This window comes from Hyla sarda, chromosome 10 (assembly GCF_029499605.1).
Source record: "Hyla sarda isolate aHylSar1 chromosome 10, aHylSar1.hap1, whole genome shotgun sequence".
Classification (NCBI taxonomy): domain Eukaryota; kingdom Metazoa; phylum Chordata; class Amphibia; order Anura; family Hylidae; genus Hyla; species Hyla sarda.
Window position 1 is genome coordinate 38279652 of NC_079198.1, and position 72089 is coordinate 38351740.

A 72089-nucleotide genomic window follows, 5' to 3' on the forward strand; every position below is an offset into this window, starting at 1 on the left:
ATAGGCGTCTTAACAAAATTTAGAGGGAGGCCTCTCTGGTTCTTCCGCACGGTCCCAGAAGCGGACGTGGATCTGGCGCAAAGGGATTTGAACAGAGGGATGCTAGTATAAAAGTTATCCATGTCCACGTGGAAACCCTTATCCAGCAATGGGTGCACAAGGTCCCAAACGAGTTTCCCGCTAACACCCAGAGTGGGGGGACATTCTGGGGGTTCAATACGGGAATCTCATCCCTCATATACTCTAAACCTGCAAGTGTACCCGGAGGTACTCCCGCAGATTTTGTAGAGTTTCAACCCATACCGTGCCCGCTTCGAGGGAATATACTGGCGGAAGATGAGTCTCCCCTTAAAACTGATGAGAGACTCATCTACCAAGAGGTCCCTGAGCGGTACATAGGCCTCCAAAAATTTGGCCCCAAAGTGATCGATGACCGGCCTCACTTTGTAAAGCCGGTCATGGGCGGGATCACCTCGGGCGGACATGCCGCATTACGTGCATAATGCAGGCATTTCTGAATCGCCTCGTACCGCTTCCGTGTCATCACCATACTGTAAAGCGGGGTCTGGTAGAGGACGTCCCCGCTCCAGTAATGACGAGCACTTGGTTTTTTGACCAGGCCCATATGCAGCGTGAGGCCCCAAAATGTCCTCATTTCCGCTGCATTAATGGCGCGCCATTCATTGGACCTGGCCAAAAACAAATCGGGGTGGTGGGCAATGAACTGCTGGGCATACAAATTCGTTTGCTCCACCATGTGATTGACCAGGCTGTCACTGAAAAAAAAACTTTAAAAAGTCCAGATCAGTGAAGCCAGCATGGTCAATCCGGATTCCTGAGTCGCCAACATACTCAGGAATCCGTGGCTGATAACCCTCTGGGGGGCTCCAGACAGGGTCATCGGAAGGGGGCTCCGGTGCACTTGTCTGGGGGGCCGGACTCCTATTATGAGCGGCATTGCCACTCGTACTAGTGTCGGCCACTGGGTCACTCTCATGGGGGGTGCGTGGCCTCGCCTGGTGGCGTCTCCGCCGCCATACAGGGTACTCATCATCACTACTAGATGATGAGGTGGGCGAGGAAGAACACAAAAAAGTTGGATCTTCCTCGTCCTCACTGGCAGATTTGGAGTCGGAGGCTAAAAAAGCGTAAGCCTCCGCTGCCGAAAATTCCCGGCGAGCCATCGCCTTTTTTCTACGGTGGCGGGGGGGGGGGGAACATTGTGTGTGCGGGGGGGCGGGGAAGCATGTACTGTGTGGTGCTTGGTGTAAAATGTGTATAACAATAATAGAAAACAAAAAAAGCTGCAGCCAAAAAAGAAAAGGGGTGGCAAATGCAGTTCCCTGAACCCCTAATAGGACCCGGGGTCAAGGATCAGACCCTAATAGGACCCTTGGGGACCTATTAGGGGATCAGGGGTGGGGGGGGTGGGGTACTTTTTTAAAAACTTTTTTTAACTTTGATTTAACTTTTTTACTTATTAACTCCTACCTGTCCCTGCAATCCGCTTTCCCTATTCTAAGGCTCCTGAGGGGCTCCGGAGCTCCGAGGGGGGATCCACGGCTTCTTCTCACTGCTACACCTGCTGACTGAACGAAGAGAGCGGGTGCAGCAGCGGGAAGGGACCGTTAACCCCTCCTCTGCCGCTCTGCTTTTGGCCGGACGATCGCCGGTGCATTGCCGTGGAATGAGATTTGCCATAGAATGAGATGGTCCGCCTCCATCACATCCTATTGGCTCTCTCTTGTCACGTGACATATTTAAACGTCGCGCATCGATGCGCACAGTAGTGTCAGTTTGGCTATCACAGGGAGAGGATCTCCTCACCCTGTGATAGCTGAAGCTGTACGGAGCTCTCATGGCCTCTGTGGCCCGACAGAATTTCACACATGTACGCAGCTCATACGGCTGGCACATATACATTTACTGTTGATCCACAGCGCTATCGGGAGCCCGATGCCCGATGGCGCTGTCATCAGGATCCCCACGCCCGCAGCTCTACACCCCGTCCCCCGCATCTCTACTCCCCGTCCCGTTAACGCTCAGGGAGCGGGGAACAGAAAGTAGAGCATCGGGCGCAGGTTAAGTTATTCGCGTAGTGCTGCGCATGCGCAGTACTACTTTACCTGCGCCCGATGCTCTACTTTCTGTTCCCCGCTCCCTGAGCGTTAACGGGACGGGGAGTAGAGATGCGGGAGACGGGGAGTAGAGCTGCGGGCATGGGGCGCTCGCGGGGACGCACACTGATGACAGCGCCATCGGGCGTAGGAATCCCCATAGCGCTGTGGATCGCTCCCTGAGCGTTCACAGGGGACGGGGAGTAGAGCTGCGGGGGACGGGGAGGAGGGATGCGGGGGACGGGGAGTAGAGCTGCAGGGGACGGGGAGTAGAGCTGCGGGCATGGGGCGCTCGCGGGGACGCACACTGATGACAGCGCCATCGGGCGTAGGAATCCCCATAGCGCTGTGGATCGCTCCCTGAGCGTTCACAGGGGACGGGGAGTAGAGCTGCGGGGGACGGGGAGGAGGGATGCGGGGGACGGGGAGTAGAGCTGCAGGGGACGGGGAGTAGAGCTGCAGGGGACGGGGAGGAGGGATGCGGGGGACGGGGAGTAGAGCTGCAGGGGACGGGGAGTAGAGATGCGGGGGACGGGGAGTAGAGCTGCGGGCGTGGGGATCCTGATGACAGCGCCATCGGGCATAGGGATCCCGATAGCGCTGTGGATCAACAGTAAATGTATATGTGCCAGCCGTATGAGCTGCGTACATGTGTGAACTTCTGTCGGGCCACAGAGGCCATGAGAGCTCCGTACAGCTTCAGCTATCACAGGGTGAGGAGATCCTCTCCCTGTGATAGCCAAACTGACACTGCTGTGCGCATCGATGCGTGACGTTTAAATATGTCACGTGACAAGAGAGAGCCAATAGGATGTGATGGAGGCGGACCATCTCATTCTATGGCAAATCTCATTCCACGGCAATGCACCGGCCAATAGCAGCGTTGCTGGGGCGGTGACAGTATTGTCACCGCTCCCCAGCAACGGCAGGTGATTGGCGGTGTATCGTACACCGCCAATCACCATTTATTTCCAGGTCATCGGGTCACAAGTGACCCGAATGACCCGAATCGCCGAAGATCGATTGCGTGATTTTGCAAGCGATCTCCGGCGATCGCCGACATGCGGGGGTCCTGGGCATTTGCACGGCACGCCTGCTGAACGATTACAGCAGACATGCTGTTCCGATCTCTGCCCGTGCGCGGCAGGGACCGGAAAATGCCAGGACATACGGGGACGTCCTGGGTCCTTAAAGCCCAGGGTGCGGGGACGTCCCCGTACGTCCTGGGTCCTTAAGGGGTTAATGGGGTACTCCAGTTGAAAACATATTTTTTTTAAATGAACTGGTGCCAGAAAGTTAAACAGATTTGTAAATTAGAAATATATATTAGGGCTCAGGGTTTGAGACAACTGGACAGGTAGTAATTCAATTTATTAATAATATGCAATGTGACAATAGAATATAAAATAAATGCAAATAGCAGAAACTGCGTCTCACAGGGCCCTTGTGTAGGCGCAGCACCAACTATTAAAAACTATAACATATGTATAGCATAATGTATAAAATATAAAAAATTCTTATAAAAATTATTGTATATTGTAAAAGTTATTCTTAGCTGCTGAAGAAAGGACTGAGACAGTCCTGAAACGCGTCCAGCGTCCCCTCATAATCTATTGAGACCACCACTATACTTGCCCTGCTTAGCAACTAGCAGTCCGATACCGGAAAACAAACTGTCAATCACCCGACACCCGGTAAAGGAGACATCCGCGCCTCACTGCCACAAGGACGCCACCGGCATATCTACATACTCACCCGCAGAACCGCTGCAATACCACCACCCGGAATCCACTGTCTTCCAGCATCACCACCGTGGGAGACGGCCGAGTCTCCGGTGATGCTGTCTCATGCCAAGAGAGCCACTCAGTGTTAACACACTGCGGGATTCCATAGCGCAACTGGAGGAGATCGCAGCATCCCCGTTAAGTTCAGCGCATCAGTGTCCGGGAGCGGTGAGATACAAAGTATCGTAAAAATATGCATGCATACTAATAGTGACTGTACACAAGCTTATACGTTGAACATTGTCTGCAAATAGCAAGTATATTATCTGCTAAAGTGTTGAATTGCGAACTACCACTATAGCCGGACACATTTAAATGGTTGCTACGGGTTACTAACCTTATGGTTGCTATTGGTTACAAAAATACCTGAATCTGTCTATATTTGCAGGACTTTTCAAGAGAGGAGATAATTGACTATTGTGGATGGACTAAGACTCTCCCACCCAGATTCCTCTCCCTATATATATTTATGGTGGTCTCTATTTTTACAATAATTTTTATAAGAATTATTAATATTTTATACATTATGCTATACATATGTTATAGTTTTTAATAGTTGGTGCTGCGCCTACACAAGGGCCCTGTGAGACGCAGTCGCTGCTATTTGCATTTATTTTATATTCTATTGTCACATTTCATATTATTAATAAATTGAATTACTACCTGTCCAGTTGTCTCAAACCCTGAGCCCTAATATATATATATATATATATATATATATATATTTCTACAGACAAACCACATTTTGACACCTTGGGTATAGGTGTCTAATTAGGTAGCCCGGGTTTATTTGGTGGGTAGTCGGACAAGAGCCTCTCCAACTCCTTTATACTAGATTTGTAAATTACTTCTATTAAAAAATCTTTATCCTTCCGTTACTTATTAGCAGCTGTATGCTACAGAGGAAATTCTTTGATTTTTGAATTTCTTTTTTTTTTTCTTGTCCACATTGCTCTCTGCTGACACCTCTGTCCGTGTCAGAGTAGCATAGGTTTGATATGAGGATTTTCTCCTGCTCTGGACAGTTCCTGATATGGGCATCTGGTGTCGGCAGAGAGCACTGTGTACAAGACAAAAAAGAAATTCAAAAAGCAAAGAATATCCTCTGTAGCATACAGCTGCTAAAAAGTACTGGAAGGATAAAGATTTTTTTATGGAAGTAATTTACAAATCTTTAAGGTTAAAAGAACGTAACTATCCTGATGATGTAATAAATTATGGTAGAAAAAAAGCAGAGAAAGCTAATAGGGAAGATCTACTTAAAAACAAAAAATCCACTTCATAATTTGGAAAATTTAAAAGAAAGATTTACCTTTGTATTCCAGAACACTCCTATGAACCCAGCGAACTATACGTAGAAACTGGTTTCTATTCGAAGCCGATGAAGATTTGAAAAAAAGAGCAGAAAACAAACCGCGTATAACATACAGAAAGAATCCCACCATAGGAGATAAATTAAGAAATAAATCTAAGAGTAGCACTACATCAGCGAAAAAAGAAACCTGGCTTAGTGACATTACACCTAAAGGTACCTACCAATGTAAAAACTGCAACCAATGCAGATATTGCTGGGAAACTAAACACGTAAGGCTAGGAGCAGTCTTTCATACTATTAAAGAGTTAATCACCTGTCGCACGAAAAATGTTGTTTATGCAATAATATGTCCCTGCGGTTTCTTTTACGTGGGCCAGACGAAACGCCAGCTCCAGATGCGTATTAGGGAACATTTTTATACCATACGCGCTGGAAAGCCAGGAGCGTCCCGTCTGCAGGCCCACGTGAGAGAAGCCCATAACAATAATCCTGATGTACTACGCTTTGTAGGCTTAGAAAAAGTATCATGTAATAAGTATGAACGAATAGAATCGAAATTATTACGAGTGGAGACACTATGGATCATTAAAACTAATGCCACAGGCAAAATAGGGTTAAACGACAAAACGGAGCTCTCAGCATGCTTCTAACTACCTTTGCTTTTAACACACCTCCCCCTACCACGTCACCTGATCATGTGAGAGATGTTCAGGTGCGTGATAGGTGAAGCACTAGGTTCACTTATATATAAAGCGGATCCCTCCAGGGAACAAACCAGGATAGAGGCAGCGCACAGGACTTCAAAGGTAAAATGGTTTATTTACCCGGCATGCAACGCGTTTCGCTGGATAACCAACTTCATCAGGCATGTTGAGGGTGGAGACACATAGGGTATTTATACACAACAGTTAACCCGCACATTGCTGGAATAAAAGCAATAGGCAGGAGCCCATAAAACACACATATAAAAAATAGTAAAATACAAAAATATATAAAAATAAATAGATAAGAAAATTATATATATCTCACATACCCAACTAGAAAAATTGGATATGTATATACATAAAATATAAAATATGTCGATAAATTTGTAATATATTTATAATATGATATGATAATAGAAGGCAAGTCAAGTCACACAGCGTTCTCAATCATCTCATTTAAACCACCAGGGAAAAGGGAACCAAGTGAAAAAATCCAGTATGATTCTCTATTAATTAGCCTTTGAAAACAATTTTTTATAATATAAATGGGGCGTTTCGAGTCCTCCCATATCACACAGTCCCCTGTTTTTAATCGGTATGTCGCCTTTTATAGGCGATACATTGATGACCTGTTCATTATTTGGACAGGCTCTTCTTCTCAAGCACATGATTTTGTTGACACTCTTAATTTGAACACTTAGGGGGAGATGTATCAATGTTGTTTTTGGTAGACGTTTTTTGTAGATCATTTTGTTTGGTCTAAATTTGGAGCAATTTCTCCAAATTTATCAAACTTGTGCAAGCCCCATGATAAATTTCGTGCAATGGTCTAAATCTCCACAAAGTTCTATTTGTAGACCTGTTCTACACCTCACAGGAATAGTGGTGTATCCTGGACGCTGGGATTTTGTTCTATTGTTTTTCAGGATTCCACTGAGGTTTTTTTTTTGTCCACCAGCAAAAACGCCTGAAAAACGGTCCCAGCTTTTCCTGCATTTTGGTAATTTTTCTTGGGGGAGATTTATCAAAAACTGTACAGAGGAAGAGTAGTGCAGTTGCCCATGGCAACCAATCAGATTGCTTCTTTACAAAAATGAAAGGAGCAATCTGATAGGTTGCTATGGGCAACTGCACCGCTCTTCCTCTACATAGGTTTTGATTAATCTCCCCCCTTGTGTTTTTTCTTGCATTTTTGCTGGTGTGCGGAAACAAACATTTTTGTACCCTGTGTGCATTTTTTTCACTGCAGGTACTACTCCATGGGTCGGATGCAGAGCGCCCGCCCCACGGAGTGTAAGGAGTGATGTATAGCATATACATATACAGGGTGCAGAGCATCACTACTTACCTCCGCCCGCTGTATAGTATACAGGGGGCATAGTGTATCCATGTATACTATACAGGAGCCCAGCAAGGAAAGAGTTAACCCACACTGCAGCTCTGAGTTAAATCTTTGTGCGCTCTCCTGTATATACAGCCATCTATAGATGACTGTACATACAGGATACAGTAGGCAGACAAGAACAATTGGAGGCTCCCTGTTACACACTGCAGTATGGGCGCACTCACCAGGTGAGATCACAAATGATGTCCTAACCTTTTTTTTTTCTCATTTCAGATACGTGAATGGGGAGGAGTACGTCATATTCAGTGTATTGCGATGATTACCAGCTTTTTTTTATGTCAATAAAAGGTTTAATGAGGGCTGTGTGGGGAGTGTTTTTTTTTTTTTTAAATACATTTTTTTTTCAATGCCGGGCTTAGCGTTAGCCACAAAAACAGCTAGCGCTAACCCCCAATTATTACCCCGTTACCCACCGCCACAGGGTTGCCGGGAAGAGCCAGTACCAACAGGCCTGGAGTGTCAAAAATAGCGCTCCTGGCTGGGGTTATTTAGGTTGGGGAGAGCCAGTAACAATGGTCCTCGCCCACCCTGGTAACGTCAGGCCGGTGCTGATTGGTTGGTATCTGACTGACACTGAAAATATGGGGAACCACACACTTTTTTTTATTACAAAAAAAAACAACACATAGGCTTCCCCCTATTTTCAGTGTCAATCAGACACCAACCAATCAGCAACAGCCTGACATTACCAGGATGGGCGAGGACCATTGTTACTGGCCCTCCCCAGCCTAAATAACCCCAGCCTGTTACCGCCTAGGCCAAGGAGCGCTATTTTTGATGCTCCGGGCCTGTTGGTAACGGCTCTTCCCGGCACCCCTGTGGCGGTTAGTACCGGGGTAATAATTGGGGGTTAGCGCTAGCTGTTTTTGGGGCTAACGCTAAGCCCAGCTTAGTAATAGATTCCGTCTACAAGACGGCTTCCACTACTAAGCCTGAAATTTCAATGATAAAAAACACAACACATGAAATAAAAAATGGATTTAAAAAAACACTCCCCCACAGCCCTCGTTAACCCTTTTATTGACATTAAAAAAATGCTAGTCATCGTCACACTCCACCGAATCTCAGGTAGTCCTCTGCATTCACTTATCTGAAATGACATTTTTGGCGCTCTCCCCTGGGTAGAGCGCACATAATGCAGTGTGTTCCTAAAGAGGGAGCCTCCAATTGTTGCTAAACTACAACTCCCATCATGGGGGCTGTAGGTAAACAACAGCTGGAGTCTCCCTGTTTGGGAACACACTGCCAAAAAGGCTCTGTTCCCATTATGCAAAACGCATAATGAGAACAGAGCCATACTTACCACCCTGGCTTCAGGCCTGGACTGTGAAGCTCCGCCCCCTAATGATGTCATCACTAGGGGGCAGGGGCGGAGAAGTTGCAAGGGGTCTCAAGAGTGAGACCCCTGAGATCCGTCAGTCTGCCCTTGGACTACTACTCCCATCATGGGAAATTTTGTGTCCCATGATGGGAGTAGTTGTAGTACCGCAGTGCTGAGGGATGGCTCTTACACATCCCCCAGCTGCGAAACTGTATTGTGACTGTTAGGACTACTACTCCCATCATGGACAGACTCTGTCCATGATGGGAGTTGTAGTCCTCGGGCTGAAGGACAGATCGCAGCAGGTCATTCTCCAGAGACCCGCTGCAATCTGCATTTATTAACTTAAAAAGCCAGCGGCAACGCTGCACTCCCCTCCCCCCTCCTCCTGTATACAGATGTCACGATTCATAATCCCCGCCACCGGGAGAGGGGAGCTCTGATTGGTGGAAAGCTATTCACCACTATACACCAATTACAGCTCCTGTCTTCTGGTGGGGATTATGAATTGTGACAGGTCTATACAGGGGAGCAAGTGGAGCCGCTTCTACAGTACTGTATATAATTGTTATGTGTATTGTACCCCCCCCCCCCCAGACTAATACTGACCCCTTCTACAGTATATAATTGTTATGTGTACTGTACCCCCCCAGACTAATACTGACCCCTTCTATAGTGAGCGCTGGGACCGCTGTGTGATTGACAGGTCCCCAGCGCAAGTGTCCGGCCCCACTGACCTTTACATGTTGTAAATCTTTATGATACACACTGCCCGTCCTCCTCTTCATTCTTCTGATGCCGGAGTCGCGCGGCTTCTGTATCATAGTCTATAGTCAGAGCGCCCCCTCCCGGCCTCCACACTGCACGGGGCTGGGGTCAGACAACGGCAGGGGGCGCTCTGACTATAGTGAAAGCAGAAGCCGCTCGTCTCCGGTATGAGAAGAATGAAGAGGAGGACGGGCAGTGTGTATCATAAAGATTTATAACAAGGTCAGTGGGGCCGGACACTTGCGCTGGGGACCTGTCAATCACACAGCGGTTCCAGCGCTCACTATAGAAGGGGTCAGTATTAGTCTGGGGGGGGGGGGGTACAGTACACATAACAATTATATACTGTAGAAGGGGTCAGTATTAGTCTGGGGGGGGGTACAGTACACATAACAATTATATACTGTAGAAGGGGTCACTATTAGTCTGGGGGGGGGGGCAGTACACATAACAATTGTATGCAGTACTGTAGAAGCGGCTCCACTCGCTCCCCTGTATAGACCTGTCACAATTCATAATCCCCACCAGAAGTCAGGAGCTCTGATTGGCTAATAGTGGTGAATAGCTTTCCACCAATCAGAGCTCCCCTCTCCCGGAGGCGGGGATTATGAATCGTGACATCTGTATATGGGAGCCGGCGGCAGCGCAGTGGAGCCGCATATACCGCCGGCTTTTTAAGTTAATAAATGCAGATTGCAGCGGGTCTCTGGAGAATGACCTGCTGCGATCTGTCCTTCAGTCCCAGGACTACAACTCCCATCATGGACAGAGTCTGTCCATGATGGGAGTAGTAGTCCTAACAGTCACAATAGAGTCCCGCAGACAGGGGATGTACGTCTCTCAGCGCTCCGGTACTACAACTACTCCCATTATGGGACAGATTCTGTCCCATGATGGGAGTAGTTGTAGTACTGCAGTGCTGAGAGACGGCTCCTGCATCCCCCACCTGCATCTTCCACCGTATGCCATTTTCTACGAGTCCTTGCTAGCACTCTTAGGTTTAGACTACTTTTCTTGCAAAAAAGCGCAATTGCGCAAAAAAAAACATCTACTTTTTTTTGCGCAATTGATAAATACCAGTCCACTGGATTAGTTGGTGTACTGTAGACCAAACTGGTGACAACTTTAGAAAACTGTCCACCAAAAAAAACGCAGCTCTATGCAAAAAAAGCGCAATTGCGCAAAATTTGTAGACGGGAAAAATGGTCTAAATGCAATGATACATGTCCCCCTTAGGGTCTAAAATTTACCATTCACTGCTCTTCTTCCTCCATTGACTTTCTTGATCTTCAACTCAGAAAGGATTCGGATGGCCGTATAAAAACAAAAACATTTTTTAAACCAGTGGACATAAGTAGCCTATTGGATTTCAATAGTTCCCATTATCCCCAGTGGATCCATAATGTGCCCTATGGGCAATATTTGCGTATCAGAAAAAATTGTACATCTAATTCTGACTTTTTGGAACAATCACGTATTTTACAGAATCGTTTTAGAGAGAAAAACTATCCAAAATCGATTCTAAATAAAGCTTTCAATCAGGCTAAGGGACAACGACAAGAGGATTTGATAATTGATAAAATTAATGCGAATGATATTAAGAAAGAAATTATAAATCTCACAATCGATAAATGTCAAATTCATTGTAAAAATAGTAAAAAATCCAATAAGAATTATAGTCACAATTTCGTTACCAATTTTAATTGCGCAGCACCCAAGATAAAAACAATATTAAATAAATATTGGTACATATTAAAAGGTGATCCGATACTTAAAGATATATTACCTGACCACCCAGATGTCACATTCCGCAGATCACAAAATCTGCGTAATTTGGTGGCCCCCAGTGACGGTCTTAAGAATAATCGTTTTGTTACATCTAATCGTGTAGGACAGGATAATGGCACCATCCCCTGTGGAAAAATGAGATGTAAATGCTGCATCATGATAGAAAAAGGTGACAATTTTGTTTGTAATATTTCGAAAAATGTATTTTGGATTAAGGGAACGCATGATTGCGAAAGCAGCTATGCGGTTTACCTTTTATCTTGTATTTGCGGTTTGCAGTATGTGGGCCGCACCGTTCAGACAGTGCGGTCCCGCATGAATAAACATCGTTCTAATGTGGGAAGACAATTCATGCTACACAGTGTCTCACGACACATATGTCAATTACACTCCGGGAATTTTGACTGTCTTAAATTAAAAATCATTGAAGTCATACCATCTATTATAAAAAATTGTTTTCAAAGGCTAATTAATAGAGAATCATACTGGATTTTTTCACTTGGTTCCCTTTTCCCTGGTGGTTTAAATGAGATGATTGAGAACGCTGTGTGACTTGACTTGCCTTCTATTATCATATCATATTATAAATATATTACAAATTTATCGACATATTTTATATTTTATGTATATACATATCCAATTTTTCTAGTTGGGTATGTGAGATATATATAATTTTCTTATCTTTTTATTTTTATATATTTTTGTATTTTACTATTTTTTATATGTGTGTTTTATGGGCTCCTGCCTATTGCTTTTATTCCAGCAATGTGCGGGTTAACTGTTGTGTATGAATACCCTATGTGTCTCCACCCTCAACATGCCTGATGAAGCTGGTTATCCAGCGAAACGCGTTGCATGCCGGGTAAATAAACCATTTTACCTTTGAAGTCCTGTGCGCTGCCTCTATCCTGGTTTGTTCCCTGGAGGGATCCGCTTAATTTCTTCGCCTGTGTGTCCAGGAGCAGCTGCCGCTCTTCGCCCGTTACAGGGTCACTTCACGCCTTCACCATAGTTGTACTTGGTCGCAGTACAACTATACTTGGTGAGCAAGTTTTCTTGTCTATTATCTTTTCTTTTACATTACGCTATCACACTAGGAGGGCTCTCCTTGTCTGTCTATCACTTATATAAGGCAGTCATAGGCAGTATGGGTCATGGCCGGACGAAGCACACCAAGTGTGAGAAACTAGAGCTCGGTCGCCACCACCTGACCCCCACTCCCCTCTCTTCTGTACCCCGCATGTGAGTATGTCTCAATAAGGAAGACCCTGCAGCCACACTGGTGAGTGCCGATATCTTCATTTCTCTTCACGGATACTATGAACTTTGCTTGCATTATCTGAGCACCACCTGAGGCATTACATCTACACCAACTCCCACCTGCTATTCCAAATCCAGCACACTCACGCAGTGCCGCACTATCTCCTATGGTAATTTACAAATCTGTTTAACCTTCTGGCACCAGTTGATTTTAAAAAAAAATTTCCACTGGAGTACCCCTTTAAGTATTTCTGGGGAATAGCAGCAAAGAGGAGGAGAAAAGGCAAAATTTTTACTTTCTTTGGAGATATTTCAGATTTATCCATTTTTTTCCGTAATATAGAAGATATTAACAGAAAAAATTCTACTCAGTGTAGGATATACTGGTGATAGCTTACTTGTGCACCCTAACAGAGGTGGACAACCCCCTATTTAGGTGTATGCTGCTATTGGACTAGTGGTTTCCCTATATACCACTCATTAATAAGCAATGAAAAAACTGTTATTTATAGCCAACAGTGTAATGTGTGGGGAGTGAGAGTAAAGACAGTGTGATGGTATACATGGTATGTAGAGCTTGAAGGAGATGTGTGGTGCAGACTATTCTTATTCCATCCTGCCCGGGCTGCAAAAAAACAAACTTTCACTTACCTTCCTACATTCCCCCAGAGCTCTGCAACAGCTGATAAGTCTGCCGGGCTGTCTACTTAGGAGAGACATCGCTGTGGCTGGTGATAGGCTGAAGCGCTGTGTGACATCCCGGGCTAAAGGAAGTAGGGAGCAGACAGCCCGGGCGACCGATCAGCTGTTGCAGAGCTCCGGGGGAACGTAGGAAGGTAAGTGAAAAATGTTTTCTCTTTTTTTGCAGTCCAGGCAGGAGGGAATAAGAATAGTCCACACCGGACATCAAGCTTAGAAGTCATAAGTGTGGAAGGTCACTGGAATGTGTAAAAATCAACTATCCTTAAGGTGGATAGTGTTCCCAGATGGGGGAAATAGTACTTGCTATCAATCTGTCATCTGATGGAGAAATGGGATCCAACATTGTTACAGCAGTTCTAAGTCCTCCATTCAGGCAGCACACTTTGTTTCCTTAATCAGGGAGGTAGAAGTCCAATTAAGGATATTAAGTTATTTTCATCAAGATACTTCAAAATAGCATCTTTTAGAAAACCCTCAAAATTGTACCAACAAGAGATGTTAACCCTGCAGGCCTTTTTTTTTTTGTTGTATATGATAAAAATAAGAAAACTGTTCTGACTAGTGACTGTTTTGGTCAGCCATGATATTTTTGTTCTGCTGTAATTTGAAGTCTATATGAAATCATACATGAACTAGTCCTGTTGGGCCTGTGTTGCTATGGTTACTGATAACCACCAACAGCTGTTAATTGTGAGGTGACACATGGATATGACAGATGCATACTAGAACTTTTTTGCCCAGAGTTTATAAGTGAATAAGCTTTATCTCCTTTTTGTATATTCAGAGACTAAAGAGACATTGCACAAGAATCTTTTTTCCATCTTAAGACCAGGTTTACACAAGACATCAGCTATAAAGCTGATGTCTGCTATGTCCCCTTTTAGATGCCATGATTAATTGCAATCACAGCATCTAAAGGATTACAATGAAGAGGCCAATGGACACAGACACACATCTGACCCTCAGCAGTACAATATCAGGGGTTCAGAGGTCTTCTCCTTTAGGTAGACAGGTAGGCCACTTCTTCCAATCACTAATGTCTCTTTTGTTTAAATATTCCCCCACACTGTAGGTGATTACCTCATATTAGGTAGGAACACCCTTACTCTTGAGTGAGTCTTCTATATTAAAGTGAATGTATCATGTAGATTTTGTTATTTGGTTTTAACCAATTAGAAGCAGATTCTGGGACATGTTATTTTTTCTAATGTGTTTATATGTTTGGAGAGTATTTTTTTAAATTTGATTAAAATTTCATTTTAGTACATTTGCAGAGGTGAAAAGCAGAGAAGGGGCGAGGGGAGAAGTGGCAAAAGTGTTTGATGGAAGGTCACAGAAGAGGATGTTGCAGTAGTCCAATCAAGTGATGATAAGGGCATAGGACAGCAATTTAGTTGAATCAAAGTTGATAAAAGAGTGATATTCAATAGATTTTTTTTTGAGGTGGAGATGCCATATGGTGGTAAGGATCTGGATACACAGTTTGAAAAAAAAAAAGCAGAAATGGTGACACCCAAGGCAGTGGACTTTGCGAACTGGGGAGATAGTGAAGCCATTGACTGTAGCCAATAGAGGAAATTGGTGAGTGGAGCAAGTTGGGGAATATAAGAGATTCTTTTTACTCCACGATGAGTTTTAGAAAGGAGGAGAAGGAAGACATAGCCAACAGATACTTTGAGACCCTTGATAGCAGAGAGCTGACAACCAGAGCAGAGAGGTAGATTTGAGGGCCATCGATATAAAAGTGGTACATGAGGATCTATGTCTGTCATAGGTCAAACTATAGATAGAGAGGAGTAGAAGTCCCAAGTCCCTTAAAGGGGTATTCCAGGATTTTTTTTATTTGACTATGCTACTGGGGCTGTAAAGTTAGTGTAGTCAGCTGATGACAGGGAGCCTGTCTTCTTGGTGGGAGAGAAATCAATCTGCAACAACTGTAGGCACCCTGATTGAAAACCACACTGATTTGAATGGATGCAGCTCATTTCTGTTTCAATGGGTGTGCTGAAGTGTGGGAGGGAGGAAGATGGAATTGTGGGATTTGTAGTCAAAAAAAGAAAAGTCAACCAGAAAATACCAGTTCACAAACAGCTAGCCACAGTGTTATGATAATCTCACAACATAGCCATTTAACTCCAAGACAAGCGCAGATCCTTCGTAAGCATGTCCATTACTGTCTGTCAAGTACGTACTAAAATCACCTTATGGTGGATAACCCCTTTAAAGGCCACCAAAAAGGAGAGGGTGAGGTGAAGAGGTGGTATGTGTGGGATAAACACTGAATGTATGGTTGGTGAGTTATAAGGACATCAAAGGAATGACCAGATTTGTGACACAGAGAGATAAGAGTGTGTAGCAGTAGGCAGTGATTGACCATGTCAAAGGCAGAGGAAAGGCCAAAAAAAAGGGAGTTATATGAGAGGTGGGAGGACAGTTCAAGGTAGAGTTGTTATTTAAAAAAAATTAAGGCAAAGGGGACAAGCAAAATGGGGAAGTAGCTAGACAAAGAGAATGGGTCAAGGGATTACTTTTTGAGGATACGTATAATGTTTGCATACTTAAATGATAAGGCAAATATGTCAGAGGTTAATGATAGATTGAAAAGATGGATTAGGGCTGAGTTAAACACTGTAGTAAGGTTGGGGATAAAGGGGAATGGGATTCTGTCATTTGCATAGTTGATAAGATGCAATTTGACCAGTCTGTGATGGTTCTGCAAAGAGGGACTGTAGTCACTCATTGCCTAGGATAACTGATGAGTACAGTAAAAGAGAAATTCTCCTCTATTAGTGGCAGTCCGTAATGGGAAACAATAAATGGAATTTCTAAAGCAAACAGCCTTGTTAACTATGATGCTCAAAGAGATGAACATAATTCAAGCTTCAAGGTGCTGATCTGATGAGATAAATTGGTACAGACACAGAAATATTGTCCTAAAAATGGGTTTATTTGCACAAAAGCAATGCGTGTCTGGTCAGTAATGAACCCTTCGTCAGGCAGGTGCATGATGGATAGCTTAGGAAATGAACAAATTATGCTAAGGCAATCACAGTGACTTCAACAATGATAATGACATACCATATGTTATCATTAAAAACATTTTATATACACATTTGATAAACTGTTTTGCTTCCAATCTATATGTAGTTAAAGCAAATTATTTTGAAAATAATCTCATAGTTTATTAAATATTACACATGAATGAGAAGTTGACATGAAGACTTTGACCGTTATTCTTTATTTTCAGTAGACAGGCACTCAAACGACTGAAAAACAGAGAATATCACAAGAAAAATACAGTCCAGTCCAAGTGTGACAAAGTTAGCCACAGGTCAGAGCAAAACAATATGTTGGTAACTGGTCTGTATTAATCACTTGCATGGATCACTGGATCTGTTCACCTCAGTACTCAAATACAATTTAAACCACCAGCCTCTGTATTCATTCAATGACCATCTAATAGAATGGAAGGATATTTGGCATTTTATTATATTCTTTCTACACAAAATTATTTTACACATAGGAATGTTATTGTGATAAGAAACAAAGCATCTACACCATTTTTCGAATAGCCAAGTAATAGAGTTCAGTGAACTTTTGAAAAGTTCAGTTTCCCGGACTCGCCAAACTTTTCGGACATCACAAGTTCGGTTCGGTATGACTTGAACTGGCAATAAAACAAGCCCCATAACGTGTTTATAACACTGCCTAACACCTCTAAACCCCTGTATAACACTGTTAAGAATGTATTCAAGTAGTTTTAAAGTGTTTTTAAGGCTCAGTTATGGTGACATGCAGTAACCCATAGTAACTATTACAGCATGCCCATTTTTTAGGCTTATTTACACCAAAATAAAGCGGCATAAAGTATCCCTGGTTGTCAGTGTTTTTTTGTGGATGATGAGTTGTGTACATATAGGCCTGGTTGGAAGAAGGATGATGATGGATTGGTGTTAGTAGTATCCAGCATACAGCAGGTGGTGGCTGAATGATGTTACTAGCCTACAGCAGGAGATGGCAGACTGGTAGTGGCAAGAACGTAGTGGTTTTTAAATTAACGCCTTAAAGGGGTACTCTGGCGCTAAGACATCTTATCCCCTATCCAAAGGATAGGGGATAAGATGCCTGATCGCGGGGGTCCCGCTGCTGGGGCACCGTGATCTTTCACGCAGCACCCTGTTACCATCAGCCCCTGGAGCATGTTCGCTCCTGGTCTGATCACTGCCATCACAGGGCCAGAGTATTGTGACATCATGACTCCGCCCCCATGTGATGTCATGCTCCGCCCCCTTAATGCAAGCCTATGGGATAAGATGTCTTAGCGCCGGAGTATCCCTTTAAGGACTAAGCTCATATTCAGCTTAAGGACTCAAAACATTCTTTGTTTTTGCATTTTTATTTTTTCTTCCTCATCTTCTAAAAATCATAACGCGTTCAATTTGGCACCTACAGACCCATATAAGGGCTTATTTTTTGCGTCACCAATTGTACTTTGCAATGACATTTCTCATATTATAAACCAGCTCCAAAGACTATTCAGAAGAAGAGAAAGAAGGGCTGGGAACAGGCCAGTCAGACTGATCCTCTAATGGATTTTATTGAATTGAGAAAACAGTCAGCACTTTACATATGTATGTGAAAACAAGGACACAATAGAAAAAAAAACTAAGCCTAATAAATAAAATGCTCTCAAATTTGTCCAATAGCTTTTAAAAATAAGTCCAATCACTCCAAAAGGCTCCCATATCTCTTTCATAATGTTTAAAATCCCCTACGTAGAACAGTTAACTTATTTTTACTGAGGTGTCAAAAAAGGTTTAGAACAATAGTGCTTGCAAAATTGGGCAAACAAAAGTGTTTAGTCTGTCAGGTGGTGGAGGGCAATATGCTTGAACATTCTTGAAAGATTAGCAACAGACTCTACAGTATCACAGCATTTAGTAAAATATTCACAATACAAGCTGATTAACGTACCCTTTCTTCTTACACGATCCAGACTTTTCTGCACACTCTTCCCAGCAAACATGTCCCCATGTCTTGCCCTCTTCAACTAGCACACAAGCTTCTGTTTGATTGCTGTATATATACCTGGACTCTGTACACCAGTGGTTCCCAACCTTTCTCAGCCCGGGGCACCCCTCAGGGGCAAAAAAAAGTTTTTTGGGGCACCCCTATGGAATCATTTTCGACCAAAAAAATATAAACAGTTAAAAGTTCTTGTCCATCTGGTCCGGGCCATCATGATGATTTCTTCCAGCCACACCTCTTTAACATAAAACCTGCAAAACAAACCTAGCCTCCGCCCTTTTCCAGCATCAGCCTCCAGATTCCACCACACAAAATGTATCCTACTTCCCAACACACACCCAAATGCCTGCAGGCTCACCTACACAAAATGCCTCCAGAGAGCTGTACATGAGTGACAGAGTGGTTTATTGGGGTGTACATGGGTGACAGAGGGCTGTAGAGGGGTGTACATGGATGACAGAAGGGTGTAGAAGCGTGTACATGGTTGACAGGGGGGTGTAAAAGGGTGTACATGGGTGGCAGAGGGGTGCACATTGGTGACAGATGGGTGTAGAGGAGTGTACATGGGTTACAGATTGGTGTAGAGGGGTGAACATGGGGGACCAAGGCATATACAATAAGAGTGTACATGGGTGACAGGGGGCGTAGGGGGTGACATAGGGGTGTACATGGTTGATAGAGGGGTGTAGAGGAATTTACATGGGTGACAGATAGGTGTAGGACAGGGGGGTGAACATGGGTGACAGAGATAGACAGGAGGGTGGACAAGGTGGACATGGATGACAGGAGGGTGGACATGGGGGAAGAGGGGTGGTGGAACAGGGTGAGAAGGAGTAACAGAGGGGTGGACAGGGGTGACAGAGTGGAGAGGGTACAGTACCTTAAGCAAGCTGGCTTGTTCCTGCTCAATGCCTTCTATGGAGGACTGGGAATCCAACACAGTATTCCTGGTGAGTTCATCCCCTTTTTGATGTAGCAGGGCACCATTTTCTTTACTACACCAGCCTGCATGCCTGTGACTCACTCACTCACTGTGCCAGGGGAGGGGGACGCTGTGTGCACACAGGCACATGCAATGCGCACACAGGCTTCCCTTCTTCCCTGCGGCGCCATGAGTCACAGGCACAAAGCCCAGGAAGGAAAATAAAAATTCTCAGCGCCATCTTTCCCGCCAGAGCGCCGTGGCACCCCAGGCAGGGCTTGCTGGCACCCTGGTTGGGAATCACTGCTGTACACACTGAACAATCTTTTCCTCTCTACCCGCAGGAGCAGAAGTTGCTTGCAACCACTCTTCTTCTTTGTCACAGTCACAAGTTTTACAGCGTCAATTGCTACTTATTGTTGGTTACAAAAATACATAATTTATTGACACTTGGGTTGATCACTTGGATATTGTGTTTTGAGCTATTAGAGTCTGATAATTTATTTCAATATAATGTACCACAAGACAAGATGAGGAAAACTACAGTACATTTATAGAGATATGTATGTACTAAATTAATATCTACAATCCAAAAGTAGAAAAGAATAGGCTGCACTCACTGATCCATTTCTTCAGTGATTTATTGATGCATGGTGGGGGTGCACAGCAGGTGCTTTCACAAACTGAAGCGCCATATGTTTCGTGCCGATCAGCACATCGCCTGGCTCTCAACTGACCCTTCACTATACAGCTGTATATATACAGACATAATTACTACTCACCTGAATAGGTCATTACCATTACGGGTTTTGCGTCATCCTCCTCCGTTTTCGTTTAAACTTGGAGGACCCATAGCATTTGTACGCAGAATCCACTTTGCTTCCTGTTGAAGTAATATACTATTTCTGTAACCCCCATTATAGGGGCAGTTAACCACTTCTAGGCCAGTGAATCTGAGAACATTTGGGTAGCCTCTATGTATATTCTTAACGGGTTAACGGCCGTGGACATCTATACTCGTCCATGTGCCGGTAACCGGGTATGGCATACCGGCCAGCCCCCAGCTTATTCCTGTAGCTTGGGGCTGGCATTAATAGCAGATATGCGGCATTCGTCGGCTATTAACCATTGTCAAAGCTGACAGCGGCGTCTAAAGGTGCCTTTATCCCATCCCTGGTGGTCCAGTGGGGTAGATTGCCCCCCCTGCAGCGCGATCGATGGGGGGCAATGTCTACACTTAAAGTTGCCTTGGGGGGCAACCCCTTCTAACTAATTGCTCTTTTTATCTTCTTTAAATTGATTTGTGCCTAAAACACTAGCCAGGCTTTTGTTTCTTCGGTAACTAAAAAGGGGGTGTCTTATTGCTATTTCTTTTAAATCAAGGTCACTCTCTATGATGCACCAGTGCTTGCGGACAGCATTTTGGATGACATTATCCATATTTGAATGTTTAAAAGAGAAGACAAATCTTTTGTCTGTTTTCCTTTTTTTTTCTCCTTCAGTAAATCCTCACTTCTTAAAGGGTACCTCTCATCAAAAAAACTTTTGATATATTATAGATTAATGTATGCAGAATAACTTTACAATTGCATGTTATAAAAAAATATGCTTCTATCTATTTAATTTCCCACTTTGAAGAAATGACCACTAGGGGGCTCCCTACCAGTCCTGGCAGCAAGCATTTCAGACTCATGCTGGAGTCCTAAACACTACGAGCTGCCAGTCTGCTTTTCTCACAAAGGAGAACACTCAGAGTAGCCAGCCTGCTTTGTTCACAGCCTGTTTGGCTGTGAACAAAGCAGTCTGGCAGCTCTCAGTGTTTAGGACTCCAGCATGAATCAGAAATGCTTGCTGACAGGACTGATCGGGAAAAATAAAATAGAAAGAAAGATATTTTCCATTAACATGCTATTGGAAAGTTATTCCACATTCATTAATCTAAAATATATCAAAAGTTTATTTGATGAGTGGTACCCTTTAAGGTTTTAGCTTTTTCATAAGATTTCTGGATAACATCGGATAGCCACATTCCTCTAATCTACTAGGCAACAGTTTGGCCTGTAGATCAAAGGAAGCTTCATCACTGTTTATTTGTTTTATACAAATAAACTGGCCATAGGGAATGGCTTTTTTGACGGATGGAAACCAGGGGTACTCCTCTGGAAAACATTATATTTAAAATCAACTGGTGCCAGAAAGTTAAACAGATTTGTAAATTACTTCTATATAAAAATTTTAATCCTTCCAGGATTTATAAGCTGCTGTCTGCTCCACAGGAAGTTGTGTGGTCCTTTCCAGTCTGACCACAGTGCTCTATGCTGACACCTCTATCCATTTTAGGAACTGTCCAGAGCAGGAGAGGTTTGCTATGGGGATCTGCTCCTAATATGGACAGTTCATAAAATGGACAGAGGTGTCAGCAGAGAGCACTGTGGTCAGACAGAAAGGAAATTCAAAAAGAAAAGAACTTCCTCTGGAGCATACGGCAGATGTACTGGAAGAATAAAGATTTTTAAATAGAAGTAATTTACAAATCTGTTTAACTTTCTGGCACCAGTTGATTTAAAGAAATTTTTTTCCAGTGGAGATATTGTACAAATTTACTGAATTGAGACTCGTTGCCCTTCTACACCACAAATGAATGATCCAATATAATGGATTCCTAGCAGAAAAAAATAATTTTTTTTCAAAAACTGCTAAAAATGTATTAGCGAATGTGTCTTGCCTCTACCATCTGTCATTGGACCTAAAAGAATTATGTGATAAAATAAAATTGAGAGATTCACAGATAGACTCAACTAAAAGGGGATCCATGCCCATGTCGACAAGGAGTTCCCCACCACCCAGACCCCATATTGTTGAGGGATCCGGGTGTAGGGGCTCTCGACGTCCACAGAGGCAAGGTTAAAACCGTCCAGCCAGGATACCTCTTCTAGTGCCCTCAAAAAGGCTTCTGTATCTTTCAAATAGGTTGGTAGATTCTCCAAAATTGGTCTGAGCAGCCAGTCCACATATTTAGAAAGCCCCTTGGTCACTGACCCGATCCAGGAGACAATAGGACATCCCGCTGGATGGGTCAGTGACTTATGGACAGGGCTTTTTAGGAAATCTAGGTATAAATTTTTCAGCAATTTTTTAAGAAATCACTCCTTTTTCGATATATTTGCACAAAAGATACTGTAACTGGTTACAATATTTGTTCATAGGGTCCTTAGACAGGGGGGTATAGGTATTATCACCAAGTAATCAAAGGGGGTCTGTTTTACCGTGTAAGTACCCCTAGGTTCCCTCCCTTATTGGCTTTCCTAAAAATAAGATCTTTTCTGTTTTTAAGCCAATTAAGTGCTCGTTCTTCTGCTTTTGATAAATTGTTTATTGTGGGATACATAATAGACTTTACCTCTTTGGTTGTCATCTGTGTCAATTCAAGACTACCCCCTGGTTGCAGCGGTGGGAAAAAAGTGGAAGTGTTTCCCCCAGTGAATATCTGTTGTTCTAGGGTATTGACATTTTCAGCCGAGACAACTTTTTCATTTTTCAGTGGCCAAATCGACCAGTAGTTGAGCTCCTTCTATGATGTCCATAGACAGATCTGTACAAGCACCAAAACCAAGCGGTCCTATGTTCAAAGGTTTTTCACCAAATTTCTGTGATTGAACAGTTGTACCGCTTCTCCTATAGTGCTTGTCTAGGTTCATCTTTCTACCGGCCTTGAAAATGTCAATTTGTAAATCTACATTGTCAAAAGGTTCATTGAGACAGTAGATAAGCCCTTTAGACAACAGTGTAACACATTAATTAGGTAAAGTGGTCTCCGTTAAATTAATGACGTTTTGGACTTGAAGCTTGTCAGGGTTTTCTGTTAGTCCCGCCACGTGACTTGCTTGCGCTTCTGTGCAAGCTGCCTTCTGTTGGTTTTTACTCCTCCTCCTCCCCTTCCCTCTATGGATCTGCCTTCTAAAGGGGCCAGGCGTCTGAGTTGTTCACATGAGGGGACATATTTGGTCTCATCGGACAATTTAGAGTCGGACTCTAAATATGTAGTGCCATAGTCCTGTTTTTTCCTTCTAAGTTTATTCCTGTGCCTCTGAACTTTCTTTAGGCTCCATTTGCATACTCGGCCATTATCGTAATCAAGTTTGTCCCTGACAAATTTGTCCCTTTTCTTGTCTTTGACATCAGCCCGGACAATGAGTAGTTTCCTCTCAAGTTTTTTCATAAAACTGGTAAATTGCTCCTCTGTATGGCGTTTCCTCAGTTCTATTTTGGTTTGTGATAACTCTGCTGTGATATTTTAATATTCTGTTTCTTCTCTTTGCAGAATCATGCACATTAGTTTACAGGCATTGTCATGGTGTGCCTCTCTCCATTGGTTAATGAAAGTTTTGTCCTCCATATACTGAGCAGGATCTTTATAGCCTCATAGGCCTCTGGGTACTTGCTTACATTCTTTATATGAATTTTAAGAATTTATGGTCCAGAAGACACGTACTTCTTTTTCTGCCAGGTTATTGACTCTATTTTCTAACATCTTAATGCTTAGCATCTGTAGCTCATCTTTGCCATCACAAGATATGAAGAAAGCACCCGCGTCAGTACACCCCACTTTACATGCAGTATCCGCCTCTTTAGCTGGGGGATCACTGTCCATGTCCATTTTGGACGGACTGTGAAACTAGTGTGCTCAAAGCTATCAAAGGAAAAGTCCAGCAAAATATGCACAAATGTAGAAGAAAACTGGCACTACTAGTAATGAAAACACAATGTCCATATGCAGTGATTTCTATGCCCCGATGAGCAGTGTGCGTTATATAAATAGCACACTAGCGATGGTGCAAGGCCTGAAGCAGTACATGTACATAAAATCCAACGGTAGAACAGAATAGGCTGCACTCACTGATCCGTTTTTTCAGTGCTTTATTAATGTGTGGTGGGGGTAGACACAGCGGGTGCTTTCACAAACACTGGAGCGACATATGTTTTGCGCTGATCAGCGCATCGTCTGGCTCCCAACTGACCCTTTAGTATAAAGCTGTATATATACAGACATAATTACTACTCACCTGAACAGGTGATTACAGTTCCAGGTTTTGCAACATCCTCCTCCGTCCCAGCTGCGCCCTCGCCAGATCCGGGCAATGAGTCCGGAAATTGCTGCACTCACCAAATCACGTGATCCAACTCACGTGACCACCGCACCGCCCCCTGCATGGAGAGGAAACCTCCCCGCACAGTGGAGCAGTACCGGCATCACTGAGGTGCTGAACACGTGATCGGGGCGCTTGGCAACCAGAGGCGACCCTAATGTTCTCAGATTCACTGGCCTAGAAGTGGTTAACTGCCCCTACAATGGATATTACTTCAACAGGAAGCAAAGTGGATTCTGCGTACAAATACTGTTGGTCCTCCAGGTTTAAACCACAAAAAAGATATGTCAGTTTTTCTCAAAAAAAACTCTTTGTTTTCTGCATCTGCAGCATTGTAATTATATATGCATGTATATATATATGTATATGTATATATATATATATATATATATATATATCTATAGATAGATAGATAGATAGATAGATATATTTATTATCTATTTTAATGTTTAATCTATTCCATCCTTCACTTATCATGTATTGCACTAATCCTTCAGTCATTCATTAATTACATATCCTCCTCCTTTGTTTCCCTACAGTGCGCTGCCGGCAAACAGAGCGGTGTCCATGGTTACCAAGCGCCATGGTCACGTGTTCAGCACCTCAGTGATGCCAGCGCTGCTCCATTGTGCGGGGAGGTTTCCTCTCCATGCAGGGGGTGGGGCAGTGGTCATGTGAGTCGGATCACATGATCTGGCAAGTGTGGCAACTTCCAGACTCACCGCCTGGATCCGGCGAGTGCGCAGCTGGGACGGAGGAGGATGACGCAAGACCCGGAACGGTAATCATCTATTCAGGTGAGTAGTAATTATGTCTGTATATATACAGCTGTATACTGAAGGGTCAGTTGGGAGTCAGATGATGCGCTGATCGGTGCAAAACATATGTCACTCCAGTTTGTGAAAGCACCCGCTGTGTGTACCCCCACTATGCATCAATAAATCACTGAAGAAATGGATCGGTGAGCGCAGCCTATTCTTTATTATCCTTGGATTGTATGTACATGTACTGCTTTAGGCCTTGCACGATCGCTAGTGTGCTATTTATATAACACACACTGCTCATCTGGGCATAGAAATCACCGTATATGGACATTTATCTTTTCATTACTAGTAGTGGCAGCTTTCTTCTACATTTGTGCATAAATTAATATCTAGATTTTAGAAACTGGAACCTATAGATAACTATATGACTTTTATTTTTTTGTGTCCATTGTGAGTTTGTATATTAATAGAGAAATAGAGCTACACTTTTGGCTAATAGGACAACATGAAGGCAGATTTGAAAGAGCAGCATTTTAATAGTCAAACCATAAAGCTTTTATTGTGATCAAAAAAATGCACATTACATAATGCATAAGTAAACAATCAGAACTAGAACCTATCAAGTCAAAATAACTAGAGAAAGAGTGGCTACAAACAAGATTGCATAAGCACAAGGTGGAATTTACAACAAAATTGGAAAAATAGAAAAATGGCTGCCTCCTACAAACAAACAACATTGGATTAGTACAATCACAGTGCCGCATGAGAAAATGACATCCAGGCTTCCCAAACAATATTAAAATGATCTACAGAATCATCATTCAAACAATCTACAGAATATTATTCATTTAGCATAATAACATTTACATGATCAATAACCCTGTTAAGGGACAAGGATGCCTGATTACACTGGGAAGCTACATGTATTTGTGCCACCAAAAGCATAGACTGGGCTAGGCGAAATATGTGATACAGCATTCTACTCAGCTTATAACCTAGGAGGCATCATTTAGGGGTCCGTGGGAAAAAACCTTTGACCAGAACTCAGAAACCACCGTGGAACTCAAGCACACATGATACATAGTTCCCCTCAGATTACACCCTCTAAAACACTGCAGGGAAACTTAAGAGCACCATTTTATAGTAACATGTCTGCTCTATTAGTTTAAATGGCACAAAAATATTGTGCTGTTTGACCAATAGGAACAATCAACATCCAAAAACTATTGACCCTCTGCGCCAAAAACATCTGCCTTTTATCAGTGAGGGACCAAAAAGGGGAAAACTACAATTTCTATTTATGTTTGACATTTTTTTTTACTACTTTAACCCCTTAAGGACTGAGCCCTTTTTCACCTTAAGGACTCAGCCATTTTTTGCAATTCTGACCACTGTCACTTTAAACATTAATAACTCTGGAATACTTTTAGTTATCAATCTGATTCCGAGATTGTTTTTTCGTGACATATTCTACTTTAACATAGTGGTAAAATTTGTTGGTAACTTGCATCCTTTCTTGGTGAAAAATCCCAAAATTTGATGAAAAATTTGAAAATTTAGCATTTTTCTAACTTTGAAGCTCTCTGCTTGTAAGGAAAATGGATATTCCAAATATTTTTTTTTTAATTCACATATACCATATGTTTACTTTATGTTTGCATCATAAAATTGATGTGTTTTTACTTTTGGAAGACACCAGAGGGCTTCAAAGTTCAGCAGCAATTTTCCAATTTTTCACAAAATTTTGAAACTCGCTTTTTTTCAGGGACCAGTTACGGTTTGAAGTGGATTTGAAGGGTCTTCATATTAGAAATACCGTATTTTTCGCCATATAAGACGCTCCGGCATATAAGACGCACCCAATTTTAAAGGAGGAAAATCTAGAAAAAAAAGATTCTGAACCAAATACTGTAGTAAAATATTTTATATCAGTATAGTTCCCCCACAATAGTTGGCAGTATAGTTCCCCCACAATAGTTGGCAGTATAGTTCCCCCACAATGGTAGGCAGCTCCTCCCCCCTCCCCCCACAATAGTTGGCAGTATAGTTCCCCCACAACAGTAGGCAGCTCCTTCCCCCTCCCCCCCACAATGATTGGCAGTATAGTTCCCCCACAATAGTTGGCAGTATAGTTCCCCCACAATGGTAGGCACTGGCAGCTCCCCCCCACAATAGTTGGCAGTATAGTTCCCCCACAATGGTAGGCAGCTCCCCCCCCCTCCAAAATGGTAGGCAGCTCCCCACCCTCCACAATGGTTGGCAGTATAGTTCCCCCACAATGGTTGGCAGTATAGTTCCCCCACAATGGTTGGCAGTATAGTTCCCCCACAATGGTTGGCAGTATAGTTCCCCCACAATGGTTGGCAGTATAGTTCCCCCACAATGGTTGGCAGTATAGTTCCCCCACAATGGTTGGCAGTATAGTTCCCCCACAATGGTTGGCAGTATAGTTCCCCCACAATGGTTGGCAGTATAGTTCCTCCACAATGGCTGGCAGTATAGTTCCCCCACAATGGCTGGCAGTATAGTTCCCCCGCAATAGTAGGCAGCTCCCCCCCACAGACATACAGCTTCCAGCCATATACAGTGTATGGCTGGAGGCTGTATGTCTGTGTGCTGCCCCCACAGTGATCCGGTCACTGCTCCTCTGGCCCAGTGTCACATCTACTGCTATGGCCTATGGACCATAGCAGTAGGTGCCGGGACCGGAGGAGCGGTGACCGGAACGCTGAAGATTACACACCGCCGGTCACTCACCAGGCCCCGGTCGGCGCGCGTCTTCCTCCGGTGCCTCTATGGTTGTACGCACGGGACGTCACTGAGGTCCCGTGCGTACAACCATAGAGAGGCAGAGGATCGCAGGAAGACCGCAGGAGGACCGGAGGAGGACGCGCATCGGCCGGGGAATGGTGAGTGACCCGCGGACATCCTTATGTCCCGAAAAGATTTTTCGGGACATAGGGATGTCCGGCATAAAAAAAACTATGATTTTATCTGCCCGGGCCGGCTCCTGTGTGCGGCTGCAGGCGGGGGCCGGCCAGAGCAGGTAAAAACTAATACTGTATATTAAAAACCAGGGGGCCTCCAGCTGTTGTGAAACTACAACTACCAGCATGCCCAGACAGCCTTTGCCGGTCCGGGCATGCTGGTAGTTGTAGTTTCAGAACAGCTGGAGGCCCCCTGGTTTTTAGTATACAGTTATTAGTAATTCACTTGCCCGGCACCCGGAACTGTATGTTCCAGGCATAGGGCAATAAACATAGCCTGTGAGAGGTGAAAAATTCACCGGGGGTCATGAGGCTACTGCGGGTGGGGAGCGGGTAGTCAGCGCTGTACCGCACCGCCGCAGCCTCTGTACTTACAGCTGACTTCCCGCTCTCGCCCGCAGCAGCCTCGGGCGTATATTCGCCGTATAAGACGCACCAACTTTTCCCCCCACGTTTTGGGGAAGAAAAAGTGCGTCTTATACGGCGAAAAATACGGTACCCCATAAAAGACCCCATTATAAAAACTACACCCCCCAAAGTATTCAAAATGACATTCAGTCAGCGTTTTAACCCTTTAGGTGTTTCACAGCAATAGCAGCAAAGTGAAGGAGAAAATTCACAATCTTCATTTTTTACAATCGCATGTTTTTGTAGACCCAATTTTGGAATTTTTGCAAGGGGTAAAAAGGAGAAATTTTTTACTTGTATTTGAAACTCAATTTCTCTCGAGTAAGGATATACCTCATATGTCTATGTTAATTGTTCGGCGGGCGCAGTAGAGGGCTCAGAAGGGAAGGAGCGACAAATGGCTTTTGGGGGGCATGTCACATTTAGGAAGCCCCTATGGTGCCAGAGCAGCAAAAAAACCCACATGGCATACCATTTTGGAAACTAGACCCCTCGGGGAACATAACAAGGGGTAAAGTGAACCTTAATACCCTACAGGTGATTCACGACTTTTGCATATGTAAAAAAAAAAAAATGTTTTCCCCTAAAATGCTTGGTTTCCCAAAAGTTTTACATTTTTAAAAAGGGTAATAGCAGAAAATACCCCCCAAAATTTGAAGCCCAATTTCTCCCAATTCAGAAAACACCCCATATGGGGGTGAAAAGTGCTCTGCTGGCGCACTACAGGTCTCAGAAGAGAAGGAGTCACATTTGGCTTTTTTGAAGGAAATTTTGCTCTGGGGGCATGCCACATTTAGGAAGCCCCTATGGTGCCAGGACAGCAAAAAAAACACATGGCATACCATTTTGGAAACTAGACCCCTTGGGGAATGTAACAAGGGATAATGTGAACCTTAATACCCCACAGGGGTATCACAACTTTTGCATATGTAAAAAAAAAAAAAAAAATACCTAAAATGCTTGGTTTCCCAAAAAAATTACATTTTTACAAAGGGTTAAAGCAGAAAATACCCCCTAAAATTTGAAGCCCAATTTCTCCCGAATCAGAAAACACCCCATATGGGGGTGAAAAGTGCTCTGCTGGCGCACTACAGGTCTCAGAAGAGAAGGAGTCACATTTGGCTTTTTGAAAACAAATTTTGCTCTAGGGGCATGCCGCATTTAGGAAGCCCCCATGGTGCCAGAACAGCAAAAAAAAAAAACACATGGCATACCATTTTGGAAACTAGACCCCTCGGGGAACGTAACAAGGAATTAAGTGAACCTTAATACCTCCCAGGTGTTTCACGACTTTTGCATATGTAAAAAAAAAAATTTTTTTTTACCTAAAATGCCTCTTTTTTAAAAAGGGTAAAAGCAGAAAATACCCCCCAAAATTTGTAACACAATTTCTCCCGAGTACGGCGATACACCATATGTGGCCCTAAACTGTTGCCTTGAAATACGACAGGGCTACAAAGTGAGAGCGCCATGTGCATTTGAGGCCTAAATTAGGGACTTGCATAGGGGTGGACATAGGGGTATTCTACGCCAGTGATTCCCAAACAGGGTGCCTCCAGCTGTTGTAAAACTCCCAGCATGCCTAGACAGTCCGTGGCTATCTGGCAATACTGGGAGTAGTTGTTTTGCAACAGCTGGAGGCTCCGTTTTGGAAACAGTGGCGTACCAGACGTTTTTCATTTTTATTGGGGAGGGGGGTTGTATAGGGGTATGTGTATACGTAGTGTTTTTTACTTTTTATTGTGTGTTAGTGTAGTGTTTTTAGGGTACAGTCGCATGGGCGGGGGGTTCACAGTAGTTTCTCGCTGGCAGTTTGAGCTGCGGCAGAAAATTTGCTGCAGCTCAAACTTGCAGCCGGACACTTACTGTAATCCTCCGCCCATGTGAGTGTACCCTGTACGTTCACATTGGGGGGGGGGGGGGGAGAAACATCCAGCTGTTGCAAAACTACAACTCCCAGCGTGTACGGTCTATCAGTGCATGCTGGGAGTTGTAGTTTTGCAACAGCTGGAGGCACACTGGTTGTGAAACACCGAGTTTGGTAACAAACTCAGTGTTTTGCAACCAGCGTGCCTTCAGCAGTTGCAAAAACTACAATCCCCAGCATGTACGGACAGCGGAAGGGCATGCTGGGTCTTGTAGTTATGCAACAGCTGGAGGCATACTACTTTGGCTGGGGATTCTGGGGACTGTAGTTATGCAACAGCTGGAGACACACTGGTTTGCTACATAACTCAGTGTGCCTTCAGCTGTTGCAAAACTACAACTCCCAGCAGTCACCGACAGCCAACGGGCATGCTGGGAGTTGTAGTTATGCAACCAGCAGATGCACTACTACAACTCCCAGCATGCACTTTAGCTGTTTGTGCAAGCTGGGAGTTGTAGTTACACAACAGCTGAAGGTACACTTTTCCATAGAAAAAATGTGCCTCCAGCTGTTGCAAAACTACAAGTCCCAGCATGCCCATAAGGGCATGCTGGGAGTTGTGGTGGTCTTCCTCCTGCTGTTGCATAACTACAGCTCCCAGCATGCCCTTTTTGCATGCTGGGAGCTGTTGCTAAGCAACATCAGGAGGCTGTCACTCACCTCCAACGATCCAGCCGCATGAGGTCAGTCCCTCGTCGTCGCCGCCGCGGCCGTCGCTCCTGGGGCCCCGATCCCAACATTGACGCCGGGGAATCGGGGTCCCCAGCACCTGGGGTGCACGTCCCGCACCCGCTCACGTCCTCCGGAAGAGGGGCGGAATGGGTTGCGGGAGTGACACCCGCAGCAGGCGCCCTGATTGGTCGGCCGGGAAACCGGCCGACGAATCAGGGCGATCGTGAGGTGGCACCAGTGCCACCTCACCCCTGCAGGCTCTGGCTGTTCGGGGCCGTCGGAGACGGCCCCGAACAGCATGTAATTCCGGGTCACCGGGTCACTGGAGATCCGATTGACCCGGAATCTGCCGCAGATCGCTGGACTGAATTGTCCAGCGATCTGCGGCCATTGCCGACATGGGGGGGGCATAATGACCCCCCTGGGCGATATGCCCCGATGCCTGCTGAACGATTTCAGCAGGCATCGGGCACCGGCTCCCCTCCAGCTAGCGGCGGGGGGCCGGGATTTGACAGGACATACTCAAACGTCCTCAAAAGTCCTCAAAAGTCCTTAAGGACTCGGAAAAGGGGCCGTTTGAGTACGTCCTGCGTCCTTAAGGGGTTAATAGTGATGCTATTTTAGTATTAAACCATTGTTACCTAGTTCATAAGGCTGATAAAAGTCCAGAGTGCATGAAGTTCAGCATATAATCCTACTGCGTTGGTCAAGAGGAAGGATAAGAACCCATTTGAGGTGAATGCCATTTGTTCTTTATTATGGAAACCTGACTCTAAATAAAATTATCACAATGAATCCCTGGAAAAATATCCCACCTCCAGAAATATAGCAATCATAGCTTGTGATATTATATTTTTTAAAAGAGCCACCTAATCCCCCCTTAACTTGTTCAATGAATCAACCGGGGGCATTGCTAGGTCTACAAAAGATCAGGCGCTAGAGCCCATAGCCCAAGTCAAGCCCCTAACCACACCCCAGTCACGCCCCTAACCACACACCAGTCACACCTCTAACCACACCCTCATTCACACCCAATTGCGCACAGTATACCAGTATGCAAGGAGAGATATTATCATCTTACATATTACCGGCATACTGTTAGTGACCATATCTAACCAAAACTAAGACCAATATTACCAATAATACCAGTACAAAAAAAAAAATTCTCAGCATCTCCGAACAAATGAAACACGTGCAACGTTACGTTATGTGCTCCGGCCGCACACGCTGGGCTTGAGCGCATGGTCCCCTTACCTGCTGCTGCCGACGGGGCTGGGACTCGCATCGCGGGACGTGCCCGCATGTGAGCCCCAGTCTGTCACTCTCCAGGTGCTTCTCCTGTCTCCGCCCCTGCCTCTCTGCTCCAGCGCACGTTTCCCCGTCCCCTAGGGCGCGCACGCCAGAGCTTTGAGATTTAAAGGGCCAGTGCGCACATTAGTGTAATTCACCTGTGTCTCATTTATAAATTCTTCCACTATCCACATCCCCTGCCAGATTTTTGTTGCTTTGTGCCTTAGAGAAAGCGTTCCTCAGTATTGCCTTGCTGTGTATCTGATCCCTTGCTTTGTGACTTTGACCTTGCTCCTATGCCGCCTGCCTACTGAAATCCTGCTACGTGTTGACTACGCTACTGTGCCGCCTGCCCTGACCTTCTGCTATAAGACCATGAGCTGCCTTATCCCTCCTGTGCCTTGCATCTCCTCAGCCACCTGTGTGGTCGAGCCGTGCCAGGGGTAGCGACCTGGGTGTCGCCTGACGTAGCAATTCCATGCCCCTTTGTGGTGGGCTCTTGTGAAAACATGAGGCACCTTAGACTCTGCTCCCTGGTACGGTCCAAGTCATCTGCCACACAGGTCCAGCGGATCCACCGATGTTCCACTCTTCTGAAACGTGAGTGTTACAGTAAGATCCGGCCATGGATACCGCTGAGGTACCCCTGCCTAAAGTCGTGGATCTTCCCTCCGTTGTGGTACGTCAGTCGCCGCAGTTGGCCCGACAGGCGCAGCAATTTTCTCAACTTTCAGGCATGAAACAACAGCTTTTGGCCTTGCCACAGCAGCAGGTACAACAATCTGGCCAACTCCCACCTCCAGCTCCTGCAGTGTCTTCTGGCTCCCAGCTACGCCCACCTTCACCTCCCAAGTATGATGGAGATTCCAAGTCATGCAGAGGCTTTGTTACACAGTGCTCCATGCACTTGGAGCTCATGTCTGAACTATTTCCGGCAGAACGACAGGTGGCCTTTGTCATAAGTCTACTGTCCATAAAAGCCTTGGCTTGGGCTACACCCCTTTGGAACCATGGTGATCCAATATCCTCCATTTTGTCAACCTTCTTAGCAGAATTTTGCAGTGTCTTCGAGGAACCCGCACGTGCTTCTTCAGCTAAAACGGCATTGATGAACCACTGCTGAACCTACCGTTGGTGACTATACGGTTCAATTCCACATTCTAGCCTCTGAACTTGCCAGGAATTATGAGGCCTTGTGTGCCACATTCAAAAAAGGACTTTCTAGCAGGATTAAGGATGCCCTTGCTGCACGTGATCCTCCATCTTCTTTGACAGAACGTATTCACTTAGCCACACGCATTGAAGTGCATTTTAACCTGCCCGCCTCACACCCATGTTTCAACGTCCACCCTTTTCAGTTTCCTGTGCCTCTTGCCAAAGAGGCTACACAAGGAGATCGTTCTTGTCTTATGCAACAGGAGAGATCACTACGACGCAATGAGAATTTGTGTTTGTATTGTGCTAGCCCGGAGCACTTTCTCAAGGACTATACAGTTCGCCCGCACCTAGGGTACATAGGGGAAGCATCCCTGGGTGTTAAAACTACCTCTCCACGCTTAACTATTCCTGTACAAGTCTTCCCTTCAGCCAAGTTTTCCTTCAGCGCTACAGCATTTTTGGATTCTGGATCAGCAGGTGACTTATTGATGCGGCTTTAGTCCACAAGTATCATCTTCCCCTTACTCGGCTTGCCAAGCCCTTGTTCATCTCCTTTGTTAATGGACAAAATCTTGACTGTAAAGTTCACTTATGTACTGAATCTCTCGTCATGCAAGTGGGAGTATCGCATAAAGAAAAGGTTGAATTCTATGTTCTGCCACACTGTACTTCTGAGATTCTTCTTGGCCTTCCTTGGCTGCAATGCCATTCCCCACAACTGGATTGGAGAACTGGAGAAATAATTTGTCAAATAATGAGGTCAATCCTGCCCAAATTTTTGCCTTCAACCAGCTCTGTGTAAAGTTGTTTCTCATCTTCCTCCTTTAACTGGCCTGCCGCCACCTTACCAAGATTTCTCCGATGTTTTCTGCCACCACATCGTCCTTACGACTGCCCTATTGATCTTCTGCCTGGTATCACTCCTCCTCGTGGAAGGATATACCCTCTATCATTTCCTAAGACCAAAGCAATGGCTGAGTATATCTAGGAGAATCTCCAAAAGGGATTTATCCGTAAGTCCTCTTCTCCTGCTGGAGCAGGTTTCTTCTTTGTAGGGAAGAAGGATGGCTCACTCCGTCCATATATTGACTACAGGGGACTAGACATGTGCAATTCGGTTCGGCAGGAATGTCTAATTTACCGAATTTAACAGTTTTCGGGCATTCGGACCGATTCGAATGCACAAAAAACATATTTTGAACATTTCCGAATAGCCACGATAATACGAATAGCAAAATAACGAATGCATTTGTTTATTTACCGAATGCATGCGGTAAATAACAAATGCATTCGTTATCCGTAAACGAACGTAAAGAATTCATTCTAATAACAAAAATAATAAAAAGATACAGATACGGTTTGATTTTTCGGATACATTCAGTATTTGGGTACATTCGGTAAATCTTTTTATTCTTTTTTGGACTTTAGCGATCCTAAAAAATTATGGAGATACCTTTTTTATTAAAATTTCATAGGGTACCATAAAAAAAATAATAATAAAAAAGATACAGTAGTGATGGAAAAAATTGTATCTAACGAAAGGTATCTTTGTTTTCTGAAATGTTTGTACATTTTTAAACAGGGATCTATTTATGTGAGCGGGTAAAGCACTAAAAATGTAACAATAAAGCACAATAATAAAAATGTATTGTGTGCGTGTTTTTCACTTTTTTTTAAAAACATTTTTTAGGTAGTACTACTACTCCCAGCATGGAACACACACTGTTTCATGATGGGAGTAGTAGTTACCTTTACTAATTGACAGATCGCCGGGGTCCCTTGCGATCCTCTTGTATAATGTGTAGATGCGGCGGCCGCTCTTCTATGGTCCCCTGCACTCACGTATATATACACATATTCATATTTCCCGCAGAGCTGTGATTGGCCAGATGGTTCCAGCCAATCACAGCTCTCTGTGAGAAATAGGAATATGTGTATATATACAGCCGTGCAGGGGACCATAGGAGAGCGTCCGCCGCATCCATACATCAATCGGGAGCATCACCGCGGGTGTCAGGAGTGATAACAGCAGTAATATTTCCTTTACTACAAGTACTACTACTCCCAACATGGAGTATACTCTGCTCCATGCTGGAAGCTGTAGTACCTAAATTAATAGACAGATCGCAGAGGGTGTCAGAAGTTACACTCACTGCGATATGTCTATTAATGCAGGTACTACAGCTCCCAGCATGGAGCAGAGTGTGCTCCATGTTGGGAGTATGAGTACATGCAGTAAGGGACAGATCCCAGCGGATGTCACTCCTCCTGACACCCGCTGCAATCATCTTTATGTGAATGTCGGGATCAGCTGTTCTCAGGGCTACAGAGCCGGGAGAATAGCTGACGCTGAGCCGTAGGTATACATCGTATATCTACTGCCCAGCAAGAACTTACAGTGAGCCAGCAATGTGTATACAGTATAGACATTGCTGGCTCACTTAACCCCTTGCTGCACTGTGCGCTATGCGCAAGCCCAGCAACGAAAGAGTTTACTTACACTGCTGGACAGTGTAGGTTAACCCTTTGGGTGGTATACAATATATACAGATATCTATAGATAACTGTGTATAGTGTATACAGAAGACGAAGTCCACTTACTTCCCTCGAGTACTGGGCAGGTCCGTGTAGCTCTGCCCCCTAGGGAATGAAGTCATCAGGGGGCGGAGCTACAGAAGGGAACTAGGCTAGTTAATCTGAAGCTCTGTTCACATTGTCCGTTTTTCATAATGTGAACAGACCCTTCTGGCAGTGTCTACCCAGACAGGGAGACTCCAGCTGTTGCTAAACTGGGCATGCTGGGAGTTGTAGTTTTGCACCAATTGGTGGCTCCCTGTTTCGGTAGACATTACATCATGGGTGCTCTCCCCAGCGGACAGCGCCAAAAATGTCATAACCATTTTTTTGTGTTTTTTTTCTTCTCGTTTCAGATTCGTGTATGCAGAGGATTGCTCCGGATTCGATGGATTATGGCAGATTTTTCTTTTCTTTTAATAAAAAGGTAAACGAGGGCTGTGGGGGAGTGTTTTTTTAAAATAAAATAATTTTTCCACTGTGTTGTGTTTTTTTTATTGAATTTTCAGGCTTAGTAGTTGAAGCAGTTCTTATTGACTGAATCCATTACTAAGCCAGGGCTTAGTGCTAGCCCCAAAAACAGCTAGCGCTAACCCCCAATTATTACCCCGGTACCCACCGCCACAGGGGTGCCAGGAAGAGCTGGTACCAACAGGCACAGAGCATCAAAAATGGCGCTCCTGGGCCTAGGCGGTAACAGGCTGGCGTTATTTAGGCTGGGGAGGGCCAGTAACAATGGTCCTCGCCCACCCTGGTAACGTCAGGCTGTTGCTGTTTGGTTGGTATTATGCTGAGGATGAAAATATGGGGAACCCTATGCGTTTTTTATTTAAAAAAAAAAAAAACGTATAGGGTTCCCCCGTATTTTCATTCTAGCGCACAGCTCAGCAAGGGGTTAAGTGAGCCAGCAATGTGTTTACTGTATACACATTGCAAGCTCACTGTAAGTTCTTGCTGGGCAGTAGATATACGATGTATACCTACGGCTCAGCGTCAGGTGTTCTCCCGGCTCTGTAGCCCTGAGAGCAGCTGATCCCCACATTCACATAAAGGCGATCACAGCGGATGTCAGGAGGAGTGACATCCGCTGGGATCTGTCCCTTACGGCAGGTACTAATACTCCCAACATGGAGCACACTCTGCTCCATGCTGGGAGCTGTAGTACCTGCATTAATAGACATATTGCAACGAGTGTAACTTCTGACACCCTCTGCGATCTGTCTATTAATGCAGGTACTACAGCTCCCAGCATGGAGCAGAGTATACTCCATGTTGGGAATAGTAGTACTTGTAGTAAAGGAAAGATCACTGCGGGTATCATTCCTGACACCCGCTGTGATGCTCCTGTATAATGTATGGATGCGGCGGCCGCTCTCCTATGGTCCCCTGCACGGCCATATATATACACATATTCCTATTTCTCACAGAGAGCTGTGATTGGCTGGAACCATCTGGCCAATCACAGCTCTGCGGGAAATATGAATATGTGTATATATACATGAGTGCAGGGGACCATTGGAGAGCGGCCGCCGCATCTATACATTATACAAGAGGATCGCAAGGGACCCCGGCGATCTGTCAATTAGTACAGGTAACTACTACTCCCATCATGGAACAGTGTGTTCCATGCTGGGAGTAGTAGTACTACCTAAAAAATGTTTTTAAAAAAAGTGAAAAACAAGAACACAATACATTTTTATTATTGTCGGCTACATTTTTAGTGCTTTACCCGCTCACATAAATTGATCCCTGTTTAAAAATGAATAAACATTTCATAATAAAAAAGATACATTTCGTTAGATACAATTTTTTCCATCACTACTGTATCTTTTTTATTATTATTTTTTTATGATACCCTACGAAATTTTAATAAAAAAGGCATCTCCATAATTTTTTAGGATCGCAAAAGTCCAAAAAAGAATAAAAAGAGTTATCGAATTTACTCTAATACCGAATGTATCCGAAAAAAACAGAACACCCGAAGACCGTATGTTTTCCAAAAAATCAAAACTGAAAGTATTACTGAACCGAAATTTTTTTCAAAAATGAAAAAATGAAACAAATTTTTTTCTAGTGCACAGGTCTACAGGGGACTTAACAAAATCACGGTCAAGAACCGTAACCCTCTACCTCTTATCTCAGAACTTTTTGACCGTTTACTTGGTGCCAAGGTCTTCTCCAAGTTGGACTTACGCGGTGCGTATAACCTCATTCGTATCCGCAAGGGAGATGAATGGAAAATGGCCGTCAATACTCGTGACGGACATTTTGAGTATCTTGTAATGTTTTTTGGTCTCTGCAATGCTCCAGCCGTTTTTCAAGAGTTTGACAATTATATCTTCCGTGATCTTCTCTACACCTGTGTTGTTGTAAACCTAGATGACATCCTGATCTTCTCTTCCAACCTAGAGCAGCATCGTTCTCATGTTCATCTGGTTCTTCAGCGACTATGGAAGAATCATCTCTACGCCAAACTGGAGAAATGCCTGTTCGAGAAATCTAGTCTTCCATTTCTTGGCGACATTGTCTCTCATCAGGGTCTAAAGATGAATCCAGATAAGTTGTCAGTAGTATAGGATTGGCCTTGTACTTCGGGCCTACATGCTATTCAACACTTTCTGGGATTCGCTAACTATTATCGTCAGTTTATCTCACATTTTTCATCCTTGGTTGCTACTATTGTGGCTCCCACTAAGCATCTAATCCTAAATCTTGGCCTCAAGAGGCTGAAGATGCCTTCTTTCGTTTAAAGTCTGCGTTTGCCTCTGCTCCCGTGCTTACAAATCCTGATCTGGAGAGGCCCTTTTTTTGGAGGTTGATGCCTCATCTATTGGAGCGGGTGCCGTTCTCACCCAGAAAAACGCCAAGGGCAATAGTGTAACTTGTGGGTTCTTCTCCAATACCTTCTCTCCTGCGGAGAGGAATTACTCCATTGGAGATTGTGAACTCCTCGCTATCAAGCTAGCTTTGGATGAATGACGACATTTATTGGAAGGTTCTTCTCATCCGGTCAGCATCTACTCCGACCATAAGAATCTTCTATACCTTCAGTCTGCTCAGCGTTTGAACCCCCGCCAGGCAAGATGGTCAACTTCTTCATTCACTTCCGTCCATCAGACAAGAACTTCAGGGCTGATGCTCTCTCCATGTCATGGTTTGGACTCCACGTATAGGCAAATTATTCCTCCTGACCGTTTGCTTCCTGCAGCTCCTGCCGTGATTAAGCAAGTTCCTCCGGGAAAATCCTTTGTGCCCGCCAGATTGAGACGCAAGGTCCTGAAATGGGGTCATTCTTCCTTGACAGCAGGACATCCTGGAATACGCAAGACTATACTTCGTATTTCCTGGCACTACTGGTGGCCCAATCTGTGAAACATGTGCCCATGACAAAACTCCTCGATAGAGACCTGCAGGACTCTTACAGCCTTTACCCATTCCAGAGACTCCCTGGTCCCATATCGCCATGAATTTCATCACCGATTTGCCACCATCTCATAATAACACTGTCATCTGGGTCGTTGTAAATAGGTTTTCCAAGATGGCTCATTTCATCCCTCTACCAGGTCTTCCTTCTGCCCCGCAGCTGGGGAATTACTTCTTGTTGCATGTCTTTTGTTTACATGTTCTTCTTCAGTATTTCGTTTCAGATTGAGGTGTGCAGTTTGTTTCAAAGTTCTGGCGAGCCTTTTGTGACCGTCTGGACATCAATCTGGACTTCTCCTCGGCCTACCACCCTCAGTCCAATGGTCAGGTGGAGAGGGTTAATCAAATCCTTGAGACTTATTTACGGCAGTTTGTTTCAGCTCGCCAAGATGATTGGGTCGACCTTCTTCCCTGGGCTGAATTCTCATATAATCATAACGATTCCGAGTCCACAAGGTCATACCCCTTTCTTGTTGTCTACGGACTCCATCTCCGTTCTCCTCTTCCTCTCCCAGTTTCCTCTGATGTGCCTGCTGTTGATGAGCTGGTCTGTGACTTCTCCACCATCTGGCTACAGACCCGACAGTCATTATCCCAGGCTTTTTCATGCATGAAGGCGCAAGTGGATAAAAGTAGAAGACCTCCTCCCTTCTTTTCTCCTGGTGACATAGTGTGGCTTTCATCCAAGTGCATCCGCTTCAAGATCCCTTGTTACAAGCTCGGTCCCCACTACCTTAATCCCTTCCAGATCCTACAAAAAATCAATCCTGTCTCCTAGAAACTCTGTCTACCTGCTACGTTACGTATTCCCTATTCCTTCCACGTCTCCCTCCTCAAGCCTCTTGTCATAAACCGGTTCTCTCAGAAGAATCTTGTCCCCACAACTGTCTCCAGCTCTTCTGACGTCTACAAAGTTAAACAGATTATTGCGACAAAAACTGTGAGAGGTAAACAATTTTTTTGGGTCGAATGGGAGGGTTACGGTCCTGAGAAGAGATCTTGGGAGCCTGAGGAGCATATCCTGGACCGTGACCTTCTCAGGAGTTTCCTCTCTAATAAAAGGAGGGTGAGACAAAAGGGGGGGGGGGGGTACTGTTAGGTTATGCGCTCCGGCCACACATGCTGGAATTGAGCGCATGATCCCCTTACCTGCTTTTGCCGACGGGGCTGGGACTCACATTGCGGGACGCGCCCGCATGCGAGCCACAGTCCGTCACTCTCCGGGTTTTTCCCCTGCCTCTGCCTATGCCTCTCTGCTCCGGCGTGCGTGTCCCTGTCCCTTACACACTCATTTGTGTAATTCACCTGTGGCTCATTTATAAATTCCTCCAACCTCATCACTCCCCTCCCGGATCTTTGTTGTCTTGTGCCTTAGAGAAAGCGTTCCTCAGTATTGCCTTGCCGTGAATCTGATCCCTTGCTTTGTAACTTTGACCTTGCTCCTCTGCTGCCTGCCTACTGAACTCCTGCTACATCTTGACTATGCTAATGTGCCGCCTGCCCTGACCTTCTGTTATCCAGCCTACGTACTGCCTTATCCCTCCTGTGCCTTGCATCTCCTCAGCTGCCTGTGTGGTCGAGCCGTGCCAGGGGTAGCAACCTTGGTGCCGCCTGCTGTAGCAAGTCCATTCCGCTTTGCGGTGGGCTCTGGTGAAAACCAGCGGCACCTTAGACTCCGCTCCCTGGTACGGTCCTAGTCATCTACCACACAGGTCCAGCGGATCCACATCTACCGCACACTGCTAGTTTTGTGTGTTACCAGTAGGAACAAATAATACCACCATACAATGGCCACCATCACCACCACCATTACCACTGACTAATAACACTATATTTGTTACTGAAAAAAATAAACTATACAAAATACCATATTCCCAAATACACTCACTATACAGAGGTAGATACCAGCTGTACACAGGATCTGTATACCATATAAGTGATTATATACAGGACAATATAGAGGTATATACCAGCTGTACAGGGGCTCTGTATACCATATAAGTGATTATATACTGGACCATATAGAGGTAGTGAGAAGCAAAATCAACTAAAGCAAATCTGCAGCAGAAAATATGCACGTTTGAAGGTAAACATAAAATGACATCTAGGGACTCACAGATGGCGTCTTTTCTGATCAGTGGCGTCCTCTTTCCTTTTCTTCTCCATTCTGATCACACCAACTTGACGGCTTCTTCCAGTCAAAACTTCATCTCTTCAGCATCTGCAGGACTAACATGTTAGATTCCACATTTTTCCAGCGCCCTCCAGTGGCAGTGCCTCCTCAACACAATCTCTCCATCTATAGGCCTCCACAGTGTAAAAATGCCCCCTTGGTGTTCCGCTCAGTAAAAATGGGCACGTAGGTGGCCAAGTAGTCAGGTATGTCAATCTGTAACTAGCCAGGTAGTTTGGTAGCCATTTTTTTAGGTAAGTAGATAGGTAGTCAGGTATGTAGCTAGGCAGTTAGTTAGGTAGGCATGTATGTAGATAAGTTAAGTAGCCTGGTATGCCAGTAGGTGAGTGTTTCCCAACCAGGGTGCCTTCAGCTGTTGTTCAACTATAACTCTCAGCCTGCTCAAACTGTCTAGGCCTGCTAGGAGTTGTAGTTTTGCAACATCTGCAGACACCCTGGTTGTGATACACTGCCTTGGAAGGCTTCTAAGGCAATGTTCCCCAACTAATGTACCTCAAACTGTTGCAAAACTTCAACTCTCAGTTTGCTCAAACAGCCTTTGGCTGTCTGTGCATGCTGGGAGTTATAGTTTTGCAACACCCTGAGGCACCCTGGTTGTGGAACACTTTCTTGGAAACCTTTCAATGCAGTGTTTTTTTTTAAAACCAAGGTGCCTCTAGAGGTTTGAAAACTACAACTCCCAGCAAGCCCAGCCTTGACATGCTGAGATTTGTAGTTTTCCTACATCTATAGAGGGATATAAGACGGTGGTGGGGTCGTGCTGTGGCCAATACCTCTACCCCACTTCTTCACCATGTGGGTCAAATACCTTTCTGCCGATCTGGCCCTCTCAAGTCCAGGCATAGTTCTCCCACATTAGATAAGCAGCATAGTTCCCCCACATTAGATAGGCAGCATAGTTCCTCCACATTAGATAGCATAGTTTCCCCACATTATGTAGTGCAGTTTCTCCACATTAGGTAGTGCAGTTTCCCCACATTAAGTAGCATAGTTTCCCCACATTAGGTAGCATAGTTTCCCCACATTAGGTAGCAGTTTCTTCACATTAGGTAGCATAGATTCCCCACATTAGGTAGCATAGTTTCCCCACATTAGGTAGCATAGTTTCCCCACATTAGGAAGCAGTTTCCCCACATTAGGTGGCATAGGTTCCCCACATTAGGTAGCAAAGTTTCCCCACATTAAGTAGCATAGTCACAGACAGACACATACACACATAGACAGATACACACAGACACACACAAAGACAGACACACACAGAGACACACACATAGACTCACTCACCTTCTTTTCTCCGGCTACGGCCTGATGAGTGACATCACTGACGTCCTCCTGCGCGGGCCTGCGGATTAACGTCACTTGCAAGACGTCCCTCATTAGACCCGGGCCGGCCGGTAGGACCACTGTCTTGAAGTGCCGAGATCCCAGGCTATGGCATTACACCTGGGGCTATACTGTAGCCTTGTTAGCCCTCCCTAGTGACTCCCCTGGAACCACCCTTGAAAACAGCATTTGTCGGGTTTATGTTGTCGCACATTGTCTGCGTCATGGCGCAGACAATGTGCGCCATGTTGCGACACTAATTCCCGAACCACCCGACTCGGCTTGCTGAAAAGCCGAAAAAGGGGCGTTTCCCAACCAAAACCTTACTTTCACATTGATTTACCAATTTTTCTGACAACATTACTCGGGTTTTGTCCTTTTTTTTTTCCCCGACAGCTGCAAGCTGTTGTAAAAAACATGTTCACGTTTGTACAAAGTATTTTTTTATGTTAAGAGATATATATATATATTTGCCCACCGCACAGTGCAAACATATGCCCCCAGCAGCGCATGTATATACATTATATATGCCCCCGGCACAGCGCAATCATATGCCCCCAGCAGCGCATGTATATACAGTATATATGCCCCACGCACAGCGCAAACATATGATCCCAGCAGTGCATGTGTATATATATATATATATATATATGCCCCCCGCACAGCGCAAACATATGATCCCAGCAGTGCATGTATATACAGTATATATGCCCCCCGCACAGCGCAAACATATGATCCTAGCAGTGCATGTATATATATATATATATATATGTGTGCCCCCCGCACAGCGCAAAGATATGCCCCCAGCAGCGCATGTATATACAGTATATATGCCCCCCGCACAGCGCAAACATATGCCCCCCGGCACATCTATATACATATGCCTCAAGCGCTATCAAGGACAAGCATTTTATTAGCAGAGCATCACTCTGGGAAGCCGCTGCACGATGCTCTGCTAATGCTCCGCTTGTCAATCATAGCGCTTCAGAGGCATATGTGTATAGAAGTGAAGTGGGGAGCAGACATATAGCCGTATCTGGTCCCCACTTCGCTTCTATACACAATCCTCAGCAAACACCTCAGCTGCCCCATTGCCTCCCCCATCCCCGGTGTTATAATTACTTGTTCCCGGGGCCCGCGCTTCTTCTGGCTCCGGCGCTGTGGCTGTGCGCTGCGATGCGCAATGACGAGTGACATCACCAAACGCGACGTCACCGTAAGTGCGCACAGTGACAGCGCGGGAGCCAGAAGAAGCACGGGATTGTGTATAGAAGCGAAGTGGGGACCAGATAGGGCTATATGTCTGCTCCCCACTTCCCTTCTATACACATATGCCTCTGAAGCATTATGATTGACAAGCGGAGCATTAGCAGAGCATCGTGCAGCGGCTTCCCAGAGTGATGCTCTGCTAATAAAATGCTTGTCCTTGATAGCGCTTGAGGCATATGTATATAGATGCGCCGGGGGCATATGTTTGCGCTGTGCGGGGGCATATATACTGTATATACATGTGCTGCTGGGGGCATATGTTTGCGCTGTGTGGGGGCATATATATATATATATATATATATATATATATATATACATGCACTGCTGGGATCATATGTTTGCGCTGTGCGGGGGGCATATATGCTGTATATACATGTGTTGCTGGGGGCATATGTTTGCGCTGTGCGGGGGGCATATATACTGTATATACATGTGCTGCTGGGGGCATATGTTTGCGCTGTGTGGGGGGCATATATATATATATATATATATATATACATGCACTGCTGGGATCATATGATTGCACTGTGCCGGGGGCATATATAAAATTATCCATGCGACACATTAGTAAATCAGGGAGAAAAATACAGGGAGTAAATGAAGAAACACTCAGAGATAAACCCGACACTCTTAGTAAATGAGGGCCATTTTCTTTTTATAAACTAAATAACCCCAATGTTGAAAGTCTGTCTTGGTAATGTAGTCAATCCATTCCTTTAATTCTCATGGGTGTCTTCCTATGGACCAGCTCTAGACAAATCGCAATGCTGCTATGTGGCTAGCAGGGGTGAGAAAACAATGTGATGGATACTTAGCCTCCATTTCCCGCCACACCTGACACGTTTTGAAAAATTGCTTTGTCAAATTTGACAAAGCAATACTGTGAAACGTGTCAGGTGTGATGGGACTCTGAGGTTTGGTTGATCTTTTTACGCTGTATGTACCCTTCTTCCATGGCATAATGTTTATACATTTTTCACACTGATCAGCTGTCCTTTCCTTTTGCACTAGTACTTTAACTATTCATTTGGATTACTTTTCATACAGGTACTTATTTATGTAGCATGTTTTTCATGCACTGTATGCTACTATTTACCTGTGGGGTACTTCCATGATTGTATTCAGAGAAGAAACTTATACCCTTATAAAGACTACCACTGTCATTAACCCCTTAAGGACTCAGCCCATTTTGGCCTTAAGGACTCAGACAATTTAATTTTTACGTTTTCATTTTTTCCTCCTCGCCTTCTAAAAATCATAACTCTTTTATATTTTCATCCACAGACTAGTATGAGGGCTTGTTTTTTGCGCGACCAGTTGTCCTTTGTAATGACATCACTCATTATATTATAAAATGTATGGCGCAACCAAAAAACACTATTTTTGTGGGGAAATTAAAACGAAAAACGCAATTTTGCAAATTTTGGAAGGTTTTGTTTTCACGCCGTACAATTTATGGTAAAAATGACATGCGTTCTTTATTCTGAGGGTCAATATGATTAAAATGATACCCATTATTATATACTTTTATATTATTGTTGCGCTTAAAAAAAATCACAAACTTTTTAACCAAATTAGTATGTTTATAATCCCTTTATTTTGATGACCTCTAACTTTTTTATTTTTCTGTATAAGTGGCGGTATGGGGGCTCATTTTTTGCGCCATGATCTGCACTTTTTTTTGCTACCACATTTGCATATAAAAAACTTTTAATAAATTTTTTATAATTTTTTTTAATAAAATGTATTAAAAAAGTAGGAATTTTGGACTTTTTTTTATTTTTTTTCGTTCACGCCGTTCACCGTATGGGATCATTAACATTTTATTTTAATAGTTCAGACATTTACGCACGCGGCGATACCAAATATGTCTATAAAAAATGTTTTTTACGCTTTTTGGGGGTAAAATAGGAAAAAACTGACGTTTTACTTTTTTATTGGGGGAGGGGATTTTTCACTTTTTTTTTACTTTTACTTTTACATTTTTTTACATTTTTTTTTACACTTGAATAGTCCCCATAGGGGACTATTCATAGCAATACCATGATTGCTAATACTGATCTGTTCTATGTATAGGACATAGAACAGATCAGTATTATCGGTTATCTCCTGCTCTGGTCTGCTCGATCACAGACCAGAGCAGGAGATGCCGGGAGCTGCAGGGAGGAAGGAGAGGGGACCTCCGTGCGGCGTTATGAATGATCGGATCCCCGCAGCAGCGCTGCGGGCGATCCGATCGTTCATTTAAATCGCGAACCGCCGCAGATGCCGGGATCTGTATTGATCCCGGCACCTGAGGGGTTAATGGCGGACGCCCGCGAGATCGCGGGCGTCGGCCATTGCCGGCGGGTCCCTGGCTGCGATCAGCAGCCGGGATCAGCCGCGCATGACACGGGCATCGCTCCGATGCCCGCGGTTATGCTTAGGACGTAAATGTACGTCCCTACCACCTCACCAGGACGTACATTTACGTCCTGCGTCCTTAAGGGGTTAAAGGGGTACTTCGGCGCTTAGACATCTTATCCCCTATCCAAAGGATAGGGGATAAGATGCCTGATAGTGGGGGTCCCGCCGCTGGGGAGCCCTGTGATCTTGCACGCCGCACCCTGTTTATAATCAGTCCCCGGAGCGTGTTCGCTAGGGGTCTGATTACTGTCGATCATGGGGCCGGAGCGTTGTGATGTCAAGGCTCCGCCCCATGTGACGTTACGATCTGCCCCCTTAATGCAAGCCTATGGGAGGTGGCGTGACAGGGCGTGACAGTAATCAGACCCGGAGCGAACACGCTCCGTGGACTGATTATAAACGGGGTGCGGCTTTGGATCCCCTTTGGATAGGGGATAAGATGTCTAAGCGCCGGAGTACCCCTGTAATATCTATATTCTTTGTGGAAGTTTGGAATTAATATGTTATATTCTTTGTTGGTCATTGGTAAAAAAAAGTATAAACAGAAAGTTATAACAGAAAGTATTTACAAACTATAGATATACAAATATATACAAATGACTAAAGGCCAATTAAAGCACTTTAGGTCATTGTATATGGACTGAAAAACAGATATTATGCCATATATAAAGTTACATACCAAAGTGTTCGCTTTAGGCATATTCTGTGCCTGTAATGAACTTTCTTGAAAAATAATATCTCTGCTTTAAAGTCTGCACTATCCTTAATTCTCTGTCTCAGTCTTAATGTCTTCTTGGTTTTTAATGGTAACATTTTAGTTGTATTGTCAAACAAAGCCATTACTTTTGAAATTACAGTATATGCATCTGCATAAACATAACATTAAAAGTCAAGCATTTGCATACACAAGCAGAGACCCATATAAATCCAAGTCATGGCATGCATTTAAGTTTATAATATAAACATATAAAAAAATGTTTAATGGACATATGCTAAATGATTGTCTAGTAGCTGAGAGCCATTTTTACAATGTATCAGCTCATTTCTTGCTGTAGGATTCAGGACTGAACAGTTAAGTGTTTTACTGTATAGGCTGAGAACAATCAATATGACTCAAACAATATTTTGTATGTCTTAAGAATATAACAAAAAGGTTTGTTAATGTGCCACTTGTTTTCTTGGAGAATTGATCAAACTGGCTCGAGCTCATTATGGCTCAGTCTGTCAGTGATGATTATTGATAACTGTAGCTTCAATACATCCAGCACTTAAATCCAAACATAGATGTTCTTTAATTTAGAGTTTAAAGAATGGTTATAATATGCTTAATTTTTAACGTTATAACATTTAATATTATCAGGATAATTACACAATATCAGAATGTTTAAAAATGCTTCCAGTTGGTGCTCCAGCACGTACATGGACTTTTTCCTGTGTCTACAGAGTTTTCTTTATAACCCTCCTCCTATTGTCTTTCCCCCCCTCACCTTTGTCACCATAAAAACCTTGGGTTAAAAGAAAAGCTCTTCCTCTCCTGCTGCTGGGGTGTGGGTAATCTCGACAGAAATAGTCCATAATCAGGCTTTGCAAACATGCTCAAAATAAGCAATAACAACCCCATAGGGAATTAGAGGTTAGGCTGCATCTACTTTACTGTAAAGTAACACCCCAATGCTCTGTGCATGCACTCTGAACTGAAGCCATTCTAACCACAGCCAGATGTCCTTAAAGGGGTACTCTGGTAGAGAAAAAAAAATTCTAAACAACTGGCTCCAGAAAGTTATAGGGGGAGATTCATCAAAACCGTGTACAGGAAGAGTGGTGTAGTTGCCAATAGAAACCAATCAGATTGCTTCTTTCATTTTTAACAAGGCCTTTGAAAAATGAAAGAAGCAATATGATTGGTTGCTGTGGGCAACTTGGCAACCTTTACTCTGCACATGTATTGATAAATCTCCCATATGGAGATTTGTAAATTACTTTTATTAAAAATTCTTAATCCTTACAGTACCTATTAGCTGCTGTATACTACAGAGGTAGTTGAGTTGTTCTTTTCAGTCTGACCACAGTGCTCTCTGCTGTCACCTCTGTCTGTGTCAGGAACTGTCCAGAGCAGGAGAGGTTTGCCATGGGGATTTTCTCCTACTCTGGACAGTTCCTGACACAGAGAAATGTGTCAGCAGTGAGCACTGTGGTCAGAGAGAAAAGAACAACTCAACTTCCTCTGGAGCATACAGCAGTTGATAAGTACTGAAAAGATTTTTTAACAGAAGTAATTTACAAATCTGTTTAACTTTCTGGTGCCAGTTAATATGAAAAAAAAAAAGTTTTTTTCCACCAAGTACCCCTTTAAATACACAATTTCCTTTTTACTAGAATCCTACATTTTAAAAGGACACACATTTGGGATTATTGTACATAACCAACACTCCTGTTTATTTTTTAACATAAAAGGGAACTTACAATCTTACAATACACAACAACAAATCATAACAAAAAAAAACATAAAACTTGGTTTGGCTACTCTGGGGGCTACTCAGCAGGAAAAAAAATAATTATATGGTGCCAGAAAGTTAAACAGATTACTACATTTCTACTATTTAAGCCTTTCTACTATTTAAGTACTTATTGGCTGCTGTATGTGCCAGAGAAAGTTGTTTCTAACTAGTGTTGAGCGGCATAGGCCATATTCGAATTAGCGAATATTCGCGAATATATGGACGAATATTCATCATATATTCGCGAATATTCGCATATTCGTAATATTCTCGTTTTATTTTCGCATATGCAAAAATTTGCGTATGCAAAAATTAGCATATACAAAATTAACATATGTGAAAATTAGCATATGCAAATTTTCGCATATGCGAAAATTCGCACACCAGTCTCACACAGTAGTATTAGAGCCTTCTTTACACCACACAAGCTGGAAGCAGAGAGGGATGATCACTGTGATGTGTACTGTGAAAAAAATAAAGAATATTCGTAATTACAAATATATAGTGCTATATTCGCGAATATTCGCAAATTCGCGAATATGCGATATTCGCAAATAAAATTCGCATTGCGAATATTCGCGAGCAACACTATTTCTAACCTGACCACAGTTCTTTCTGCTGCCACCTCGTGTTAAAAACTGTCCAGAGCAGGAGAGGTTTTGCATTGGTAATTTACTCATGCTCTGGACAGTTCCTGACACGGACAGAGGTGGAAATGATAGTGGACAGAGACAAAGGTATTTTGGCCAGTAGGTGAAGTAAAGCAAAGAAAGAAAGATATACACGCATACAGACATACTAAGTCACTATTAACTCCTCAACACTTGCCTCAGTGGTTTTCTGTCTCTGTAGAGAAGCCTGAAGCAGACTGTTTGTCCTACTGGGGATTTTTCCAGGTCTTTGTTATCCTTTAGCCAGGTCCACGTCCATGTGCTCCAGAAGGCAGATGATTCTGTTGGTGCAGGGCAGAGGCCAGGCAGTGTTCTTGCTAGTATAGCTGGCGTTGCAAGGCTTATTTTAGCTGTTACAAATGCTGGTGCCCCATTCTGCTTTTGGATGCTAAGAACTTGAAGAAGGGCAGGGATCTTCTGCTGGTGTATTCTGGCTTGATCAGAAGTTTCTTCAGATTCCAGAGGATAAATGGAGAGGTAGAGGAGAGAGTAAGGGCATAGCTGAAAATCACAGGTCCCAATTTCAAATAATTGCCCTAGGCCCCTCTACTCCCCATCAACTACCCCCACTGTCCCCTGACAACCCTCTGCCTCGGCCACACAAATATATTATTGAGTGCAGCATTGATGGGACACAATCAGAAAATTACACAAAGATATAAGTGACTCACAGGTGATGTAGTCTTTTTTCTTCTTCACCATGACTTCCCTCTGCAGAGTCTCACACCTGGACATCATTGGTTTCTCACTTTGTCAGCAGATCCTCATCCTATATGTGAAGACAGTAATTGATACAAGCCTATCATATACTGCACCATCTGAATCAGGGGTATAAATAGAATTTTTTGGCAGATAAGAACCATGATAAGAACCACAAAACTCTATGTGTTGGCTTATTTACGTCATGTATACTGAGTGCCTATTTGCGTCATGTATACTGATTAAATAATGTTTTAGGCTGGGTTCTCAATACGATTTAACTATACAGGAACCAGATACGGCTAGGGGGTGCTAAAACGGGTACTCCCGTATCCCAGCTGGACCCGACCCATATCTAATTCATTTCAATGAGCCGACCGGAGTCAAACGGTGACTCCGGACGGCTCATTTTGGCCCCGTATCCGTTTTTCCGACCGGACATAAAACAATGGTATGCCGCAGTTTTAGGTCCTGTCAGAAAACCGGATATGGGGCAAAAATAAGCTGATCGGAGTCACCGTTTGACTCCAGTCGGCTCATTGACATGAATTAGACACAGGTCTGGCTGAGATACGGGAGTGCACACTTTTCGCTCCCCTCAGCCGGATCCAGTTCCTTCAGTAACAAAATGTAGTGTGAATGCCCCCTTACTTATTTAGGGTAGAAACTTTACTAAGAAGGCTTCCAAGAAGCTAAATAAAGAGGCATACAACATTTTTTAAGAAAAACTTGCACTTTTGCACCTATAAAAACTAACCTGTTCTACATGCATTAAAAAATAAAATTATGCAAGAAGGTCCATCTTTTTTTTTTTTTGTTAGAGAATTGATCAGGCAGAAGGTGAAAAATTCAGTTCAGCAATTGTCTACGCAAAACCCTGATCCCCAGGTCCTTTCTCGGTTACTATGGTTTTCTCAGTTGCTATGGCTCCTTCGGCTACTATGGTCCTCGCTAGTTCATATTCCGAAGAGGAGGGAATGCTACATAAGTTTATCCTGGGATCAGATGATAATGCATGAAAGCCATTGTTTGTGGCAGAGGACACAAGACAACTTTTAAAAGCTTTAACCCTTTAAGGACGCAGCCCATTTTGACCTTAAGGACGCAGCTGTTTTTTGCAAATCTGACCTCTATCACATTAACTCTGGGATGCTTTAACTACAGATGAGCGAATCAAAGCTGATGAACACAAATTTGTTATGAATTTCAAGAAATATTCGATTTGCAAGGAATGCGAATATCACCTCAATTCTATCTCGCAAATTGCTTCATTAAACTCCAACTACTACGGTGCAGGCTCCAGGGCATCTAAAATGGCGGATCCACATGTCAGTACATGGGGCAAGGAACACTGGGAAAACAGGAAGGCAAGGCGGGAAGGGAAGTAAGCGGGATGACCCTGAATCACATGCAGGATGCAGCCTGTCAGCAGCCAGTCACCCCTGTGATGTCACAGCCCTATATTATCGGTAGCCATAATTCCGGCTCCTCACTTCATTACAATACACTGCAGAAGGATCATGGGATGCAGAGCCTGTGTGTGTGTTACAGCAGAGAAGAACGCAGTCAAGTAGCGTTTAACATCCTCCTAGTCACATCAGCGTTTTCGTGGACGGAGAGCACTGTTTTTTTCACAAAAGGATTTTTACTGCAGCTGCAGGCATTAACCTCTTAGTCACTTTCTTTGGCATAGTATTACAGAGAGGGACAGATAGCTGTGTGTTGCTTCAAACATTTCAACAAGCTGCCTCTACTTCATAAACCTTAGCAGTGGAGGCAGGAATAATCTTTCAGCGCAATTCAGTGTCTTTGTTCCACAAAAAATCATCTGCTGGTTATACTAGTCTGTAGATGGTATAATAAACAGCGGTCCATTACTAATAGTCTTTGACAGAGTGCAATTTTGTGTTTAGTACACAGCTTTTTTTGGGCTGCAGCACTGTTGTGTACTGCTGTTTTTTTTACAAAAATTTTTTTTAAGGGTACTGTAGCGCATTTTTCTGCCCTCATAAGTGCATACCGCATACATACATCTAAGTAGAGTACTTTTGTACCTGTTAATCTGTCAAGGGCCTACATACTGTGAAAGGACAGACAAAAGTAATCACTGTCTGATGTTTTACAAAAATACCGAGTTTTTAGGCTTACTGTAGCGCATTTTTTTGCCCTCATAAATGCATACCGCATACGTACATCTAAGTAGTGTGCTATTTTTACCTGCTAATCTGTCAAGGGCCTACATACTGTGAAAGTCAAGGCAAAAGTACTCATCGGCTGGTGTATTACTCAGATACCTTTTTAAGTGTACTGTAGAGCATTTTTTTGCCCTCATCAGTGCATACCACATACCTACATCTAAGTAGTGTACTATTTTGTACCTGTTAATAATCTGTCAAGGGGCTAGATACTGTGAAAGGCCAGCCAAAAGTGCACACCTGCCGCTGTTCTAGACAAATACTGTTTTAAGCTTAGTGAAGCGTATTGTACTTCACTCATATACCCACTAAGTATGTAAGGCAAAGAAGTGCCAGGACGTGCACAGAGGAGTGACAGAAGCATAAATACTTCAGGCAAAGGTCGCAGCAGACTAGGGGCGAGTGGCAGCAGGAGTAGCAGTGAGAGGCCTGAGCTCCCGTTATCAGCTAGCGGTCGTGTCTAGACCAGCAACCCATCTGCCGACGTCAATTGGTTAACACGGTAATCCACTTCATCACAAGTGACATTTGACACCCCAGTCAACAGGCGGTGGGTTCCTCAGACACAACACTCAGTTGGCATGGACTGGGAGCAATCCCTGTCCTCCCATTGCATCTGTTCTATGCTGTTTCCTCCCCTACAGAAATATCTTATGCTGTGGGTTCAGCTCCACTATTCACAGGGGACAATCTAATAGAGGACAGTCAGCAGCTACTGCCCAGCCAAGAAGTGGAGGAGACATCCGCCACTTCCCCCGTTAGGCAGGCAAGTAGTGATGAGGAGAGTGACATGGTAGGCAGTGTTGCCAGGGTTCAGGGTAACATAGTAAAATAGTTCATAAGGTTGAAAAAAGACCAGAGTCCATCTAGTTCAACCTATCTTCCTAATGAGTCCCTACTGAGTTGATCCAGGAGAATGCAAAAAACGCTCATACTAGAGGTAAAAATTCCTTCCCGACTCCAAATATGGCAGTCAGAATAAATCTCTGGATCAACATGCTGTCCCTAAATCTAGTATACATAACCATCAATGTTATTATTCTCCAAAAATGCATCCAGACCCCTTTTGAACTCTTTTACAGAGTCCACGATCACCACCTCCTCCGGGAGAGAATTCCACAGTCTCACTGCTCTTACAGTAAAGAACTCCCGTCTGTGGTGGTGCAGAAACCGTCTTTCCTCTAAATGTAGAGGATGCCCCCTTGTTATAAATACAGTCCTGGGTATAAATAGATCATGGGAGAGATATGTGTACTGCCCCCTGATATCTTTATACATAGTTATTAGGTCTCCCCTAAGTCTTCTTTTTTCTAAACTAAATAACCCCAATTCGGATAATCTTCCTTGGTACTGTGGTCCTCCCTTTCCCTGTATTACTCTGGTTGCCCGTTTTTGAAACCTCTCCAGCCCCACTATATCTTTCTTGTTCACTGGTACCCAGTACTAGGTCTGACTAGTGAATTGTACAGCGGTAGAATTATTTCCTTGTTGTGGGCATCTATGCCCCTATTGATGCACCCCATGATTTTATTTGCCTCGGCAGCAGCTGCCCGACACTGGTCACTACAGCTAGGTTTACTATTAACCCCTTAAGGACCCGGGCTTTTTCCGTTTTTTCATTTTCAATTTTTCCTCCTTAACTTAAAAAAATCATAACTCTTTAAAATTTTCACCTAAAATTCTATATGATGGCTTATTTTTTGCGTCACTTATTCTACTTTGTAATGACATTAGTTATTTTACCCAAAAATCTACGGTGAAACGGGAAAAAAATCAATGTGCGACAAAATTGATGAAAAAATACTATTTTGTAAGTTTTGGGGGCTTCCATTCTTACGCAGTACAAAAATGATACTTTATCTTTATTCTGTAGGTCCATACGGTTAAAATGAAACCCTACTTGTATAGGTTTGATTTTGTATCACTTCAGAAAAAAAAATCATGAATACATGCAGGAAAATGTATAAGTTTAAAATGGTCATCTTCTGACCCCTATAACTTTTTTGTTTTTCTGTATTTAGGGTGCTATGAGGGCTCTTTTTTTGCACCGTGATCTGAAGTTTTTAGCGGTAAGATTTTTGTTCTGATCAGACTTTTTGATCACTTTTATTCACTTTTTTGTGGTATAAAAAGTGATCAAAAATGCGCTATTTTGGACTTTGGAATTATTTTGCGTGTACGCCATTGAAAATGCGGTTTAAAAAGCGGTATATTTTTATAATTCGGAGATTTCCGCATGTGGCGATACCACATATGTTTGTTTTTATTTTTATTTACACTGTGTTTTTTTATTCTTGAAAATGCGGGGTGATTCAAACTTTTATTAGGGGAAGGGATAATTGAAAGGGTTAATGATTTGTTTACACTTTTTTTATGCAATATTATAGCTCCTATAGAGGGCTATAACATTGCATTAACTGATCTTTTACACTGATTGATCCATCTCCATAGGAATGGATCAATCAGTGTTTTCGGCGATTGAATGCTCAAGCCTGGATCTCAGGCTTGAAGCATTCAATCGGCGATCGGACTGTAGGAAGGAAGGTAAGAGACCTTCCTCCTGTGATACAGCTGTTTGGGATGCCGCGATTATACCGCGGCGATCCCGAACAGCTCCCTGAGCTAACCGGCAACTTTCACTTTCGTGTTTAGCCTATTAGAGGCGAGTCCCGGCTTCACTATGACGCTGGGCCCGCCACGATATGATGCGGGGTCACCGTGTGACCCCGCATTATATTGCAGGACCAGGACCCAGGACGTACCCATACGTCCTGGGTCCTTAAGGGGTTAACTAAGAACCCTAAGTCCTTTTCCACATCAGTCATCTCACATGTTTTCCCATTTAATATATAACCCCGTCCCGGATTCTTCTTCCCCATGTGCATTACCTTACATTTATCAGTGCTAAACCTCATCTGCCACTTCTCAGCCCAAACCTCCAAACTTCCAGATCCATTTGTAAAAGTGCACTGTCCTCTATTGTGTTTACCGCTTTACAGAGTTTAGTATCATCTCCAAAGGTTTCTACTTTATTATTCAACCCCTCTACAAGGTCATTAAATAGAACAGGACCCAAGACTGACCCCTGTGGTACCCCACTAGTAACAGTCACCCAATTAGAATAAGTACCATTAATAACCACCCTCTGTTTCCTATCATTGATCCAGTTACTTACCCAATTACACACATTCCCCTTCAGCCCGATCCTTCTAATTTTATGCACCAATCTTTTATGTGGCACCATATCAAATGCTTTGGAAAAATCCAGATAAACGACATCCAGCGATTGCCCGTGTTCCAGTCTGGAGCTCACCTCCTCATAAAAGCTGATCAGGAGAGTTTGACAGGACCATAAAGCCATGCTGATATGGTGTCATACATTTATTTTATCAATATACTCCAAAATAGCATCTGTTAGAAAACCCTCAAACAATTTACATACAACTGAGGTTACACTAACAGGTCTGTAACTCCCAGGGTAACCTTTTGTCCCCTTTTTAAATATTTGCACCACATTTGCGCCAGTCCTGGGGAACAGTCCCTGTTACTACCTTGAGTCCCTGAATATTAAAAATAGAGGTCTGTCTATTACAATACTTAATTCCTTTAGAACTCGGGGGTGAATGCCATCTGGACCTGGGCATCTATTTTGATTTTTTGTAGGTGGGTTAGAAAGGGGACCTGTACTGGGGAGTTTACCTTATCACACTATATTTCACCTGGCATTTCATTTTCCTCGGTGAATACAGTGGAGAAGAATTTGTTTTGTATATTTGCTTTTTCCTGATCCCCGTCTATAATTTCTTCCTCATCATGACCTTTTTGCTATTTATATAGTTAAAGAACATAATGAACATTTTATATAGTCTCTATTATTGTGGCTTTTATCTGTATTTTACATATTTTAACTTTTTCTCTATAGCTTTTTAATGCTTCTTCACTGCCATCCTGTTTTAGTAGTTTAAATGCTTTATTTTTGGCATTTATTGCCCCCTTAACATTTTTATTCATCCATATTGGTTTTCTTTTATTTCTGACCCTTTTATTCCCAAAGGGTATATGCATATTTTTGAGGACATTATCCCATTTTATATTGTTAAGGGCTTCTCTGAGTTGATCGAACTTTGCTTTCCTAAAGTTCATTGTTTTTGTGGCCCCTCGAGAGATTCCCTTATCGAAGAACAAGTTATAATGTATTATATTATGATCACTATTTCCTTGGTGTCCTTCTACTTGCACATCAGTTACTCTATCAGGTCTGTTGCTTAATATTAAGTCTAGTAGGGTGCCCCCTCTGGTCGGGCCCTGTACCATTTGGGACAGATAATGGTCTTTAGCTATAGTCAGAAACCTGTTTCCTTTATGAGATTCACAGGTCTCAGTCTCCCAGTTTATATCAGGATAGTTAGTCCCCCATTATTATCAACTCATTTTGATTTGCTGCATTGTATATTTGCTTCAGTAATTGATCTTATGCCTCTTCCATTATGTTTGGTGGCCTATAACAAACCCCTACCAGAATTTTTTAAATTTTTTTCTCCATATATTTCTACCCATAATGACTCCACATTATCGTTTCCCTCCCATATATGCTCCCGCAGTGCGACCTTCAGACTCGATTTCACATAAAGACAAACTCCTCCCCCTTTCCGTTTTGTCCGATCCTTCCTGAATAGACTATATCCCTGTATGTTGAGCGCCCAGTCACAGCTATCGTCCAACCAAGTCTCTGTTATACCCACTATGTCATAATTTACTTCAGACATCAACCACTCCAATTCCTCTGTTTTATTGGACAGACTTCTGGAATTAGTCATCTTGCAATACAATGGTGTATGATATTTCTTCCTATGAAGCCTATCCCTATTAACTATTCTAACCCCTCCCTTTGTTCCACCCCCAGGTACATTAATAAGTCCCCTCTCTCTATCTACACTATCTTCCCCCTCTATATTGTAGGTTCCCTCCCCCACTCCCTAGTTTAAACACCCCTCCACCCTTCTAGCCATCTTCTCCCCAAGCACATCTGTACCCTCCCCATTGAGGTGCAGCCTGTCCCTACAGTAGAGCCGTTATCTGACAGTGAAGTCAGCCCAGTTCTCCATGAACCCAAACCCCTCCTTCCTTCACCAGCTTCTGAGCCACTTGTTTACCTCCCTAATCTCCCGCTGCCTCTTTGGTGTGGCTCGTGGTACCGGTAATATTTCAGAAAATATTACCTTGGAGGTCCTTGCCTTAAGCTTGCGGCCTAAGTCCCTGAAATAATTTTTAAGGACACTCCACCTACCTCTTACTTTGTCATTGGTGCCAATATGTACCATGACTGCTGGGTCCTCTCCAGCCCCACCCAGCAACCTATCAACCTGATCCACGATGTGCCGAACTCGAGCACCAGGAAGACAACACACTGTTCGGTGATTCCGGTCTTTGTGACAGATTGCCCTGTCTGTCCCCATAATAATTGAGTCCCCCACTACCTGTCTGGTCTGCCCTACACTCCTCCTTCCCTTCTCACTGGAGCAGACACCCCCCTGGTGGTCAGAGGCAGAATTGTGCTGCAGTACAGCTAGCTCTGAAATGGCATCCCCCTCATCTGCCAACCCGACAAACTTGTTGGGGTGTGCCAGGTCAGGACTAGCCTCCCTGACACTTTTCCCTCTACTTCGTTTTCTAACTGTAACCCAGCTAGCTGCCTGACTGTCCTGCACCTCCTATCTTCCCCAACCTCTACCCCAGAGAGTACTTGCTCAGTTAACAAGAGACTCCTCTCCAAGTTGCCAATGCTTCTCAGTGTTGCCAGTCACTCTTCTAGATCCAGGATCTGGGCTTCTAAATGAGCAACTCGCACACATCTCGCACAATATGCCCCCTTAAACTGCTGTTCAATGATTACATACATTGTGCAAGATGTATACTGGACTGCATTTTTCAACATGGAGACCACACTAGATTTGGGGATTGCAAGTATTAAAAAAAACAATCAAGTATTTCAATTAACCTCTTCAGGACATAGGGCGTATGGATACGCCCTGCATTCCGAGTCCTTAAGGACCGAGGGCGTATCCATGCGCCCGTGGGAAATCCGGCCCCCACCGCTAGCCGGAGGGGTGCCGGAGCCGGATGCCTGCTGAAATCGTTCAGCAGGCATCCCGGCATATCGCCCAGGGGGGTCATTATGCCCCCCCATGTCGGCGATCGCAGCACATCGCTCATCAATTCAGATGATCGATGCGCTGCGATTCCGTTCCCCGCCGCTCGCCGGGCGGGGATTGGAGCCGGATGTCTGCTGATTTCTATCAGCAGACATCCCGGCAGTGTGCCGGAGGAGGTCCTATACCGGCGATCGCTGCAGGACGCCGGTAACTACTAACCGGCGTTCTGCAGCGGTTCCGGGTCCTCAGGGTCACGTGTGACCCTGTTACCCGGATATAGATGGTGACTGGTGGTGTAGTATACACCACCAATCACCATCCTTGCTGTACTGGGGGCTGGCATTGTGGCCACCCCCCTCAGTACAGTTGTGATTGGGTGGCCAAAGTGGCCACACCAATCACAATGTAATAGGAGGGGATGGTGGGGGCTAGGAGCACGTTGCTCCGTTCTGCCCACCATTTCACAGAGATCTGGTGTGCAGGACGGAGCCCCGTGCTGCCCACCATCCCCTCAGTAAAAAAAAAAGTGCCCCTTGACCCCTTTCTGTGGCCCCTTGGCACAGAAATCCCCAGGGATAGGTTTAGATTTAGGTAGGGACAGGTTAGGGTTAAAAAAAAAAAAAAAAAAAGTTTTTTTTTTCTTTTTTCGGCGTACCTCAGTGGGTGTCCGTGGATCCGTAGCACCTTTAGCTGCGTGACCCCGGCCCTGCTGGGTCGCTGTGGTCTGCCGACAGCCTTTTTTTTTTTGGCGCAGATCTTTTTTTTTTCTTTTTTCCCTAAGCGTGTGTGCGGACCCTCTTAGTTATAAAAGAGCGGTCCGCCACCGTTTGTTAAAGCCCACCCGCCGCTGATCAGTCCCGTAGTACGGTGTCGGCGCTTTTTTACGCATTTTCTAGCGCTTTTTTGCACCCATAGGCGGTCCGTGCCACCAGTAGCAGGCGTGTACTGTGTGGCCGGACCTTACCTGTGTGTGCGGTGTGCCTCACCGCTGTCAGTGATTTATCACTGATCAGTGTTTTTTTTGTGGTAAAGGCACTTTTTTCGGTTAAGGCGTATTTTTTTTGCACCCATAGGCGGTCCGTGCCACCAGTAGCAGGCGTGTACTGTGTGGACGGACCGTACCTGTGTGTGCAGCCTGTCCCACCGCTGTCTGTGATTTATCACTGATCAGCGTTTTTTTTTTTTTTTTGTTCAGGCGGGTGCATTTTTTACGGGGTTAAGCGTTTTTTTATTTTATTTTTCGGGTTTTTTGTGTGGGGGTCTGAGTAAAAGCCACCAGCCACTGTTCTGGGCTGAGTGGCCGGACCCCCCTCTGACTTCTGCGCCCCCTGCCGCCACAAGCGCTAATCAGTGCGCACACCACTGATTAGATAAACGCTTATTTTTTTGGCGCAGAGTTTTTTTTGCGCTAGAAGTCCCCCTTTTTTTTTTAAAAGTCCCCTTTTTATTTTATATTTTTTTATGTTAGGGCGGGTTAGTTTAGTTAGGTTAGGCTAGGGAGGGTTAGGGCGATTTAGGGAGGTAGTATCGCACCACACCACACGCAGCACACACACCAATAAAGTTTCCCCCCCACACACACACACACGTATCCCCATTAGAGTAGGGAAATGGCCCGCAGAGCGTTTTCGTCGGAGGAGGCATATGCCATAATGGCCTCAGACATCGAGAGCGGCTCAGAGGACGATGAAGACCCCACCTTCCTTATTTCATCGTCCTCCTTATCATCTAGTTCTGATGATGAGCCACCAAGGCGGCAGAGACGCCGCCGTGCGGTGCCGCAAACCTCCTCTGCCCTTGACCCTGTGCCCCATGCTAGTATGAGTCCCCCTGGCGCTCATACTAGTGAAGCCCCCCTGCCAAGGTCACTGGTACCTCGTACCGGAGAACTTGTCTGGGCTGAGCCAGCGGACCACGAGCCCGTGATTCCTGAGTTTGTTGGCGACTCAGGAATCAAGATTAACATCGCCGGGTTCACTGAAAAGGACTTTTTCGGTCATTTTTTCAGTGACAACTTTGTTAATCTAATGGTTACACAGACGAATCTGTACGCCCAACAGTTCGTCGTCGCTAACCCGGGCTCACTTTTAGCTAGACCCGGCGGCTGGACTCCAGTCGATGCAGCCGAAATGAGGACCTTTTGGGGCCTCGTGCTGCATATGGGTCTAGTTAAAAAACCCAGTGTCAGGCAATATTGGAGTGGGGACGTCTTTTACCAGACACCCCTCTACAGTATGGCCATGGCACGTTCCCGGTTCGAGGCCATTCGGAGATGTTTGCATTATGCTGATAATGCGGCATGTCCCCCCCGAACTGATCCCGCGTATGACCGCCTGTATAAAATCAGGCCGGTCATCAATCACTTCGGGGCCAGATTTTGGGAGGCCTATGTCCCTGGAAGGGAGGTCGCTATTGATGAGTCGCTCATCAGCTTTAAGGGGAGACTCAGCTTCCGGCAATACATCCCTACCAAGCGAGCGCGCTATGGCGTGAAGATGTATAAACTTTGCGAGAGTACCTCCGGGTACACTTGCAAGTTTATGGTGTATGAGGGACGAGATTCCTGCATTGAACCCCCAGATTGTTCCCCCACTCTGGGTGTTAGCGGGAAAATCGTTTGTGGCCTTTTGCACCCATTGCTAGATAAAGGTTACCACCTTTACGTGGATAACTTTTATACTAGTATCCCTCTCTTCACATCCCTCGCCGCCAGATCCACGCTCGCTTGTGGGACAGTCCGGAAGAATCAAAGAGGCCTTCCTTCCTATCCCCTGCAGACTCCTATCCCCCGGGGTGAGTCCCGTGCTTTTTCCCATGAGAACCTGTTGTTGGTCCGGTATAAGGACAAGAGGGATGTCCTTATGCTCACCACAATTCATGGGAATGGCAGCACCCCTGTCCCTGTGCGAGGTACCGTGGGACCGGTCCTCAAGCCCGATTGTATTCTGGACTACAATCGGTATATGGGGGGAGTTGATCTTTCTGATCAAGTCCTCAAGCCATATAATGCCATGCGCAAAACAAAGATATGGTACAAAAAAGTTGCGGTCTACATGGTACAGGTTGCCATGTACAACTCTTTTGTACTGTACAAGAACGCTGGCAACACAGGGACATACCTGGAGTTCCAAGAGGAAGTTCTAAAGGCCCTCATCTATGGTGACCGCCAAAGAGCGGGTCAGAGCACCTCTGGAACTTCAGGTCCCCGGATCGTCCCCGGCCAACACTTTCCAGGTGTGATCCCCCACACTGGAAAGAAGGGACGATCTCAGAAGAAATGCAGAGTGTGTCGCAAGAGGGGGATTCGGAAGGACACCACCACTCAATGCGACACTTGCCCCGATCATCCAGGCCTCTGCATAGGCTGCTTCAGGGAGTATCACACTTCCATGGAGTACTACATTTTCCGTCATTTGCCCTAATTTTCATTACCCACAATTCGACTCCAATGTACCAGTCCAGAGTATATTGTCTTCCAAATTTTATACCAACCCCCCCCCCCCCCAAAAAAAAAAAAAAAAAAACCTTTTTCTCAATACCCCCAATATCTTTTTTTTTTTTTTCTTCCCCCTAAAAAATGGGTCATGGGACACAGAGTCAACAGCATTGGAGGTTTACAGTTGCCTCAAATGCGCAATGCTCTCTCTCCCCACCTGAGCGGGTTGCGCATTTGAGGTAACAGAACAGGGATGGCCCCACACATCCCCTTCCCAGAATGATGATTCAGAGTATAGGGTTTGGGGCGGGCATCCTTTTTACTTTTGGCTGTACTCTGGGTCATCATTCTGGGAAAATAATTGGCATATCAGTTCTAAAATTGCAATTTTCTTCCCCCCATAGTACACTTCATCCATTCCTTGAAAATAAATGAAGGGAACACCCATCTGTTCCAAATCTCCACTTCACCCTATACACCTTCCCTAGGGGGTGTACTGTTTGTAATAATCTCACATATGGGTGTTCCTTTCTTGTATTTTCCTCTGAATGTATGTAACTGTCAGGTCCGTAACAAACATCCGCCTCAAATGCGAAGAATTCTCTCTGAGCTCTGTCGTATTTCCAGGCGACAATTCAGAGTCACATGTTAGTTGTTCCCAAAAAGATGAAGCAGAGCATAGGTTGAAAATTGCAATTTTCAAAAGCTACCCTTCATCCATTCCTGGAAAATAAATATAGGAAATACCTGTGCGTTAGAAATGTCCTCTTTACCCCTATACCCATTCCTAAGGGTGGGTACTTTCTGTAATGGTGTCACATGTGGGTGTTTCATTTTTGTATTTTCCTCGGAATGTATGTAACCGTCAGCTACTGATATGCCATAGGCCACAAATACAAAGTGACCTCTATGACTTCTGAGCCTTGTTGTGCGCCCGCCCAGCACGTTACCCCATATGTGGATGGATTTTTATAGTCAGGGGAAAAAGCCCTCCAAAATTTGTAACCCAATTCCTCATATTACCCCTTATGAAAATGTTAAAAATTGGGTAACCCCAGCATTTTAGTGTAAAAAAATCACATTTTTCAATTTAAGCCCACTTTTCAAAAAACCTGTGAGGTGTAAGAACTCACTGTAACACTGTTACGCTCCCCGAGGGGTCTAGTTTCATAAATGTAATGCCATGTGTTTTTTTTTTTGCTGTCCTGGCACCATAGGGGCTTCCTAAATGCGGCATGCCCCCAGAGCAAAATTTGCTTCCAAAAAGCCAAATGTGACTCCTTCTTTTCTGAGACCTGTATTGCGCCAGCATAGCACTTTTTACCCCCATATGGGGTGTTTTCTGAATCGGGAGAAATTGGGCTTCAAATTTTGGGGGACATTTTCTGCTATTACCCTTTTCAAAAATGTAAAATTTTTGGGAAAACAAGCATTTTAGGTAAAAAATTTAATTTTTTTTTTACATTTGCAAAAGTCATGAAACCCCTGTGGGGTATTAAGGTTCACTTTACCCCTTGTTATGTTCCCCAAGGGGTCTAGTTTTCAAAATGGTATGCCATGTGTTTTTTTTTTGCTGTCCTGGCACCATAGGGGCTTCCTAAATGCGGCATGCCCCAAGAGCAAAATTTGCTTCCAAAAAGCCAAATGTGACTCCTTCTCTTCTGAGACCTGTAGTGCGCCAGCAGAGCACTTTTTAACCCCATATGGGGTGTTTTCTGAATCGGAAGAAATTGGGCTTCAAATTTTGGGGGGTATTTTCTGCTATTACCCTTTTCAAAAATGTTAAATTTTTGGGAAAACAAGCATTTTAGGTAATTTTTTTTTTTTACATTTGCAAAAGTCATGAAACCCCTGTGGGGTATTAAGGTTCACTTTACCCCTTGTTATGTTCCCCTAGGGGTCTAGTTTCCAAAATGGTATGCCATGTGTTTTTTTTGCTGGTTTGACACCCTAGGGGCTTCCTAAAGGTGACATGCCCCCCAAAAACCATTTCAGAAAAATGTTCTCTCCAAAATCCCCTTGTCGCTTCTTCGCTTCTGAGCCCTCTACTGCGCCCGCCGAACAATTAACATAGACATATGAGGTATGTGCTTACTCAAGAGAAATTGGGCTACAAATACAAGTAAAAATTTTCTCCTTTTACATCTTGCAAAAATTAAAAAATTGTGTCTACAAGAACATGCGAGTGTAAAAAATGAAGATTTCGAATTTTCTCCTTCAGATTGCTGCTATTCCTGTAAAACACCTAAAGGGTTAAAACACTGACTGAATGTCATTTTGAATACTTTGGGGGGTGTAGTTTTTATAATGGGGTCTTTCATGGGGTATTTCTAATATGAAGACCCTTCAAATCCACTTCAAACCTGAACTGGTCTCTGAAAAATAGCGAGTTTGAAAATTTTGTGAAAAATTGGAAAATTGCTGCTGAACTTTGAAGCCCTCTGGTGTCTTCCAAAAGTAAAAACTCATAAATTTTATGATGCAGACATAAAGTAGACATATTGTATATGTGAATAATAAAAAAAAATTGGAATATCCATTTTCCTTACAAGCAGAGAGCTTCAAAGTTTGAAAAATGCAAAATTTTCAATTTTTTCATGAAATTTGGGGATTTTTCACCAAGAAAGGATGCAAGTTACCACAAAATTTTACCACTATGTTAAAGTAGAATATGTCACGAAAAAACATTCTCAGAATCAGAATGATAACTAAAAGCATTCCAGAGTTATTAATGTTTAAAGTGACAGTGGTCAGATGTGCAAAAAACGCTCCGGTCCTTAAGGCCAAAATGGGCTTGGTCCTGAAGGGGTTAAACTCCCTGAATTTAAAATCCCTTAAATTTTAAGTCCCTCTTACTTTTATACGTACACACACTTTGTATACTTCACACTCTTGTATACAAACAAACAATCACTAGCTCAGACAATTGATAGATATACTTGGTTTTATAGTTACCAAACAGCACCTCTCTCTGCACAGCCTGGAAGTGAATGCAAAGGCCTGAAGCACACACTGTTGAGGAACATGAGGATGACATCAGTGACGTGCAAGCACTTGTTGATGATGATGATGCCGATCGCAATTCGGAGCTGGATGCAGAAGGGGCTTCATCATCATCAGGAGAATAGAGTTGCAGGTTGCCCGTGAGGTAGCAGCTGAGCCAGCAAGGCGGTAGCATGGCTAGCAGTCAGCATGGTGGCAGAAGTGGAAATTCTAGAGCCAAACATGCCTGGGGGAGACCACCTGCTTCGCGGCAGCATACCTTCCTGGGAGGTAGTAGAACAGGGGTTCCTGGAGACGGCGGCAGTAGCATTCAATGAGTGCACACTGTTGGTGGGAAAATCAGCTACTCATCGGTGTGGCAGTTTTTCATCGAGCATCCGGAGGAAGTTCACATGCCACATGCAAGATATGTCGGCAGAAGGTGAAGCATGGCCAGGGTCCCAATGTTGGCACCACGGCCCTGTGTCAACATATGCTTCGCCACAATAAAACAGCCTAGGAGAACCGTGGCTCCAATTTAGTGGTCCAGCCTGCTGCATCACCCAGTGGCACGCCGATCCCTCTTTCAGCCAAGGCTTCACCACCTCAGCCAAAGGGAGCTGTATGTCATACCCTCCTTCTCCTTCCAGATGCTCCTGCTCCTCCTACTTTAAGTCAGCTATTCTGCAAACAATCCATCGGAGAAGCCATGTCCAAGAGACAACAGTTTGCGCCCACTCATCCATCGGCACAGAAGCTGAATATGCTCCTGTCTAAGGTGCTGGTGCCACAGTCCCTCTCTTTTCAAGTGATGGACTCTGCACCTTTCAGAGAACTGATGGCTTGTGCTGAGCAGAGGTGGAGCGTGCCAAGCCGTAATTTCTTTGCAAAGAAGGCAATACCAGCCCTGCACAATTTAGTGGAAGAGAAGGACGTCCAGTCCTTGAGCCTGTCGGTGTGTACCAAAGTACCCATCAGGGCCGATGTCTGGAGCTGTAATTTCGGTTATTAACAATACATATGCTTTACGGCTCACTGGGTGAATGTGGTTCCTGCACAGCCACAACCCCAACTTGGACAGGTCACGCTGCTTCCTCCTCCATGCTCTCAGGCCGTTGGTCCTGTGACAGAGTGCGACGCTTCCTCCTCATCCTCCACCATGTCCTCAGCCTCCACTGCCCAGACAAGTGTCAGTGGCCCTTCAGCATACCAAATGTGCAGGGCACAGCGGTGTAACACTGTTCTTCACATGGTTTGCCTTGGCAAAAAGAGTCACACAGGGGAGGAACTTCTAAAAGTCATTCAAAAAGAAATTGGAGCATGGCTTACTCCATGAAAACTGGAAATGGGAGCCATGGTGACTGACAAGGGGAAGAACATCTTACATTCTGCGACTGGGAAGGCTGAGCCATGTGCCCTGTGTTCAATCTGGTTGTGAAGCAGTTCCTGAAGTGTTCTCCCCATTTGAAAGACATCCTAACAATGGGAAGGAAATTTTGCATGCACTTCAGCCACTCGTACACCGCAAAGCACACCCTCTGTGAGCTGCAGCGTCAGAACGGTATCCCCCAACATAGTCTGATTTGTGACGTTGCCACATTAGAATTCCACTCTCCATATGTTGGACCGACTGTACGAGCAGAGAAACGCCATCACCGATTTCTTGATCATCCAAGCAGATAGGGTTATTCTCCTGTGTACCTTCAATGTGAACCAGTGGCAGCTCATACGTGACACATGCCATTTGCTCAGGCCCTTTGAGGAAGCCACATTATTAGTAAGTCGCCAGGATTACAGGATGAACGACTTCATTCCACTGCTTCATTTCTTATAAAACATGTTGGACACGATGGCTGGTCAGGGCACTGGAGACGTGGCGTCTACATCTCACAGCCACATGAGCCCTGTGGGTGCTGACCTGGAGGAGGGGGAGGGGCACAGTGGAGTACAGTTTAGGTCTCATAAAATGGGCGATTTTTCTAGTAATCTGACAGGAGAGGAGGTGCAAGAGCAGCCAGAGGAGCTAGAGGGTTATGAGGAAGGTGAGACAGAGGACCCAGACACACCATGGCAGTATGCAGTGGAGATGGACGCAATGAGTCCCTCCGAGTCACTTGCACAAATGGCACGATGCATGCTCACTTGCTTGCGTAGTGACAGCCGAATTGTCACCATTCGGCAGTGGGATGACTTCTGGATCTCCACCTTATTGGACCCTCGCTACCGCCACAAAATAGCGGCCTTTTTTACACCCACTGAGAGGATGGAAAAAATGACCTACTACAGAGGCATCCTATGTGGTCAGTTGGCTGATGCCTATCGGCACCATCATCCATCCTCTCGCAGGTCTGAATCGGGGGATCCCCTACACTCACCTTCCACTGCCATGGCTGCTGAAGAGGGGTGTGGGGCAGGAATAGTACCAGCTCCATCAGCAGCAGTCTGAGACTACAGTCGCTGATGACTAGTTTTCTTCACCCTCATAGTGAAGCAACTCATCAGCAGCAGGTACACCTGGAGCAGGACCTGAACCAACAGATGGTGGCATACCTTGACATGCCCATCCCAACACACCTTGAAGATCCGCTAGACTTCTGGGCAGCCAAACCTCATTTGTGGCCGCAACTAGCAGAGTTTGCCCTGGAAAAGTTGTCCTGCCCGGCCCGTAGTGTGTCATCAGAGTGGGTGTTTAGTGCGGCAGGGGCCATAGTCACTCGAAAGTCACCCGAAGGAGAACTCTTCTGTCCACGAAAAATTTGGAGAGACTGACCTTTGTGAAGATGAATCAGGCATGGATCATCCAGGATTTCCAACCACCAAAGCCTGATATATGAGAGTAGATTGACCATGGTGCCACACCAACACTTCACAAACATGGATAGTACCAAACAGATTTAAGGTGCTGCTCCTCAGTTACAAACATTCCTTCTCATCAGACCTTTTTTCACCCACCTTCATCACCGGGTACTAGTATTGCCACCCACCTCAGCACTCCGTCACCAGGTCACTTTCAGGACTCCTGATGCTGCTGCTGCCACCTCCAGCCTGTCTCATTCAGCCACTATATGGTCTCTTCTCATGGTTCAGCCAGCTCCAGGCTGTGTCATTCAGCCGCTATATGGTCTCCTCATGCTTCAGCCACCTCCAGGCTGTGCCATTCATCCAATATATGTGTTACTGATGCTTCAGCCAGCTCCAGTCTGTGTCATTCAGCAACTACATGGTTAAGTGATGTTGTTGGGCCTAGGACGTTACCTATATATGTTTATGGTACCACTAGGTACCCTACATCTTCAATGGAAATTTCAAAATTCCTCTTTTATTCTTAGAGTTTGTGAGGCCCTATTGTCTCCTCATCTGCTGCCAACTCCAGGCTCTGCCATTCAGACACTATATGGTATCCCCATGCTGCCACAAACTCTAGGAAGTCATTCAGCGACTATTTGGTCTCCTCATATTGATGCCACCTCCAGGCTGTCTCATTCAGCCACTATATGGTCTCTTCTCATGCTTCAGCCAACTCTAGGCTGTGCCATTCAGCCACTATATGGTCTCCTCCTACTGATGCCACCTCCAGGCCCTTTCATTGTGCTGCCATGTGACATGTGACTCCTTGTTAGATTTGGTCCTTTGTACCCACATGCCGGGGCCCGGGACACTAAAACTGGGGAGTTAAAAGTTCAATTTCAAAACCCTCAATTTCAACTTAAAAGTCTTAAATTTCAATGGTCTCTTCATGCTGCTGCTAACTCTAGGCTGTGCCATTCAGACACTAAATGGTCTCCTCATGCTTCAGCAAACTGCAGGCTGTATCATTTAGGCAATATATGGTTTACTAATGCTGCTGGGTCTGGGTCTGGGAATAAAAATGTTGTTATGGTAGCATTAGCTACCCAAAATCTTCAGTTTAAATTTCAGAATTCATCTTTTAATCTTAGGGTTTGTTAAGCCATAGTGTCTACTCATGCTGCTGCCAACTCCTGGCTGTGCCATTCAGACACTATATGGTCTCCTCATGCTTCAGCCAACTCCAGGCTGTGTCATTCAGGCAATATATGGTTTACTTGTGCTGCCGGGCCTGGGTCTGGGAATAAGAATTTTGGTATGGTAGCACTAGCTAACCAAAATCTTCAGTTTAAATTTCAGAATTCATATTTTAATCTTAGGGATTGTGATGCCCTAGTGTCTACTCATGCTGCTGCCAGCTCCAGGCTGTGTCAATCAGCCAATATATGGTCTCCTCATTCTGCCAACACCTCCACACTGTGTCAGTCAGCCACTATATCTTCTCATCCTGCTGCCAACACCTCCACACTGTCTGATTTAGACACTATATGGTCTCCTCATGCTTCAGCCTCATCCAAGCTGTGTCATTCAGCCACTATATGGTCACCACAGGCGCTCATCGGTGCTGCTAAAAGACACCAGCAGCCCAACACCCAGAGCAGCTCCTCATTGCCCTGGTCACCACACCTGACAGGGGACCTGATGGAGGACCTGGTGGCCCTGCGTGGGGATAGTCCCTCATCCCAGAGCTCATTACAGAACCAGCATGGTGGCTGCGCCTCTGCACCGAGTTCCACTGCTTCTACCTGCCCTCTCAAAAGATGCCCAAGACTAGAGCTTAAAGGAGAGGGAGCTTCACTGAAGACCCTGAAGAAGCCCTACTTTAACAGCTGACTTGTTTGGCTCAATGCCGGCTGCGGAGGTCCCAGTGACTGAATTAACGCTCAAACTCATGTTGGTACTGCTGAACACTTCTATAGCTACTCAGTTAACCCATGCTATGCAGCCTCTCCGCTCTGCCATATATGAAGTGGAAATGAGAGTAGACCATACAGAACAGAAAATGGTGGAATTTGCGCACTCCCACAATGATTTTGAGACCTGCTTTTGGATAGAGCACACAGAGTGCACAACCCAAACACCTCTCTGATGAGATCCCGAGAGATGTCCTCGCCAACGTACACTTTTTTCACGTAAAGAAGGCAGTAATGGCAAAATCAAGAGATTGAGCAGCTCTTCCAGAATGCTTTAAATGATATCTCTATACACAGATCTATCTGCTGCCACCTAGCAACTGAGACATCAAATGGGCCCCATAACAGAGGTTCTCTCGAAGTAAGGAGATATTCTATAAATGGGGCTACACGACCCGCCTCATTATTCAGAGAGATGATACCTCCTTCGTCATTAGATCAGATGCCGAGGGTGCCAAAGTCCTACGCTCTTGGGGCATAATAGTGGACTTACCAGAATCCAGATTGACTTCACCTGCAAAACCACGCTCAGACTGGAAGATAGCAAGAACACTGAGGAGGTCAGCACTGAAGTTACCTGGACTTGGCTCCTGCATTTCCTTACTACTGGCACAGCTTGCAAGAGACACTGCTCTTTTCCCTCTATTTACCGAATGATGACACCTCCTCCTCACCATTTCCAGAACTCTCTGCTCTAGTTCCTACAGACTGATTGTCTGTTTGATTTTGTTAATTTGTTCTCCCATCTCCCTTCCCTCCTTTTGTATCTTGCAGGCACCTGAATTCCTCTACCGGCCACTGCTTGCTGAGAGACTTGTTTTTACCATTGTTTCTCTCATGGTTGCCCTTTGTATGCACTCTTTGCCTCTTAAATGGTACTTAAGGTACTTTCGCTGAATGTTATTGGTTTCAATGCTCCACAAAAGCGTTCATATATATGGTCGGAGGCCAAATTGACCTCCTGCGATATACTCTGTATACAGGAAACACCTTTGCTGCCCATTGATGCACATAGAATCAAAAATACGAATTTCCCACATACATTCCACTCTCATCACTCTTCCAAGTCCTGTGGGGTCCTTATTACAATAAAAAATACAGTAGCCTTCCAACTGTTTCACTCAGTAATAGACCCCCATGGCACATATGTGTTATTGCAATGTTCGCTTAATTATGTGAATTACACGATTATGTCACTCTATGCTCCTAACAGAGGGTAAGTCTGCTTCTTGAGGATAGAGAATTCTCACTTGCAGGGTCACCTGCTTCTCGCAGGGGACTACAATGTGGTCCCTGATGCCGACATAGATCGTTCCTCCTCAACACCCGGACGCTACATCTCATTGTATCCACTTTTCACTCAAGAGAATGTTTATGGCATTTGGCGTATAATGCACACTAATGAACGAGACTTTACCCACCATTCAGCCACCACTAACAGCTACTCTAGCATGTATTTATTTTTGGTCAATAGATTTTAGATTTAATTAGTTCATCTACTATTAGCCCACTGAACTGGTCTGACCACTCGCCTATATTGTTAGAAGTGAGAGAGAGGGATGTTCCCCCACCCACCTATGTGTGGCGCAGTAATGAATATTTAACCCCTTAAGGACTGAGTCCTTTTTCACCTTAAGGACTGAGCCCTTTTTTGCAATTCTGACCAATATCACTTTCTGCATTAATAACTCTGGATGCTTTTACCGATTATTCTGATTCTGAGAGTTTTTTTGTGACATTTTCTACTTTATTTTAGTGGTAAATTTGTGTCGCTACTTGCATCCTTTCTTGGCGAAAAATCCCCAAATTTCATTAAAAGTTCGAAAATTTTGCATTTTTCTAACTTTGAAACTCTCTGCTTGTAAGGAAAATGGATATTCCAAATAAATTATATATTGATTCACAAATACAATATGTCTACTTTATGTTGGCATCATAAAATGGACATATTTTTACTTTTTGAAAAAATTAGAGGGCTTCAAAGTATAGCAGCAATTTTCAAAATTTTCATGAAACTTGCAAAATCTGAAGGGACAGATG